The sequence below is a fragment of the Cryptomeria japonica genome, chromosome 8, assembly GCF_030272615.1.
Source record: "Cryptomeria japonica chromosome 8, Sugi_1.0, whole genome shotgun sequence".
Taxonomy (NCBI): Eukaryota; Viridiplantae; Streptophyta; class Pinopsida; order Cupressales; family Cupressaceae; genus Cryptomeria; species Cryptomeria japonica.
Genome location: NC_081412.1, coordinates 441752326 through 441824414, shown reverse-complemented (window position 1 = coordinate 441824414; position 72089 = coordinate 441752326).

The window sequence follows — 72089 nt, the reverse complement described above, 5'->3', positions numbered from 1 at the left end:
CACAAAGTGCCTTGATCTATCTTATCCTAGGGCCTATGCTTGAGTGAATCCTCTTAAGTAGTTTCCTAATTGGCAATGTATGTTCTATCACAGAATTGTCAATCCTAGCCGTATTTGCAATCCTAGTCTTCCCTAGAGGACCTGCTTGAGTGTATCCTCTCAACAGCTTATCCAATCGACAGCGTATGTTCATCACAGAATTGTCGATTTGACCTAGAAGACACAAATTCACATTTTTGGATACAAACGCGCTTACCTGACATAAACGCGCTTGAAGACTGCATAGACGCGCCTGTTTTACACAGACGTGCCTGAAACACACAGACGCGCCTGGGCGACACAGACGTGCCTTTTTGGCATAGACGTGTCTACATAACACAGACGCAGCCGCAATCGGCACAGACGCATTTTTCTTCACAGACGCGCCTGGCACAAACACAAATGCGCCTCACGAGCATAGATGTGCATGGCACCAACGCAGACGCGCCTGGACATTTTTTGACATTTTTGGACCCTAACCTAAAGCGCATTTATTGCCCTATCTACCATGCATTAATGACAACAATAAATGCATCAAAGTACAAGGAGGTTTTGCGGTACTTATCGGCTCTCCTGCCTCTGCTGGCCTCTAGAATCAGCAAACGCGATTGAATCTGTGAGCCATTGCCATTGTTGCTGACTGCTACTGCTCTATCTCGCTCTGCACTCTGATCTCTTGGAGGTGTAGATGACAATGAGGATGTTTTCCCCTCGTGGTCTATTTATAGACTACCCTAGCCCTCGTTCCCCAAGTTAGTCTTCATTATCCCGTGACTCTGTCACTCTATCCTATCTTGTCATTCCTTTCTCGCCTTTCTTTCTTATCAAGAGATTGTCTGTGATCTTTCCAGACATTTTCATCCAATCTCTCGAGGGGGCATATCATTCCCATCTTGGGGCAACTTTATATCAATTCATATTATCTTCTTTGAAACAACGCGACAAGCCGCATTGTCTCAAAGAGGGGCAAAATGTAGACACCCAAAATTGTCATGTCTAATTAAATAAATATTTTATTTATTTAATTATCTAAGCTTAATTTTTCTATTAATTAAATAAATCTTTATTTATTTAATTAATTCATTTATCCTCTTCTAGCCTTATTTCTCATTTAAATAAATACATTTATTTATTTAAATTATCCTTTTCCTAAATTAAATAAATATCTTATTTATTTAATTGATCCCACTTCTTCTATTAATTAAATAAATCTTTATTTATTTAATTAATTCATTAACCTTTTCTACCCATGACACATGTCATTCATCTCTTGACTCATACACTACCTACCCCTTTCATTATTTTATTATTTCTTTTACCTACCCTCTAATCATAGCCGACCTCCTTTTACACCTCTCAATCTTATCCCTCCATTTCATATAGTTTCTATATAAGAGGATACTTCCTTCATTATCAAACCCTAACTACTTGATCAATTGACTACACTACGCTTTTGAGCATATGTGATCCTACTTGCAACCACATTTCCATTCTTTGTTGAGTTCTTGTGCACATAAAATTTGAGAGCAAATATATCAAGCAAGATCAATGGACATAGGAAGAATGGAGATCCAAACCCTATTGGACATGTGATGGTATAATCTTTGTGATTTCATTTGATTTGCATTGTCTTAGGTAATCTTCATATGTTATGGTGGATCTTTGTTGTTGTTAGGCTAGGGTTTTGTGGTTGAATTCATTTAGCCTTTCAACATCGTTATTGTTGTTATCCATTTTCATCATAAACAGTACTCTTTGGACTAATCCATTTGGGTTGGTTAGTGTTTGTCTGGAATCTAAAAGTACGAAGTGTTCTTGTTTAAGATTATGATCTAGCTTAGTGTTGTCCACTTGAAGGACTGGTATGGTAAAAGTTGAATGCTCATTTTGTAGAAAATTGAATGATTATGACCATTCCTCCTTTCTCTCTCTGGAAATTAAATGTGTGTGATGTGTGTAATGATCTCTTATATGAGGTTTCTTTTTGCAAGAGAAAGGTTGTGACTTCTTGAACCCTTGTGTGGACCCTATGACGCTTATGTGATTAGATAATAAAGGGGCTATGGGCTTTAAAGTTCATATTGGTTATTGGGAGAAAACTGTATGTTTACATTAAGGAATTCTGCATGTGTAATGTAGGAGTAACATAATTAAATTCTATCTTAAGTAAGGTACAGTAATATGTGAATAGTTGAATTATGTGAAACTGCTTGGTTTGTAGAAGAAGTATTAAAGGGAGCATGTTATTGTAGCTTCGAGAGAGTATTAATGTGTTCCCCGAAAGATTGTTTTGTGTGTTTTATTAAACCAGTTTGGTTGAGGATCTATTTTAGCAATGCTCCATTGAACTTGCTTTTGGGTATATGTAATTACTTTATTATGTTTAGAAAGTGCGAATGAAAAGTTTGTTTGATGTGCATGCATTAATATGTATTATTTTGGTGATAGCTCCTCGCTTACCTTCTGATCATAATTTGATTTTAATGATAGGTTGCAAAATTATGTCATGTGTCTGTATTGTATTATTATAGTGAGCGTTCTCAAGAGGTCTGGTATTATCGAAAAGATTACTTGTTTTGATCTCTGTTTTGTTTGGAAAACTAGAACCTCCTGTTGCAACCATAATAATTGGGGATGTCATGTAGTCCAATTGGCATTCTTCTTAAAATGGTAGCGAAATGAAAACCATGCAATTAAAATGATAGGGTTATAGTGAGAAATTTTAGTATATAGTGTGACCTTGTTGATCTTGTGCTTTTGTAGGAAATAGTTGGATTATCAAACTCTCTTTCCCTTCTCTTTGCTTAAATCATAAGATTTTTAGAGATGCTGTGAAGAATGCATTGATTTAAATAGAATGTTTATTAAGCAGGTGAATACGAATGCTTAGTGAAATTCGAGAAAGATATAGGAATGATGTATTTCTTTATGTAATTTGGAATTGTTAATAATTTCAATACTTGTATCTAGAGTAAACTTTATTTAGTTAATCATGTGGGAAGCATAATTAAAGCCTTCCTTGAGTAAATGATAGCGTACTGAAAAGTACTCCCCGTAAATGTGACTAAACCAGTACTGGTGTATTCGTGTGTATTGTAAGAAACCAGTGCTTATTATATGTGCCCATGGATTGGTGAAGTAATCAACCATGGAGGATATGTTGCTTATGAGTATGGGAAACCATACCGTTTATGTGATGTTGATTATTTGTTTCCCTACTAAGTACCAAACCTCAGGTTGTGGGTAATTCAGTATGTTAAGGGGTAGTATTAGAAGTAACCATTCCTTGAATAGTATGGATTGGCGTACGAGTAATGTCAGCGCGAAGAGACTTTAGCTTCTCTATTTCGAGGAATGATATGGTTATACTATAAAACTGTATCAAAGGTGTACTTAATATTTTCCCTTTTGATGAATCTATTTATAGGTTTATGTGTGGCAACCTATTCCTTTCCTTTATTTGAGCATTTTGATGGCATTTCTTGAGCATATTGATGGTGATTCTTGTGTATAGTGATGATGTAATTTGGAGGATCCTTTGCCTTGTCTTCATGAAGGGTAGGTTTATCCACATGAGCTACCAGTTAGTATGTGTTGATGGGCATGTGGGTGGACCTTAGTCGGGTATACCTCTGACTTACGGCGAGTATCCTTCTAGATACGTCGCTATGCGAGACGTGACCTGTGCGTGCTTGTTTCCGCGAGGTACACTACCATGCGGGATACGTCCATTGCTTGTCTTCTCTGCTTGGGGTATTGCCATGCCACGTGACGACGTGATGCAGGGTGATGTCGAGGTGCACACCGCCATGCCATGTGGGTAGTGTGACTATGTCGCACCACATGATGAGCTACTGCAATAGCTAGTCAGTTGTTCCTTCCTTCCTCGTTGGTGGCTAGATGCTAGTCACATAGTGATGTTATGTGCAGTTGTGATATTCTTATTATTTCTTTGGGGACCAGCAATTTATTTTACTTTGATTTTGAAGGTTTAGCCATGATCTTGTGATCTTTTGCACTTTTGATTTGGTGTTGAAATTCCGGATTATTTTCTTGCCTTACTGTTGGAATTGATGATTTATTATCTTTATTCATTTGTACTTTTGTGGCTAAACTGGTTTATCCTTATTGTTTTCTTATGTTGGTCTTGTGTTGAAATGTGAAATTCCTCTCCAAGGACGTATGATACGGACTTGGTAGAGTGTGTACGAGGAAGTGGACATAAGGAACCTTGAGGATGGGGGTATGTGAGGCTGTGATGCAGCTAGGATCCACTACCTACCTATGTGTGGTGACTATCTCTTGGAGGCTAACCACCTTACTCAACAAGGGATGTTCACGAAGGTCTTGTATGGAAGGTAGCACCGCTATGGTGTGCCTAGCACCATCGAGCCTTGAGCGAGATATTGGATATTTATGATCATATTGTTGTTCTGAGATTAGGCATAGAGATGTTGATCATGCATGTTATCTGTGACCGAGCATTAGACATACTCACATGTGGCCTTTGAGTTGTGTATTCCAGTTATGTGGATGGTTATTATGTGTATCATGGAGTAAATTGTGCTAACTTGTCACTATGTTATGGGACATAGTCTTTGGAAAGGTTTTCTTATGCCTGGCAAGTGTAAACAATTGAGTTATTTACGTTGCTCTTATTTCATGAAAGTTAATTGGGTTGTAGAAATTGATATTTGAAGCTAGTTCTATGTGATAAAGTTTTACAAAAAAGATAGATTGGTAAAAAGAAATTGATCATGATGGCATGTTTTCTTGTCATTTTTGGTAGATGATTATGGTAATTGTTGTTTACCTCTTTGTAATGCTTTAATTTGGTGTAATGAAAGGGAGAAAATTCTTGTTTCTCTGCTATGATTGTGGATAATTCCTAGAATGTTATAAGAAATGTATGGATTTAGATGTATCTTGCCAACAGGTAATGGCATTCGTAAAGGATTTTGCAATAATGTTTCAATTATTTATGGAAAGATTCCTATGTGCAATTTGATATTTGTTGAATGAGTTTCAGGGCTAATGCGTGCGACATGTTCTCCATCTAGCCTTACAACTTCCAGGAGTAAGTCGGAACCTGGGGGGAAGAATGTAGTACCCCTGCCCTAACCAATTTCTAATCTCGGTTTAATCTTGGTTAGTTTATCATAATATAATGATTATAGTCAGATGTGTTGATTTAGTGCATATCTGTTAATGTGGTTTTCGCACCAATTGTATGCAAGTTGTTTAGTGTTCCTATTTTGTGGTATTAATATCGGGCTAACGCTTTCATTAAGTTTATATCTGTATGCAAGTATGACTCTTGGTTGTAGGAGATTTCAGGTACAGTACCGCATGAGTGCGAGGTTCGTCTTCACCTGGATTCGCAGGTTTGAGTGTACCTTTTTAATCCTTAGAGTTGGATTAGGTGGTCATAAGACCCTAGTTGACCATAGTCGTGCTCAAGTGAGCATCGTCAGTCATCGTTGGTATTCCCTTTTGTTTGGGTTTGCGAGTCGTCCGTCTAGTTGACCTTGTTGGTTTGCGTGTTTGGTGTGTATGGTTAAATTGAGTAATTAATCCTTAATCTTTAATTTGTTTAAATATTTGTTTGTGCATTAAAGATTAATGGACTAGATTAAACAGGGTTTCTTTATGCGATTATCGTCAATTTGAATTGCTCGATTTTAAATTGGGAGCAAGTTCAATTAAATAGTTAATTTTAATGGTTAAATTTGTTATGTTTATACTTATGAAAAGAAAGATTTAATTTTAATTGAAATAGAATTAATTTTATCTTCTTGGCATTTTGGAAATAGAAAGGTTAAATTGAATTAATTGAGAAAATCAATTTTGAATTGAAAAGCAATTTAATTTATTGATATAGTTGGAAAATAAAGATTTTTGTGATTTATTTTAAATAAAAATTTTAAATCCAAAAATGAGTTTTTTTGGTCAAACTTTTCCATATAACCTAGACTTTTGGAAAATATTGGGGATTGAATTTTTTTGGAGAAAAATATTTTTTGGAAAATATTTTGGATGGAAAATTTGGGGATTTTGGGAGGAGGAATTCTTGAGCTTGCAAGTTGGGCTCTTCAGCAAATCTCTTCCAGGATTGCATATGAAGGTAAGATTCTAAATTGTTTTCTTGTTGCCAAAAGAATTTACTATTCTGGTTGAAAGAAATGAATTTGTTATTGAAGAATTGGTCTGATTGATGAATAGAGTAGAATGCAAATAAGATCTTGAATTATCCCTCCTTGATTTCATTCCTTGTCTTCAAATCAATTTCTGGTTTGCTAAGAATGATTTAAAAATAAATAAAATTGAAATTTAGTTGGGGGTTTGGAAGATTTAATGTTAAATTTGTGAAGATCAATCTCATTTTGCCAATTTGATGTTGTTTTGGAGAGTTTTTCCTTCCTAAATATGGGTATTTGAAAATATTAGAAAACCATGATTTCTGGAAATAAAATAAAGTTTTATTTAAAGTCTCTGTGAGACAGTGGGGTATTTTGTTGTGTTAAAGTTTTTTATTATCAGCAAATTTTTAAAAAAATAAAAATAAAAATGATAATTTAATAGGGGAAACCCCAAAGGGGGTGCTGCGAACCCCATTGGGGCAGCAGCGCTCCCCAAGGAGTGTTGCGTGCTCCCTTTGGGGGCAGCAGCGCTCCCCATGGAAGTGTTGTGTGCTCCCATTGAGAAGCAGCACTTCCTCCTTGGCGCAGCGTGAGCTCCCATGGGGGCCACGTGGGGTCCATGTGAAACCCCCCCCCCCTTTTTCATTTTGTAAAAATATTTTTTTTATTATTAAAAAATATATATATATTATAATATTTTCATTTAAAAGAAACATTTTTTTTTATGTATTTTTAAAAATATATATATATATTATAGTTTAATATTATTAAATTTAGTTTTTAATTATGTTTGATTTTTTAATTAAGTTTTTTTTAATTATAATTAAATATTGGCATTAATTAATAATTCAAGTATAATTTCTTATTAATTAATTGTATAAGGTTAAATATACAATAATTAATATTCAAATCTTATCTTATTATTAATGCATATTTTTGTAATAAAATACTTAATTTGTTAATTCCGTTATTAATTATTAATTTGTTATATTTAATTAATCGTGGATTAATAAATATATTAATTAATTAATAGTTAATTTTAGTAATTTTCTTTATATGCTCAAGGAAACAATCTGTTAATCTCGGAATGGATTTTCTTTATTTGGCTTCCCTAAATATGTATATTTCCTTGATTTGTATAGTGTAAATTGGTTCTGGAAAAGACAAATTTGTAGGATTTATTTTGAGCCAGTATGTCAATGATGTTTTAATTGAAGATTAAATATCTTATTTATTTGGTTAATGGTTGTCTGATTATATTCATGTGAAATTGGTTTAAGAACTCATTATGGTTTATTATGTGTGTTCTATGCAATGAACCTTAGAGAGTTAGAAAACTAAGAACAACCTATACCTAGATGAGGTAGATAACTGCAATCTAATATAGATCATGTAGAAAACTTGATCGACTTTTAACGTTTTGATCAGTTCGGAAAAGATTGTATCTGCTGGTTATTGCCTATGCGAGTTTAATTTCTATATTCGCTTTTGCTTAAGTAATGGCAAGTTTTGATTTATTCGATTGGACCCTGTCGTATGGATTGATTTGGGTACCTGTTCCAGTCCTCGGTTTCGAGTTTGACTATTGTTTTGTGGTAGTGTCGTAATTGGTCATATCCTCTATGTGGGTGTTGAATGATGATTTGTGGTTGACCTTAGTTGGTGAGGTCTCTAGTTAGAGTATCGTCTGTCAGTGCACCTCGTATGAAGTCATGTTTGACCAAATGGTGGATTTCTCCATTTTGAACTCTGTTCGTCTGACCATGTGTATGTCTTGGTTTTGAGTTCGTTTGAGTATAATCTAGTGTCGTATGGGAAAGTGGCTTTCGATTTGGGGCCGCGCCCAAAGTGGCTGTTGGGTAACCCATCGAAAGTGAGTCTAATAAGTGATAACCTAACAGTAGATTAGAATGTAATCTCTAAGATAATTGTGCCTCACACATGGGACGAGTGCTAACACAGACTCGACATGTGGTGAGAAGGCCTAAAATGGCAAACCATCATCCTTGTCTTCATGAGAGGATGTGTGGGTCCACATGAGGCTTGGATGGGCCGGAGGTTCGGATTAGGTTGCCAGGGTAACCCAGTGTATGGGGTCGGAATCTATGAAGACCTGCCATGGTAACCATACCAGTTTGTGTGATGACACTTGTCCCTACGTACGCTAGTGGGTTGTTGTATTGTCTGTTAGGAGCACCTTTGTGGGTCGTCCTTTGGTCTATGCCTTGTGAGTATCGGGTTTCATGTTAGACCTTGGGTGGTGATGACTCAGTTTTGTGGATGTCCAAATGGACCTTGGTATTAGCTTCGATTGTTGTTCAGCTGGATCCTTTCCTTTTCAAGGATCGTTTATGTATTTATTGACCGATGTGGTCGTTTGTATATTAGTTATATTTCGCCTTGATGGCAGGATTGTAAATTATGAGAACCTCATGTATACTTAACTTTATTAATTATCAGAGGGGTCTTGCAGTTGAGCAGACCCAGAGATGTAGCCCTTTAGGGGTGAACTCCGAGATCATTTTGGTGTTATGTGATGTTATTCTCTTATGTTTCCCTTATTCAACTTTATCATGTATGAATAGCTTGTCTTAGAATGTATAAGTGGATAAGATGGAATTAACTTTAAATGCTTATATGCAGTCCTTTCTTGAATGCAGTAAATGGGAACATGAAAGAATGTAGCTTAGGATAATGGATTTTATTCGATTGTTGTTAAGGAAATTAAGTATGCATGGAAAGGTCTCATATGTTTATGATGAAATTCTAGCGTGTTAGAATATTAGATGCATGGCTTATATTTTAATGAAAAGTATGAATGATGGGTATGAATAAATCTTAATGGATGAACCTTATCTTGTGAATTATATTTCCATCTTTTGAAAGAAGTTATCCTTGTTTAAGAATTATCTCGTTATAAGATAATCAGCTTATTGGATTAATTGTGTGAATTAAGTGAAAGGTGTAATTAAGTAGTCACGTTGGGAAACTCTTTAGGTGTTAGTTGATGTCTTCCGCTATGTAATCTGAATCTTTGATATCTCGTTGTATCTTAATGTTGTGTTTATCTTTAAAAAAAAAAAATTGCACTCTATTCTTGTGTTTTGGCTTAATCCCTTCAGGGTTTCTTGGCGGGACATTACAAAAATATTGAAAGCACATGAATATGCTTTGAATATATTTGGAAATTTAATCATTTTTATATCTTGAATATTTAAAGATGGATTATATGATGTTTTAATATCAGTTGACTACTCTTGGAATGTGTTGAGTTGGATGCAGGAAATAAATGATCCTCCAGAGGGGAGGAAGAGTATCACTCAAGAGAAGAATTTGGTTCAGTAATCTTAATATATGTGTCTTTTGAGCTATCACACACACTCACCACCTAGCTGGTCAAGTTGACTTGGATTGGTTGGATAGCTATAAGATGTCTTTTGTCGATTTGGTGATGATTTAGGGAAGTGTCGATAAGTTTTGGTTTATATATCCTTGATCAAATCTCTTTTATAGTTTTTAGTCTGTATGATTTCATATCTATCTATCGATATATTAATCGATGAATATATATATATGTGGTAAATGTTTATATATCGATCGTTGATTATAAGTATTATTTGATTATCAAATATAGATTTTATATGTGTGTGTGTGTCTATGTATGTGTGTATATGTATGTATGTATGTATATGTATATATATACACGTGTATATATACATATATATATGTATACGTATATATACACGTGTATATCAATCAAACACCACATAATGGTAAGTGAAAGAATGGTCAATATGCATGCCACCTTTTTTAATACGTAGGAGAGTATGGAAGGATACCACCACCCCACGTAGGGAGTGGTATTAATTAGTGCTGAGCGCTTAGCCTTGGAAAGCGCTAGGTATTTAATATTCCCATTATAATGGGAGTGTATGCATAGAATACGCCACCTTTAACACCACGTGGAGTGTAGTATTTCCTAGGAGTTGATAGAAATTAAAGGAGCGCATAATATATGGAAGCGCTAAGTTAATTATGTGTGCCATGTCTAGGTTTCGACCCCTCCCTATTTTTAAGGGATGTTAATAATAACAAGCCCTATGTTTTTAACATATCGTCGTCAACCTATTCAAACCACTTTGTTACGTATAGAAAGTGAAATTTAAGTGTGTAAAAAGATATTAATTCATAGGAAATTATGAATTAGTAATATAGCAATAATTTAGTGAACACGCTAAATATAAGGGAAGACTTAGTCATTAGGTATATGGCAAATAGTGATAAGAGTCTTATTTGCATTTGGTAATTGGAGTTAATGATAGAGTTTTTTTTGAATAGGTAAGTGTTGTTAGTCATTATAATTTGACTTAGTAAAGAGATGAGTCATAGTATCATAATCATGGACTGGTATGCGTCAACCATGGAGCTAGGGAGTAGCCACACAGTCTTAGTTGTGGCGAAAGGTAAGAGAGATGTGGCATGGTAGAGAGCTTAATTATAGCCTCAAATCACTCATAGTTTTTTGTATAAATAGATGAGTGAGCTTGGAGGTTATTCACTCATTCACATTTTCCCATTTCCATTTCCATTCTCATTCATTTGCTCATTCATTCTCAATTCCATTTAGTTAGTCTCATTGCTTAGAGCTCATATTTGTTGTAGAGTAGCATTAGTGTGAGGGAGAATTAGAGGAATATTTTGTATTAGGATATATGGAGAATTGTACTCCATTTCATTTCATCTCATTTTTCTCATTGCTTAGAGACCATATCATCTCTTGTGTTTTGCTCTCATTCCATCTCAGTTATGCATCCCCATAATATTTTCCATTTGGTATTGTTCTTTGTTGAGAAAATAAGATAGTTCAGGAGATGTGAAGAAGTGGGCTAGTTGCTATTGGGGAAAGCTTGGGAATGTCTATGTTAGTGGATACATTGTGCAACTAACGTCAATGAAGGAAGGAATCGGTAATGCACGGTAGCTATAAATCAGGAATGAGTATTCTACCTCTTTTTATATTGATATGCTATATATAGATTACATTGTTGCATAAGCTCAATTGAAGCTATGATAGTATTTGTGTTACTTGGTGTAAATGTATTCTTGTAATATTTTGATTAGATTCATGAATGTGATTAATTATGTTTTTTGAAAGCAATGATTGAGATACTTTTAGGATATGTATTCTGGAGTTGATAGAAACTCGATAATCCTTATGATTAGATATGCATTATGTATGTAATAGCTAAGATAGAGCTAATCTATGATATGTATCTATAGTACATAGGAGTGATTGATTTGGTTAATCCTAGGGATAGGCTAATCCAAAGATGGGAGTAAACCTAGATAGGCATTATATTATTTGACCTTATGATAAAGGTGTGTATCTATAGTTTATGGAAAGAATGAGTTGGTAATCTAAGGTTAGATTATCCAAGGTTGGGAATAACCTAAATGTTTCCTATTGGTACCCATGGGATAAGTATGGGATAGTTAAGTGATCAGTTTGTACCAAATAGAGCAATGAAGTGGGTGGACATACGACTCTCACTCGAAGTACTGGGTGTGAATTCTTAGGCCTAAGTAGTGTAGGTTGCCACTGTCTACATTGTCGATTCGTTGTGATCTAGGTTTACATATTAGGAAGGGAACGTCATACATGTAGGTTGTAGCCTATGTATGGTAGCTCTAGGTATGGAGGACACAACACTATGCTTAGAAGGCTATATTATATTGTGAGGTTACCAAACCAAACTCTTTGTCAAAGGGTTGGTCTGCTTTAGTTAGGATAGACACGAGGGACTGCTAAGTCTTGGTTGGGTGGAAAAGCACTTGAGCGATGCTCTTCCTCATGCAATTGGCGGCCGAAATTTTAGGATGTATGCTAGGAAGGACATCTGGACCACTATGTATTACTTATGTACTCTTTAAGCTCAGTTGAAGCTTTGTTTTATTCAGATATTCTTAAAGCAAATGGAAGTTTAAAAAGGATAATGTAAATACATTTATATTTTTATGAATATGACATTGTATATGTTTCATGCTGAATGAAAATGAAAAGTGATTTATTTCAATTATGTATCTTGAATTGAAAAGGAAAAGAATTTTTATTATTGGTATTTTGGCAATGTATTTATTTTTACTTATAGAGTAAACTTGGTAAATCGAAAGGGTAGAACAAAGTGGATGTTACACTAATAATTAGTTTCTCAAACATGGTGCATAAAGGAAAAGGACCTATGATACAGCTAGATGCGGAGCACATGCAAGATGATATCCTTTTCGACCTGACCAACCTTGCCTAAGAGCTCATAGAAGATGGAGATGAATTTTGGGGGTAGAAGCACAAAAATGTGTCACATTTTAGGCCAACTTATTAGCATAAGTGAATTTAAGTAATTCTAACTAAAAAATAATTTTAGTCAAACATATGATCTATAGAGATTCATTATAGCTATATTATATATGGGCTATTGTCTACTAAATGTATATTTTATACCAAATTGGGTCTAATTACCAATTATTATTTTTTGAAAAACTTGATGTTTCAACAAATCCTACTCTTATAAATAATATTTTTTTTAAATGTAAAAATACCTTTTTTTATAGATCTATGAATAAATTTTCTAAAATATATATCTTTTAATATTTTAATTATTTTTTATATTTTATATTTTATTTTTATTGAAAGTGGGTCATCAACACTAGAATATAAGGTCGATTATCTTGTAAAGGAAAAATGCTAAAATTTTGAAAAAAAATTGAAAAAAATAAAGTCACTGGAGAAAAGAATCTATGTCAAGATGGTATAATTGTCTTCTAATTTGGATAAATAATTAAGAAAAAAAAGTGATACCAAATGGAAAGAGTTATATTTCAGTACACTCAACTTTTCAAATTTATTAAAAAATATATATACATAGAAAATAGTTAAAAATATATTTTTGCACTAAAGTTTCAAGTTATCAATATACACAAAAAAATTGAAGAAAAAAAGGTAAAATTTACTATATAAAATGTGATGGCTCGTGTAACTTCAATTCCATCATTTTATCAACAACTAAATTATAGTGTTTACTTTATAAGAAAGTATATTCTAATAATTTTTAAATCTTTTTAAAAAATTACAAACATAAAATACATTAAAAAAAATGCATTATATTAGTTTATATCATTTCAAAATTCAAAACATATATTTCACTTTCTATTGATTCAATATAAAAAGCTAAATCAACATTGGCCATTTCCTTTATAAAAGTGTGACATAGCTTTGTGCTTTTACCCTTCAACAGTTCTTTGGATGCTTATCGAACAAGAAATGAAAGCGAAGATGATCGATAATCAAAATGCTAGTCAAAATATGGTGCCCAAGGAAGAAGTATGAAGTTGACAACTATTAGTGTTGGAATTAGTGCTAATGATGAAACCTTCTAGTAATTTTTGTTTTTATCTAGAATCATGTTTAAAACGGTCATTTTCAAATCTGTTACTCTGAAAGGAACCGTTTCTTGAAAATGGAAAAAGGGGGTTTTTAGGTATAAATAGATAGGAGATAGGAAGAAGGAAGGGGGGAAGAATTTTGGAAAGACAGACTTTGTGTTGTTTTCTAAAAGACAAATATGATGTGGTTTATGTTTTGGTTTTGTTGAACAGTTTATCTAATAGATTAGACTTTGTGCTACTTTGGATAAATTGCATTTTTCTTATGTGAATGCTTCATGTTTAGTTTCTGTATTTTGAAATATTAAATATTTGTTCTTCCTCTATTATTCATTGTGGTATAATGTTTATCTTTTAATGATATTATGCAACATGAACTAAGTTAGTGTTTGATTGTGAAAATGTTTTGTCATTTGTGCAATTCTTCATGTTCCTTGAAGATTTAAGATAAGAATTTGGCCTTTCTTGCTTTCCTGTACCCCAAAAACCCTAAAATCATATCATAAGAGGGAGTTGTACCTCTTAAATTCAGAGGAATGTTGCAGAGGTAGTTACAACTTATGCAATTTGTTAATTGATAGTTTGTTCTCTTGTGTGGGCATAGAGTCATATCATTATATTTTTGAAGGGAACAAAATCTGTTAACCAACAGATTTTTGACGACTCTATTGGGGATGATAAAAAAAGGGGACAGTGCCTTTCCTTAGACCTTTAGTAGTGTATCCCTTAGAGGAAGGCTAGCAAATCTATTTGTTTGAAAGGACTTTAGAGGAATGACTCAAGGCTAGACCCAACCCAAAAATGAATTCGAAAAAGGATTTATATCAACAATTGAAGAAATAATTGTTGAAGATGATCAAGAACTTCAATCACTTTGGAATGCTTTCAAAAAAAGTATTTACGAAGCTGAGAAAAAAAAGATGAACCCGTCCCTTAGATCATAAATCTTCTCTGTTATTAAAGAATGTGCATCATAGATATTATCAACTCAAGAATTTCAAGCAAGGAGCTCATCAGTTACATGTTGCAATAGAAAGAGTACAAGAGAAATCAGAAAGTCAAGGGTTGATATCTTATAATTTTTCCATTATCAGAGAGCGAGACATGCCAACATCAGTGGAGTAGATGATCCCTTGGAATCAAAACAAGCAACAAGAAAGAAGTCTTCATTATGTTTTAGATAAGAAACCTAAATCTTTTCTAACATGCATGCAGACCGGATCGAGTGAACTGTTTGAAAAAAGAGATTCAACCTAAGGAACACAAGACTTCTTTTATCCCAAATTAGTCTTTAAAAGGCTTAGACAATGACTTTTGATGTGACATGGTGAACAAAGACAACTGAAATATTGAAGTTGATGCAAGCACATTTTCCCGTAAGTCAGGAGATATTAAAAAATGTATGAATTCGTCCTTGCTAGAAAAATCTATGAATGTTGAGGAAAAGGCACCTTTAGAAAAAGAAATAGATGAATGTATGAACAAACTATTCTCTCAACCTAGTTCTTCTTTTCATGAAGATTTTGTTTGTACTAAAGAAGAAGAAATGATTCCTATCAAATTTGACCCCATGCTTTTAGAATACAACATCTAGGGTTCACAATTAGTAGCATGCACAAAAAATGTTCTAGATGATAGGTTAGAGGGAAAATCCTTGATTGTTGACGCTCTTCTTGAAATACCTAAGAATAAGAATATTTGGGGAAAACATAATACTCTATATTTACGAATTTAATTTTGTAAATATTCAAGGGTTAGAGGCAATCCTCTCTTTGAGTTATATGACTTTGAATCAACAAATGATAAAGATGATTTGGAGAGGTGTGTTTTGGGAAAGCAACTTTGCAAGCAATTGCATAATTATGCACAAACAAAAAAGGAAATGTTAGATCTTTCCCACTGATTGTCTATTTAAGAATAAATTTTTTGATGTCGATGAAGATGAAGGTATAGAGTTGGTACTCAAAGGTGATAAACAAGTTGTATTAGTTATTAGAGGGAATGGAAGTGTTCTTTTAGTAAGCAATAACCCTACAATCGACCATGTTGATCATTGTTTGGGGGAGACTAATTTGAACCAAAGTGTACAACTGGTGTTCTTTCAAGTGGATGGTCCTCAGTCATCTGAAGTAGATTGTTAAGGCATGGCTAGTTATGTTCAAGATGTGTATCATGAAGAATGGTTGTCTGGGCATGAATTCATATAAAAGAAACTTTTTCATTCCATTAATCTAAAATTTGGAGCTATTGCCAGGTGGCAGTCATTTTTCATCACATCATATGGTGACGACCCTCTATTCCACACAAGTATATACTTATCCCAGCTTGTCAATGGCTTCGTGTGATTCATTTGGAGTTATTTTGAGGAAAAAGGGGTATCTTGCCTTTGTGTATGTTTTGTAAATAAATTCTTGATGTGTTGTAGGCCTTAGTCATTTTCGGCTTCCTGGTTTTATTGTGCTCGTTTTTAGTTTTGCCCCATTTCTACTCCCCTTCCTGTGGTCTGTTTCTCTCTGACTCTATTACCCACTAGAAAGGGCACTATTTTTTTTTAGAGTTCTGGATTCTCTTCATCCCTAGGTCCTCATCCCCAATTAGATCCAGTTGGTAGTCCCCATTTATTCTCTTATAAAACGTTGACCCCTATCCAAAATTTGATCCACCCTACCATTTTCCCTTTATTGGCTTAACCTTATTGGTGAAACCTTAGCATGTCAAAATACTATGTTAGGATTGTCGGGTTCTATTTTCACTCGATATCGCAATACTGAAGGAAGAGTTGATATTTATCGGAGGATTACAAAAATCCCACATCAACCTCATTTCCTTCTTCCTCCCGATGCCTAATATTCCCTTGTATACTGATGTCAGAGTATCGGAAGATTCAAAATCTTTTATTTGTCGTAGTTCTAGCTCAGCTTACTACCATGCAATGCTCGTTTTCCAAGAAATAATTCAAGAAAATATTTGCAAGTACCATTATGTATGACAGATTAAATGGTTGAAGGCTCATAAAGGTGGCAATGTAAGCCGTGAATTTTGATATTATCATCTTTTTGCAAGAAATTTAATGCACCACCCTTAAGAGCTGGTCAGAATAATGCATGTTATAATGAGTTTTCTTTTCCCATATGGTTCTTCCTCATGATGGTCAACTGCCATTTTGATAATCTAGACCTAAATTGGCCAGCGACTAAGCAAGGGAATATTATCTCAGGATTGCGGTCTCTTGAATGGAAACAACAAGCTGACTTCACCAGATATAGAAGGGTCATCATTCTATTAGAAAAGATTGCAGAGCAAGCCAAAAATGATGAACATCGTCTGGAAGAAGAAATTGTTGAAAGAAAGAGGTCATGATAATTAGTTTCTCAAACATGGTGCTTAAGGGAAAAGGACCTATGATACAACCATATGCGGAGCATATGCAAGATGAAATCTTTTTCTACCTGACCAAACTTGCTCGAGAGCTCAGAGAAGATGAAGATAAATTTTCAACAGTTTGGGTGCTTATCGAATAAGAAATGAAAGCGGAGATGATCGATAATCAAAATGCTAGTCAAAATCTAGTGCCTGAGGAAGAAGTGTGAGGTTGATAACTATTTATAGTCTTGGAATTAGTGCTAATGATGTGTAAGTTCTGATACTAAATGTAAAGTACAGAGGCCAATAGCTAACAAGATGATTGGGGGGGGGGGTGAATCATACAAACTTAACCTTCCATAAAATCAATAGATTCAACCTCGGTAACTTATACTTCAGCAATATAACCAAAAACTACTAAACATGCTAACTCATAAACACATAATCATCATAAAACATACAACACCAGATTTAATGTGGAAACCCAAATAGGGAAAAACCATTGTGGGATTTTGGACCCACTAAGAAATATACTCTTCTAGAGTATGCTCGGTTAAAAGCAAATCTTGTTAAAGATTACAAACACATTGCTAGATGTGACCCAGTTAAGGGATTTCCCTCAGATCTGTTAGGATCTTCACTTTGTTAGAAGTGACCTTGTCAAAGGATTTCAAACACTCATTTAGAATGTTACCTTGCTAGAGGGTTTACAAATAAGATCGTTAAGTCCACTCGGTTAAGAGATTTTCAGTCACTTACAAAATAACAGTAATAAAAATATATCTGCAACTTTACATCTAAAATGCTAAAGCAGATTCTTATTTGCTCACAACAATCTAGTCATAGGACTTATCTTGTCCCTCTGCTGGGCTCTCTACTCTGTTATTCAAACAGGTCTTCAAGCTTCTGTGCTCGGTATTCACTATGTAGCATCCCTATGCTTACACTTTCCCGCATACATTGTTTATCAACAATTCCTTATTTATAAACAATTGCTAACCGCCTAATCTCCTTGATCACATTTCCCATGATCAATCTTAGTCATCAGATCTTCAATCTTGACTAGGTTCAATGTATCCTTTTGATCTGAAAATGTTTTACCTTGCCTAGGGACTTGCATTCCATTCTTGGAACTTGCACAAGGTTATTGCGGTTCAATCTGAGCTGTAGATCTTCCTGCTGATTTTCCTTTGCCATAGATCCTTAACAAACTTCATGCACGGCATACCAATCATTTATACATCTCCAGCTAATAAGAATCCTTCATTAAATAATGCTTTTATCCATCCAATGCGATCTGTCATAACTTGGTTGTAACTCGGTAAATTCTAAACTTTACTCGGTAGACATTCCGCCTTCATTAACCGAAATCGATAACCTTAGGGTTTACCGACTAGGTTCCTTAGGGTTTACTGACTAAGTTCTTTGCTTGGTGACATTGTATAGTATTAACCTTATAATCAACAACATATGTAGGATATCAAAACAATCTAAACATCATGATCTCATCATTGTCTAACTCGGTAATAGTTGCCCATTGAATAACTAATTTCTCCCCTTTCTTATCACATTCTTTCTATGTCTTTTACCGACATCTTAATTCTCTTCAAATCAATCTTCTCAAGATATGGCAACATCATACTGAATCGGAAAATCAATTTCTTGACATCAATGACAAAATAATGTTATAAAGATAGTTATCATCCTTTTCAATTATATCAATAATCTTCAACAACCTTCTCAATATCCTTAATGAATATCAACAATCTTTCTTTCTACTCAAATGCCAACATGATGAAACCTTTTGGTAATTCTTTTTTTCATCTATAAACATGTTTAAAACGGACATTTTCAAGACCCTTACTCTGAAAGGAATCATTTCTTGAAAACAGAAAAAGGGGGTTTTTAGGTATAAATAAATAGGAGATAGGAAGAAGGAAGGGGGGAATAGTTTTGGAAAGATAGACTTTTTTTTGTTTTCTAAAAGACAAACATGATGTGGTTTATTTTTTGGTTTTGTTGAACGGTTTATCTAATAGATCAGACTTTGTGCTTCTTTGGATAAATTGCATTTTTCTTATGTGAATGCTTCCTGTTCAATTTCCATATTTCAAAATATTAAATATTTGCTCTTCCTCTACTATTCATTGTGGTATACTATTTATCTTTGAATTATATTATGCAACATGAACTAAGTTAGTGTTTGGCTAGGGCAAATGCTTTATCACTTGTGCAATTTTTCCTATTCCTTGAAGTTTTAGGATAAGAATTTTGCCTTTCCTACTTTCCAGTTAAAAGCATACCCCAAAAACCCTAAAATCATATCATAAGAGGGAATTGTACCTCCAAAACTCAGAGGAAAGTTGCAGAGGTAGTTGCCACTTATCCAACTATTGATTGATAGTTTGTTCTCTTGTGTGGGCATAAAGTCATATTGTTATATTTTTTAAGGGGACAAAATTTGTTAACCAACAACACCTCAATTTTTTCAGGAAAACTAAAATACAATTGAACGTAGTTATATTTTCTATATACATAATGTTCATATAAATAAAATTAAAGAGTATAATCATTCATTACCTCAACAAGATTTTCATTCTCAAGGTTTTATAAGACACATTGTATGGTTCCGTAGCATTATTTTCTCTATAGGTTAATTATTCTCTAAATGAAGATATTTCTTAGGTACTTAGAAAGCATGACCATAAAAAGTAGACACGACTCCTCTTTGTTGTTAGTTATGATAGTTAAGGTGTAGATTTCCTAAATTTCATCACTGTAATAATAAAATGATGGTGAAAGCATAGATTTTGTAAGTTTCTTTACTATAAGGATAGAATAATATTGCACTAGGTAGTGCATATCTAGCTAAAACAGAGTTCCCACCTGAACACCCATAGTGAGAACCATGACTCAAAAATTTTAACACCCTCCTCTAGAGAAAAAAACTACAACCTACATCATTGAGTTTGATAACTAATGAAAAGTTCCATGTGAAACTAGAGATATGTAACACATCATTAATCTCATTACTCATCCATTGGGGAATCAAATCTAAAATCTACCTTGATCAACAATGCTCAAATGAGAATCATCATTGGGGTACACCTTACCACTATCATATTATTTGTACTTTGTAAACAACTAATGATAGGAACTCATATAGAAGGAAACTATAGAATATTTGAACCACACACTTCTAATGCATGAGTTGCTAACCATGACAATAAGCTTTGCATCATCTAGAGAAGAAATTTTTAGACTCACCATTTTTATTATATTTCTTCATCTTGTGTTTAATCAATGTTGCTTTACGGTGCGGGTTTAAAGACTTGATCCATGATCTTTTCTTTAATTTTCTTGATTCTATATCAAAATTTTACATCACATGAAGTTTCTAAATTTATTTCACCAAAATCCATTTTATAATTATTACATTTCTTTGATGCATTTTGTCAAGCACTTCACTACATGATGCACATGCAATTTTTACATAGAGTTTGTGTTGGAATTCTACACTTTAATGAGAATAGTTGATGTTGTCATTGATGGCAACCAACCGGCAATAGGTTTCGACACAGGCACCGGCAACGGAAAGCACTTTCACCGGCATCTAGATTACACCCGAAATGAAGTATACTGACACTCAGGCCAACATGAGATAAAGTTTTTCTTATATGAATTGTATTGTAAATATAATTAATTATTTTTAAGCCAACTTGGTGTATTGTAAAAGACTCACATATGTATGAGATCTTATAGATCATTTTTGTAATAATAAAGAATAATATAGGAATGTAATTGTAAGGAAGAAGGACAAAATATTGTTGGACAGTGAAAGGTTTTTGGTTAAGGTATAGGACTGAGCTTAAACCAGTATTGAACCAGGTATTAGAGATGTTATTTTGAGTAGTACATTGTATTGGATTCAATTATCCATATTGTAGTCAGTGAGACTCTTTTGAGCAGTGTCCTCCAGGCAGTTGGCCGTCCTGCATGTGCAGTCCCCTATTGTAAGTAATATTTATTCATATTGGCCAGTGAGTAAACATTGTCGGTCACAAATCCCATCAAGGTTTTTCCCACACTGGTTTTCGTCGTTAAAATATTTTGTGTTATGGTGTGCATTTATGTTGTCTCTATTAATTCTTTTTACCGCATTATTTTTTGTTTACTGGTACATTTATTTGGGTTGTAAAGTTATAAATAAGTTTAATTATTTCACTAACCGGTTACTCATTCACACCACCCCCCCCCCCCCCCCCCCGTCTCAATGTCTTTGGGACTGTCATTGAATCTAACAATTGGTATCAAAGCCTGGTCCTCTATTTTCGAAAGCCTAACAGCTTGAGGAAGATTCTGAAACCGGTACTAATGGAGAATTTAAGAAAACAGTTGGAAGGAGCTATTGAAGATTTTGATACGAAAAAATTGAAGAATATCAAATTTGAAGATGATCTGAGGACTGCTAAGGAATTCATTAAAGGACTTCAAGAGAACCTGGTTATAGCACAAAACAAAAGGAAAGAAATTCATGAGCAAATGCAGAAACATGATGATGAAAAAGAAACTCTTAGTGATATTGTAGATAAGTTAAGACAAGAAAACAATAATATGAGGAATGAAACGCAAGATATGACTATGTGGCTATGTAAGGATATTGAAGACAAGAAGAAGAATGAAGAAGATTTGACTAGAAGACTTAATGATGGAGGTAATAAAAATCTGAGACTTTGTCATGAAATTGATATGCTAAAGACAAATTTGATTCACATGCAACGTGATAAAGAAGAGCTTGTAAGACAAGTTGGAATTCTTGAAAATGAATTGATCATTGCAAATGAACACAAAGACAAATTCAAGAAAAGTTTAGAAAGACTTGATGACATGCTGAAAAGACAAAAACCTAATGGATATACAATTGGAGTTGGATTTGAACATGGAGAAATTTTTGGGACTACAAACAATCAAGATCACAGTAAACCGGTAAGACAACCTAATGCTTATAAATTTAATGGAAAATGTTTCATTTGCAACAAATTTGGTCATAGAGAAAATCAGTGCAGATTTAGAAATAATCATAATACAAATTTACCCACCGGTCAATGTTCCAAATGCAATAAAGTTGGTCATAATTCAAAAAATTGCAGAATAAACATGAAATGTTATGTTTGTGGTAGATTTGGACATTTATCTAATCAATGAAGATCACAAACCGATCAATGATATGGAAAAGCTATTCAAAGAAATAATGTAACTTATTATGCATGTAAAAAGATTGGGCATATTACAAAATTTTGTAGAAGCAAGACTATACCGATGAATAATAAAGGATCTAATGAGAAGGGAAAAGAAAAGGTAAATGAAATAAAGAAAAAAAATTCAAAACAATGGATTAAGAAGGGAGATCAGAAAGTTGATGAATCTATCTCTGCACCGGTTGAATAGAGTAACCCTCCACCGGTAGGAGATTTTTCATCTAACTAAGGAATAATCCTTAGGGGGTATGGCAACAAGTTGAAAATCATGCATTCTACCCTTGGTTGATGGGAAGAAGACACATTTCTTCTTTACCAGTAGATGTGTTAAGATTTCACTTAACCGGCAAGCATTTAATATGGTAGTTGGAAAGCATTTTTGGCTATAAAGCACCGGAAAACCCTCATTTTTCATTAACCAAGCATTCAAGCATTCAAAAAGCATGAAATTGAGCAAGGGCATTCTAAAGGTGAGCTACGAAGTGTTTTTTAGGTATTCAAGGATTTCAAGCAAGAGGTATTTATCTTTTGAAATAGCATCTTCATCTTATGTACCTGAGTTTATTGCAAACCCTACTATGGTAGAAAATGTTAAACGCCCTAGGCCCGTGTTTAATATCCTCCCTGAAATTGCGAAGCAAGATGATTCTATCAGAGCTTTTTCAAAAATTTTGAAGCGAGTCGCTTTTTCCGAAGACCCTAGAATCTGCATTCACTGCAACATAGAAAATTTAGGAACCGATGATTTGAAGAACATGTACAGTGGTGTTATTACTGGTGAGCAAGGTTTAGTTAAACCGGAGCATAAGATAGTTGAAGACTTAAGATTCATTGAGATACTGAACATACCTAAATTTCCTAAGGAGGTAGTCTGTCTTGTTCTGAGTAGAGTTCATGGAGAGTTCATGTGGCTTGACTATTTTTAAAATATCTAAGGAAGCAATCAAGGCAGTTACTAGTTTACCCTCAACCGGTAGTAGGCCTAACAAAACCAAGAAGATACCTAACAAGGGAGTTATGGAGTTAATCGGAGCTACATCAGACAATAGATCTCTTAGGGTTAATGATATCATTGATGCTAATGTGAGATATGTGAGTATGGTACTTGGATATAGAGTAACTCATGCAAATAGATTGAATTCAATTTCTAGCTTATGTATTCATAGTGCATATGAGATAGTAAAGAACAATGCTAGGATTGATATTTGTGAATGGCTTAAAGATGAACTAATAGAAAACCTGAAAAAGATAAAACGTGACAAGAAAGGGGCATTTCATTTTGCCAACCTACTTGTGTGTCTAATGCTTTACTTCACCAAAGAGATACCCGACATTGGTCATAAGGACTTTGGATATGACATCTCGATAGGAAAACAAATCAAGGAAGCTATCACCGGTATGGACTCTAATAGTGACAACATTATAGCAAACTATTTCAAGAACTTTCAAACCAAGATGAGAGCTAGAGAAAGGTTACCACAGAGCATAGTAGACAAGTATGACAAACAAATCTTCTTTGTAATCAAATGAGATGAGACATGGATGGAAGTTGTTAGTCCTAGAACTATTTGGATAATAGAAATAGGATATGAAGTTGACCTAAATGTTCTTGAAGCATATGCTAAAACACTACTTGATGCACCTGAGGAACCATCTGAGAAATTCTTTGGTAGTTTTGAAACCATTGAGAGTGTTGTCTCAATGCAACAGAGAAGAAAAAGAAGAATTTTTTTTATGAGAGATGCATCCAAGATGGCTAAGGAAATTAAGGAAAATGTAATGAACATAAGTGGTATATCTGCTAGTGAACTGGAAGGATTGAAACCAGAAGCTCATGTTTCACTGGTTGTTACTTCTTTGTATATAGACAATGGAAAAGCAAGAGAGTTCAAAAGAGTTGAAAGAAAGAAGAGGAAACCTTCACCAGTACCCTCTCCTTCTCCCAAAAGGACTAGAACTTTGAGGAAGAAGCAGCAGGCTTTAAGGGAACCTAAAAAGAAGCTAACACCAAAGAAGAAACAGACTAAGACACCAGATACCTTCACATCGAAGGAACTGGTAAATGAGATAACATTGATAGAAATCTTTGCAATGTAAATAAATACTATCATTCTTAAAAAGATTCAGACAAGGAAACAATAGAGGCTAGTATAATTTTGCATTTAGATATCTATAAGAAGGTTTTGATTGAAGTTGTAGATGATCTACCAAATGACTTGTATCTAAGACTAGAGGCAAAAAGAATGTTAGTTATGGAATTAAATAAAAAGCTAAAAGTTGAAGCATTATTGGCAGTACACCCTATAAACTCTAGAGAGGAAATTGATGAACTAATCTGTGAAGCCAACCGGTCCATTTTTGTCAGTGGACACTGGTAGGCTAGCCTAATGGTTGGTAGAGTGAAAGAGATTGTTGATGAAAATGCAGATGATTGGGATATATTTTTTGTTGAAAAGGAAAAGAAAGAGGAAAAGGAAAGACAAAAATAGATAAATCTTTTGTGAAGGTGTACCAAAAGGACAAAGGGAAAGGAAAGATTAGTGGTGTACCTACTATAAAGGTAACAGATAACATCCCTCCACCAGCCCAGGACACCCCTCCATTAACTTCAACATCACTGGTACATACAGATAATCAACCAGATAAGGCAACTGATGAAGTAACTCATGATGATACTATCCCAGAGTCTAAAACACTTTTCACCATGAATGTGGATACATAGGATATTAACATTGTTGTGGATAAAGAGACTGCAGAGGTTAAGGTAGATGATGGTAAGGACAGTAAGATCTCTGAGATACTGACACATATTGTTGACTCTCAGAAGACTGAGATATCGGTACAAGATAAGGAACTGGAGACAGAGAAACTAGCAGAGGATAAGAACACTAACATTGAGAAATCATCAGAAGCAGAGGTACAAAAACAAATAGAGAAACCAGAAGAAAATGTAAGTAAAGAGGAAGCAACTAATGGAAATAAGGAGGAAATGGTGAAGGTAATTGGGCAAGTATCTATTGAAAGGGAATCCATAGTAGAACCAAGCACATGAACTAGAGAATTCAAACCCACTAACATAACAGATGTTCTATTGGATTCTATCAAGAGGCTAACATATTGCAATGCCTTAGCATTTAAGGCTATTGATAAAACATTACCTATCTTGAAGATGATTGCACCTACCTGTAAGATAGATCACATTAATGATTCTTTAGGTAAATTGGACATATTGTCCAAATTCATTGCTGAAAATGTCATAACTATAGATAAGGTGAATGAGGATACTATAAACGAAAGCGTAGATAAAGAGAAAGGAGAATTCTTTGAGAAAACCATAAAAGACTGTAATGAGCATATGGATTCATTATTACCGGTACTCAACTCAACAATTTTGGAATATAAGGAGCTCTATAGAGAAGCCTGCAAGCCTCACCATTTGACTGAGGATATAGATAAGGAAATCAATAAGACACAAAAAGAGATAGATGGCATTGTGGATAATATGATAGGTTCTTCAGAACTTACCTCAGTTTTTTAGCAGGAAATGGTATTCTATGAAGAAAAGTTAGAGAAACTTGAGAAAGAGAAAGCAAGGATAAGGTTAAAGGTCCAGGAACTCAAAAGTAAACTTGGTCCAAGATTGGACAGTCTTATTACTCAATGGGCTGAGCTATCAAAGGCAACAGTTCAAGGAGAACAATCACTAGAGCAACAGATGCACTATCTAACCGGCATGATCTAGTAGACTGAGCCCATTCTCTTCGACAACAACAAATGCATGCAAAGCCTAAATCTAATTTTGGTGGACATTTTTCAAATTGTAACCAACCGGTTACAGGCGATGAGGTAGCATGTTTTGTATTCTTTGATTCTTTTTGACATCCTTTGTCATTGATGTCAAAGGGGGAGTAGTATGGAGAAAAATAAGGAGTAGTATGGATAAAATAAATGCACAAAGGAGATCAATTGCTCAAGGGGAGCACACTTCTTTTGGAATTCATTTTTGGATAGCAGTTTTTGATTTTTCTCATGAGTGTTGCCATCAATGCCAAAGGGGGAGATTGTTGGCATTCTACACTCTAATGAGAATAGTTGATGTTGTCATTGATGGCAACCAACTGGCAACCAACCAGCAACAGGTTTCTACATAGGCACCGGCACCGGCAGGCGCTTTCACCGACATCTAGATTACACCGGAAATGAAGTATACCGACACTCAGGTCGACATGGGATAAATTTTTGCTTATATGAATTGTATTATAAATATAATTAATTATTTTTAATCCGACTTGGTGTATTGTAAAAGACTCATATATGTATGAGATCTTATAGATCATTTTTGTAATAATAAAGAATAATATAGGAATGGAACTGTAAGGAAGAAGGACAGAATATTGTTGGACAGCAAAAGGTTTTGGTTAAGGTATATGACTGAGCTTAAACCGGTATTGAACCAGGCATTAGAGATGTTATTTTTTAGCAGTACATTGTATTGGATTTAATTATCCATATTGTAGTCAATGAGACTCTTTTGAGCAGTGCGCTCCCAGCAGTTGGCCTTCCTGCATGTGCAGGCCCCTATTGTAAGTAATAATTATTCATATTGGCCAATGAGTAAATATTATGGGTCACAAATCCCACCGAGGTTTTTCCCACACCGGGTTTCCTCATTAAAATATTATGTGTTATGGTGTGCATTTATGTTGTCTCTATTATTTCTCTTTACTGCATTATTTCTTGTTTACCGGTACATTGATTTGGGTTGCAAAGTTATAAATAAGTTTAAATATTTCACTAACCGGTTAGACATTGATTCACACCCCCCCCCTCTCAATGTCTTTGGGACTATCATTGAATCTAATAGTTTGCAATATCAAGTCTAACGTTTCTCTGTTGTTTCGTCTAATAAATCTCTTAACCCTGATCTAAAGATCCCATACAATGTAGAGATAATTCTAGAATGATTTCTGATATCAATGTCTTTCTTTGTATTTTTCTTGTGAATCTCACAATAAGATCTTTATTCTTTATTATATTTTATAATTATTTTGCTTGATATACCTTGGATGGAAGTATTCCTTGCATTTCTTTTAAGCCATGAACATCAGATTTATTTGTTCTTTCATTTTTTTTTTGGTCGATAATAGTTTGTATTTTTATTGCATCATAATAAGATAAAGGATTACATAAAGTATATTTTTAGGCTTTCAAGTCTGCAAAATAGCCCATCTCTGGAAATAACTCATACAATCATCATCATTGAAAGACCCTCTTCACCTAAATAGAGTTATGAACATTCTTAAAAACCAAACTCATAACACTGCATAAAACATAATAAACCCCTTAAAGCTGGGGAAGCCACAAAACCCATCTGCATGTAGTAAAACCTTCCCACTATAAACCATCATCTTGCAAAAAGGACCTATTCTAGCTTATAACAACATTACTAACTAATATCTATGAAACTATTATAACAAGAGGGGGTCGTTTATCAACATTAAACCTATAGACTATGAAAAATTACTGCACTACCTAAACAATTCCCGCACCTCCAACAAAACTTGCACCAGTCACTCGCCTTCTCCTGATCTTGGTTCGCCTACCTCTGGGAATATCCCCCGACCATGCTCGTGTCAAGTCATTGTCTTCTCTCTCATGGCGCAAAATATTCTCTTTGAGTCTCTCCCAGGCAAGTGCTCTTTCCAGCTCATAAGCCTCCTTGTCCACCTTCCCAACCCACCTGAAAAAGGAAACAATGCCAAATTCATCTACATCCCTTACATCCTCAAAGCCTTCTGAATAATCCAAACCTATTCTAGGCACAACCCACTCCAAAATGGAGTCCAAATCTTCTAAAATATCTTCTTAAAAAATTAAGGTGACAACCCATTTAACCATCTCTGTGTCATCTCCAATCTCCAGTCCCCAGGAAATGATCATGGGTATTATATCCAAATTAACTTTCCACCACATTTTTTTCTCCATAAAATAAGGCCCCAAGACCCCTAAGCCAATTTTGACAGCCTCATCTTCCTTGAAACACAAAAATCCCTAATTCTTTCTTTGCTTACAGGTCCCTTGAAACCCTTATGTTGTTTTCTTGTGCTCACTATAAAATTTGCTTCCATGATATTTTAACCAGGAAACACACTTCAATTTTTCCACCTCTCAAACCAATTTTAACACATAAATAACACTACTAAACTCTTTATAGCATGATCCAAGCAAAATTCATCACCTTAAATGCCATTCACAACCAAAATTATCAATCTAACAGATCACCCTACGAAACGTGTCATCACATTTCCCATCATCCTTGGAGATTTCGCTTCAACATTGCCAACCACCTTTACATGCTTGCAAATTCTTTTTGAGGATTTGGAATGAGGTGTCCTGAGAGAAAATCATACATTCACCATCATTAAAAAGATGGGAAAAAACAAAACATTATCATTCCCAACTTTAAGGTCCAATCAAGCCCGAGTCGTCCTTCCAACTCATTTAGGAAACATCACCACCACCTTTCACAAAAAGGCCGCATGTTTAACTCTACAAGATGACATCATCTACCGATCACCACAAAACCACCATCCAAATATTAATCATTGCATAATCACATCATCTAAAATAAAATCCCCTTGAAAATATTATGTTCTTGATTAGCCTTCTTGCTCAAAGGATAAAGTCCATTTAGAAAGTCTATCTGCAGTCTGGTTTCCACCTTTGTGAATGTGACTTATTTTAAAATTTTCAAAAAGATTTAAATCTTCAATGATCAAAGCAATAAACCCTTGTAAATGCCAAGCTGTAATGGCCCCATTCATGATGGCCTGAATTATGATTAGAGAGTCCCCTTCCAAATGAAGATTACATACAACTTGACTTCTAACCATTCTAATAGATAAAAGAGTATCATGAGCTTATGCCTCATTATTTGTGCACCTCCTTAATCTTTTTTCTCCGCACTTTATTAAGTCTCCAAATTCATCCCTAATGACAAACCTTGCCCCTACTACATTTCTACTCGCTTGCGCTGCCTCGTCAAAATTTGCCTTGAACCAACCCTTATCAGGAGGGTTCCAACACACACTCGAGACTTTCTTATTTCTTACCTTATTACTAGACTATGGACCATGTCTTATTTTGATTCTAGGACAAGCTCTCTGTAATCTGCTATCCATTAAGGTATAAGGGGTTGTCAGTGTTGGGGATTGTGAGGGTGCCACCCCAACAACTTCTTCAATAGCCCGATTTATTCTGCCTAGTAACCTTCTAACATCCTAAAAAATTATACGATTGCACTCTTTCCAAATCTCCCATATGACTAAAGAGGGGCTAATATGCCACACACTTGAAAGAGTCGACATGCTTGGCTGTCTTGGCCAACTTTCAAAGACAACTTTAAGGGTGAACTGAAGAGGTTCATGCCAGTTTAATTTCTCTTGAAGATCTAAATAGCACCTCGAAGCCACATCACAACTTAGTAATAAATGATCTACTAATTCCTCCAACTTTCTACACATCACACATTTGGAAGGGCCCATAAACCCAAGTTGTTTCCTTCTCTCCCCTATGAGAATTCTACCTTTTACTGCTAACCATGCAAAAGCACTAGCTTTCAAAAGGCAATCTTTGCTCCAAAACAGATCCCCACACCTAGAATGAACCTCCTCCCTACCTTCCAATAATTGATAACCTAGTTTTACTGAGTAATTCTCATCCCGAGCTCCACACCAAATCACCCTGTCCTCTAATCCTGTGAGAAAAATCCTCCTCTGATCCAAAATATCCATGAGACGTCGTTGAGACTGATCTAAAAGACTTTTTGGTGACAAATCTTTACGCAATCATTCCTTTCCAAAGTCCTCATCTACAACTTCCATATAGTCTTTTACACTATCACCCCAAATGGGCACCAAATGATCCTTAATGGCAAAAAAATCTGCAATGTCTTTGATGGTTGAAAACCCTACCCAAGGGTCATCCCAGAACTTAGCTTTCGATCCTTTATCAATCTACCAAGATAGATGATCAGTAACCACCTCTCTACAACTTACTATGAAATTCCATATAGCCTAACCTTTGTGAGGGTTACAAATTGTGAAAATTCTATGATCTTCTATGGAGCCCAAATATTTAGCTCACAAAACTTTTACCCACATTTGGTTTGGATTAGTATAGATATTCCAAACCAACTTAGCCCCTAGATCTATATTCATCTTGTGCCAATCTCTCAAACTTGCATTACCCTTAAACTTTGCGTGACAAACTTTATCCTATGCTAATAAAGGAATTTTATCTTGATCATTTGCCCCATTCCAAAAAAAAAATCTCATTCTTTGTTGGATCACACTAATCACCTTTTTCAGAATCTTTAGACACGTCATTGAGAAGATTGGTATTGCAAATACAACTGATCTTAACATTAGTATTCTTCCAGCTGATGTGAGCCATCTACTTTTCCGTCCATCCATTTTATTAAGACAACAATCAATCAGATTTTTTCATAAATCAGACTTGTTAGCACCACCAAAGAAAGGGATGCCTAAATATTTACTAGGAAGGATTCCCATCTTCATGCCCAAAATTCTACAAATATCCCTTTGTTTACACGGTTTGGTGTTAAAAAAGAAAATTTCAGATTTGAACTTATTAACACATTGTCCTGAAGCTTTTTCATAGACATCCAAAGCTCCCTTGATAATTCGATCTTCTCTAGTTGATGCATCACTCGCCACGAACGTGTCATTTGCAAATTGCAGGTGGGTAAGGGGGTTCACACCTTCTACAATTTGAACACCTTTCCAAAGACCTTCGCTCCACGTCTTACAGATTAGTCTCCCTAGAACCTCTGCCATTATGATGAATTAAAAGGGGGAGAGAGGGTCTCCTTGCTGAATACCTTTCTTGGACTAAAAAAAATCTTGAGGGCTACCATTTACAATAACAAAAATGAGGGGAGTTGATGTAGCTATGGACCCATGCGACCCATTCCTTACTTAAACCAAATTTTGAGAGGACTTGCTCAAGAAAGTTCCTATTTACCTCATCATAAGCTTTTCTTATGTCCACCTTAACCGTCATCTTTTTTGTCCTTGCCATCCGAATCGAGTGAACAACTTCATGTGCAATAATTATACCTTCATAAATTGATCTACCAAGGGAAAATCCACTTTGTTCGCTTGATATCACAGATTCCAGAACAAGTTTTAATATATTTGTCATTACTTTGGATATCACCTTGTATATGGTGTTACATAATGAAATTGAGTGAAAACCATCAAAGGATGTGTAGTCCACCTTCTTTGGAATCAAGGAAATAAAAGTGTTATTAAAATCCTTTAAAACAAAGTCCCTTTTCCTTGATTCCTCCACCACACCCAAGATATCATTTGCAAGTTTAACTTCGCCAAGAGTTCATTCGATTCTTCCAGAATCATCCTTTCATTGAAAAATTTTGCTTCGCAAAGACCGTTGTTATTTTCATCGATGTTGGGTTTTTGATAAAACTTTAGTTTTGCTAGGTGCCTTTTTTATTTCCTCGACATCACTCTTTCACCAAAAGGCTTTTTTGGTTATATTTTAATGCCTCTCAGGTTACCCTAATGAGTGTTTTGATAGCCTTCCACTAAAATGTGAATATCTCAGCCAATACTTAATGGAATCAGGTGATTCGAAAGCCAAAATGAAGTGGATTCATGCCTCCATCCAACCCAATAGGTTTCAAAACCTAGAACTAAGTCAATGACACAAAATAACATCTCTTATCAGACTGTTATGCAGAATAGTATAAGAAAATATGTGCAGAAAACTAATTTTACTAACATTGCAATATATCTTATAACTGTATGACTATTACAGTGAATTCATAACTTTGGTCTGCTAGATGTCTTTTTTTCAGATGTAGAATCATTGTAATTTTTGGGAAATTTTCTTTTTGTAGTTATTTTAACACACATACTATTAAATTAATGGTTGTTTTATTATGCAAATAAGGGTAATCATTACATATGTATTAATATAACGTGTTATTTTTTCTTTTTGTAGAAACACACTCATAAATTCAATGAAGGTAATAAAGTTAGGTTGTTGGATCCATTTGACAGTGTTGTTGTTGTCATTGGGAGGATTCACTCCCTATCTATTCTACATGGAGTAAACTTAAAAGGAACAGGGGACCCAAATGTGAACATTTTAATGGTCACAACATACTTCTTCCTTATGAAGACAAAATAGATGGAGTCATCCGTCTGAAAGAGAAAGAGAGAACCTTCGCATGGTGGCCATTAAAATATTTGCAGAAAATGATATAGTTGAATATGTTTATCATGTTTCTTATTGTTTTATGCAGTACTTTGAATATTTTGAAAGAGTTGGAAACTCTTAGACAACTTTGATATTTTTTATTATATTTACATATGTACCCTTAGACAGATTTGACATCTTATAACTTGATTTATATATACATATTTGTATTATGTTTTTTATTGCAGATTACCTTGTTTGTCATGATATTCAATCAATCTTTTAATTCTAACATGTAGCGTGTTCGTATATGTAATATTTTAATTTTCTTTTACAATCTAGTTCGAGTTTAGTATTATATTATTTTTGCATTATAAAATGACTAAATATACTACCAATGGATTTAAATATATGACTAAAATAATGACTAAATATATGACTAAAATAATGACTATTATGACTAAATAAATGACCATTTAACAATAATCAATGATTAAATTAATGACTCAATATATAACTAAATTAATGACTAAATATATGACTAAATAAATGACCAGAGAACAACAATCAATGACTAAATTAATGATTAAATATATGACTTGTTGGTATTATGGATGTGTTACATTGGTTTTGTCATTGATGTCAACACTTATCCTTCTGGAGATCTACATTGTTGATTTGGAACTATGGTTATATTGGTTTACTATTGAACCGGCACATTGTGTTCATCGGCAAGGTCAGTGACTTATGCACAGTCACCGGTATATGCTCACCGACAAGTTTTATGGTTCACCGATATAGATGATGACTTGTTATCATCTGGAGATCACTTGATTATGTCGAAGACATGGTTTGGATACTTGGTTTTGGTATTTTGGTTATTGGTCTAATTGGGTTGACATATTTGTTGTTACTGGCAGATTGGTCTAGGTTATGGACCGGTATGCGTTATCTATTCCAGATCAGCACGACACGTTATGGAGATGATTTATTGATTGGATATTGTTGTAAATGTATTGAGTCGACATGTTGTATCACATCAAGACTTATTTGTAATTGATTTGATTGTAATATTCTTAGTGAGATGACCTACACATTTGGTCTTAGGTTTTGTATAAATGTAAGATCTCATTTGTGAGATGAAGTGTGGAATTGTGGTAATCATGAGTGTGGATATTGAAAAGAAAATAATCAGATCCTTATGCGAATCAAGCAAACATCATTTGAAGGTTGAAGGAAGGTTATGAAGGTGTTTTGACACTCATGTTCAGAGCTTAACCAGTACTGAATCCAGCATTGGAGATGCTATTTTGAGTAGTACATTATTCTAGGATTTACCCATCCTACTGTAGTCATTGCGACTCCCATTTGAGCAGTGTGCAAACCTTATTTGTATACACATACTATCTGCAGTAGTATCATTTGATTGTGGGTAAGGTTTCCCACCATGGTTTTTCCCCTTATAGGGTTTCCACGTCAAAAATATATGTGTTATGTGTTGTGGATGTTGTTTCTCTTTTTGTTTCATGCATTAAATTTCACCGGTATTGATATTAACTACTAATTTGTTAACCGACATTAAGTTTGGTTTACCAGTATTAAGTATCAAGTTGGATTAAGTTATAATTGGGTTGAAATTCATTGACAACTGATTCACTTCCCCCCCCCCCTCCTCTCAGTTGTCTTTCTAGTTCCTAACAATTGGTATCAGAGCTAAGTCCTCTTTTACAGAAATCTAACAGCTTGAGGAGATCCTATGGCAATGAACATTTTTAGGAAGGACAGTCCTAAACTTGATGGAAATAACTATGGTATATGGAAGATCAAAATAGAGACACATCTGAATTGCATTGGAAAAGATATATGGGAAGTTACAAAGAATGGCTATGTTGGTCCTACTACGAATCAACCTAATCCACCAGCATTGGGTAAAGATCAAGAGAATGATTGCAAAGCAAGAAAAACACTTCTAAGTGCATTATCAGATCAACAAATTATGGGATTATCATGCTGATCTACTACTAAAGCTATTTGGGATAAATTGGAAACATTGAATGAAGGAGATACCACTGTAAAAATTGCATAACTAGAATGTTACCGGGTTAGGTATGAATATTTGAAAATGGAAGAAGATGAAAGAATTTTTGCTTTTATGGAAAGAGTTAATGAAATTGTTTTAGGAATACAATGTTGTGGAGGATCCTTAAGTGAAGATGAAATTGTTTCTAAAGATTTAAGAGCTTTGCCACCAACTTACAAAATGAAAGTAACTGCTATTAATGAGTTGAGAACAATGCCTAATACATCAGTATCTAGAGATGCCTTGGTTGGAAAATTGTCAGTATTTGAGCTTGAGGAATTTGGTCCTATTGCTACAATTAAGATAGATTTAGCCTTCAGAGCATCATCATCTGCATCATCATCATCTGACAAATCTAATTGGAAAGCACTTTATGCAAAAGAACTTGAAGATATCAGGAGAGAAAATGAAGAACTAGAAGAACTTGAAGCATTATTTGCAAGAAAGATGCCTAAAGGTCTAGTTGGAAGTAAGTATGAAGGTAAAACACCATTTAAATGTTTTAATTGCAATAAAGTTGATCACATAACATCTAGATGTCCTGATAGACATGCAAGATTGAGAGAGGAAGCTAAAAGAACATATAAGCCTAACCCTAAATATCAGATATACAAATTTAAGAAGAACAGAGATAAATCATGTTACTATGTTGATGAAGGAGTTACAGATGATTCTAATGAAGAACCGACAGACAATGGATGGGCATTTGTTGTAATAAAAGAAGATCAACCGACACCTACTATCCCACCAGTAGAGCAATCCCTAGCAGCTAAAATTGAGGAAAAGGATGAATGGATCATTGATAGTGGATGTTCACATCATATGACTGGTGATAAAAGTAAATTCTTATCTTTTCAAGAATATAATGGAGGTCTAGTAAGATTTGGAGATGATAAAGTTTGTTTAATCAAAGGAAATGGCACTATATCTTTGGATGGTAAGCACAATACTGACAATATTTATTATGTTGAAGGTTTGAATCATAATCTTTTGAGTGTTGGTCAATTAGTTGAAAAGGGATTTCAATTACAATTCAAGAATGAAAAATGAAAAATCAGAAACAGAACTGGATTGGAGATTGCAACCAGTAATCAAACTAAAGGTAATATCTTTCATTTGAATAACAGTGATAAGACATGTTTGATTGCACATATTGATGAAAGTTGGTTATGCCATAAGAGACTTTGTCATGTATATTTTGATTGCATTGTAAAGATCAGTTCAACTAAGGCAGTAAGGGATTTACCTAATATTGTGAAACCTCATAATTCGGTATGTAAGGAATGTCAAATGGGAAAGCAAGTTAGAATAACTTTTAAGAGTATTTCTGAGAAATCCAATAATGTTCTTGATTTAATTCATACTAACTTGTGTGGTCCGGCAAGAACAAGAATTCTACAGGGAGATAGATATTTTATGCTAATTATTGATGATTATTCTAGAATGTGTTGGGTTACTTTTCTCGGGGAGAAATCAAAGGCTTTTGGAAAGTTCAATTTATTCAAGGCAATGGTAGAGAATGAAACCGGTAAGAAAATCAAATGTTTGAGATCTGATCAAGGAGGAGAATTTACATCTAGGGAATTTAATACTTTATGTGAAGTGAATGGAATCAAAAGACAACTATCAGCACCCCAGACACCTCAGCAGAATGGAATTGTGGAAAGGAAGAACAGAACTATTCTAGAAGCAGCAAGAAGCATGATATTGGAAGCAAATATACCTCATGTGTACTGGAGAGAAGTGGTGAATATAGCTATTTACACTTTCAACGGAGTTCACATCAAAGGTGAAACCGGTAAGACCCCTTATGAAATATGGTTTTGTAATACTCCTACTCTTAAATACTTCAGAATATTTGGAAGCAAATGCTACATTAGGAGAGATGAGTATGCTGGTAAATTTGATCTTAGAAGTGATGAAGGAATATTTCTTGGTTATTCATCTAAGACCAAGGCATATAGATGTTTTAATAAAAGATTGCAGAAGATCATTGAAAGTGCTAATGTGAAGATAGATGAACATTTTAGAGGAAATTCAAGGTCAATAGATTCTGAACTGGCAGTTGAGATGATCATAAATGAACCAATACAAATTGCATCGGTACAGAATGTGGATCCAGTCACACCAGCATCATCAGAGAATTCCACACTGACTGAAGAACAACAACATGTGAATAAACCCAAGTATGTAAGACTGAATCACTCATAAAATCAGATAATTGGGAATAAGTATAAAGGTGCTATGACAAGAGGAAGACTGGCAAATGAAGAGGTATGCTTAATTTCTCAAATTGAACGAGCATCTATTATTGAAGAATGTCAAGATGAACATTGGATAAAAGCAATGGAAAATGAATTAGAACAAATTGAAAAGAACAATACATGGACATTAGTTTCCCGGCATAAAGACAAAAATGTAATTGGAACCAATGGGTATTTAGAAATAAACTTAATGAAGATGGTAAGGTAATCAAGAACAAAGCAAGATTAGTTTGTAAAGGTTATTCACAGAAGGAGGGAATCGATTATAATGAAACCTTTGCACCAGTAGTTTTTAAAACTTTTGGTGTTGGATTCACGTCGGGTTCACCAAATAATGCTCTGCAAAATGGAAGGATTGTTAGGATAACCAAACACAAACAACAAACAAGAAACTAATTGTTAGCGTTAGAAATCACAAGCAAAACACTTTCCTAAGTAAGCATATCAAGAAAGACACTACAAAATAGATAGAAAGCTTAATAAATCTAAGAAATGCTACTAAACACCTTCAAATGCTCTCTACCATGTTGGTAGCTTCTCCTTCCTTGTTCCTCTCCTCTCCAAGTTCCAAATGAGTGAAGCTCTCAACAGCTTTTTGCACTATGGATGCCTTATGGAGGTTCAAGATTGAAAAATGATCAACTATGCTATGCAAGTGTAAAACAAACTAATATTAGATGCTATGAAATGGAAATGATTTGTTTTAGTCCAAAATAACAATATATTAGTGATTTATGCTAAAATGATCTTCTCTAAAATTGACTATAATGTAAATGCATACAAGTTTTTTAGGATTTGGATTATGAAGAAATGAGCTCTATTTATAGGTAAAATGGAGCAATGGATGGTTGAGATTGAGTAATCTCAACAAGGGTCAGGATTGAATGGTTTAAGATCCATGTGAGGACTTTCAACCCAATCCCAGGATGACAAGTGTTAACATGAGAGGGGTTGAGGGGAGAGGGAAGAAGCATTAAATGCTTGACATGACCTAAGGGTTAACTTGGGAGGCTAAGGTTAAGGTTGAGTTGAGTGAATAAATTCATTATCCAAAGAATAATGCTTTTATCCAATGCATAAACTCTTGTGCAAGAGTTAGTGAGGATAACCATGGTCAAAGCAATAAATGCTTGAGGAGACACATGGGTTACATGAGGGTTGAGTTAGGGGTAAAAGTCGCTAACCATGGGTGCAAGTGGATTTAACCATAAATGGTTATGTAAGAGCCATTAATGGTCATGTAAGAGCCATCAGTGGTTATGTAAGAGCCATTAGTGGTTTGGAAGACTTTAGAGGTTAAATTGTTGAACACATAAAGCATTTAATGTTTTTCAAAGACTTTTGAGTCTTTGAGAAGTGACTTCAAGTTGCTTAGGAATGTGACAATAATTAAGGGATGGATTAGGCTAATTGGGAAGGGGTTAGAAGAATCTAGAAGGGGGTTAGGATTGCAAGTGGGTTAGGTGGGTGAGGGAAAATAGGATTTTTATTAAAATAAAATTCATTTATTTCAACAAATAGGTGCAACTTGCATTTTTAGGAGAATGCAAGTGGGGGGGATTTAATGATTTAAATAAATGTTTTATTTAATTTATTTAAAAGGGGAAAGGGGGTTAAATGAAATAAATAGAATTTATTTATTTAATTGGTTGTGAATTTAGTTTAATGAATTAATTAAAATAAATTGAATAATTTATTTAATTAATAGGAGAATGTTTGAAGATGAATTAATTAAATGTTAATTTAATTAACTATTGGCTAGTGGGTTTTCTAATCAAATAAATATCAAATATTCATTTAATTAAACTGGACAGATTTATGTGACTACATTTGCCCCTCTTTGAGACGGTGTAGTTTATCGCGTCGTTTCAAGGAAAGAAAAATAGGTGTGGATGGTATGCCCCATAAAATGTTAATTTAATGGATGGTATGTCCCCTCGAGAGATGGGTCAAAAATTCCAAAAAATCGGGCGATCTCTCGAAAAAGAATAAAAATTGGCAGGGAGGTAAAAGAGAAGAATTTAGCAATACTCGTGACAGAATGGAAGAAATCGGAGATAAAACGGAGAAATGGGAGGCGCTGGAATTTCACGGGGACCACGACGATGAGCGAGGTAAAATTAGGTTTAGGGAGAAGGGTATATATGGGGGTGAAGGGGTAAAAATAGGGTCATTTGCATTCATCTGCATAGTGATTTCAGAGCTCTGATGAGGACCTTTTTGAGAGAGTGAGTAGCAGTCAGTATGTCAGTACCGATAGCAGATCATCGGCTAGAGTGAGTTCGTCAATTCCAACGGTTAGATGACTACGGACCACTGGTATGTAAATTTGAAATTTTTCTTTTCATGCATTTTTTATGTCTTTTTTGCCTTGTCCAAGTTGAGTCAAAACAATAGCGCTAAAACTATGTTTTGCCGCAATTGTCAATTAAACTAGCACTATTGTGTCGCTATAGCGTTATTGCATAGTGGTTTTAGTGCTTTTGCAAGTTGTAGCGCATTTGCGTTGTTGTTTTAGCGCTAATGAATTTTGAGCGCTATTGAGTCCTTGTAGCGCTATTGGCTTTAAATGGTGCTATTGTGTAGTTGTTCTAGTGCTATTGTTTGTTTAGTGCTAATGTGTAGTTGTTGTAGCGCGATTGTTATCAAAGTAGCGTGAGTGTTAGCAAAGTAGCACTATTGTGTGAAAAATAGATGCCCCAGTGTTTTTAGAAAAAGAATCTCCTGATGCCAATGATGGATGGATGGAGAGGTTAGTTGTTTTGAACCATAGAAGCCCTATTGAGACTTAGGTCATTAAAAAAAAATGTCTGTTGTAGTCTAGGTGTGCCATGATTGCTTAACTGTTGAGACCCGAAGATACTTGATCAAAGTATATGTTGATAGTCAAGGTTTAAACTTAAGAAAGTTTGAAACAAAACAACTGATGATGATGGTCAATGTGCGTGTGTAGGAGGATCTTCACGTCTTACAGATGCAGGAGAGGCATCCAGCCACATAGGTGTTGCGAGATTGATTGACAGAGGTCGAGGTTGATTGCATTGCAGTGACATGCATGTACGATGTGATGGATATGACTGTGATTCAGACGAATCACAATTTGATGATAGCATTGGCAGAGCGGTGGCACAGTGAGAACTATATATTTCACCTAGCACAGGGGGAGATGACTGTGACATAGGAGGATCTGTGGCGGATTTTACACATTCCTATTCGAGTGGAGTTGGTGACATATGACTGAGCCTAGGGGATAGTAGCAATGCAGCAGGTTTTTTATGAAGATGTGTTCATTCATGATGGCTCAGTAGCATGGGAGGGTATAGCTGCGTTATATGAGCCACTACTTGTTGTATTATCAGGTATTGTTGGGGGCCTGCTATGCCCTAATCAATGATCTCATGGACTGCTCATGGGTTGGGGCCAAGTGATAGAGAAGATGATGACTAAGGGGACCCGCTTTGCATGGGGACCGTGCATGTTGTCGAACCTATATCAGGAGTTGCATGAGGTAGTATACCGAGAGACAAGCTCACTAGGAGTTGGGATCACTCTTCTACATATCTGGGCATGGGAGCACCTACTTGTGACCCGACCGGTTAGTCTGAGATTTAGGGCAGTGGATCAGCCCTATATATATATGTATGGCGGTATGATGAGTCAGCCCAACCTAGGGAAGTTAGAGTGGTGGTGGCGGGTGCTCAACGATTTGGATATAGTGATCTGGAGGCCTTATATTGAGTGTGAGCCCTGGGAGGATGATGCAGAGGCCTTGTCGTACGTATTTATGACATGGTACTTGATTGGTAAGACAACCTACAATGTGGAGAGACAAGTACCTGGTAGAGTGTTGAGATAGTTCAGATGGAGGCAAGGATTGCCGAGTGGGTCTGGAGAGTATGCACGCGTGGTATGAGATAGGTTCCAGTGGGGGCTAGTATTACCCTATGATCAGGCTTTAGCAGAGTTTCAGACTCGACAAGCGAGACCATGGCAAATGAGGTCGGGGATTGTAGATGCAGGGGTAAAAGATGAGTATACTCAGTACATGGCAGCACATCCTATTCCTCGCATATCAAATCTAGTAGAGCCAATTCCATCCTTCAAGGAGGATAGGAGAGAGAGACGAAGGAGGAGAGGAGGTCGTGGAGTGGTAGTAGGGGGACGAGGGAGAGGTGATGGAGGAGGAGGAGATGGAGGAGGTGGGGATAGAGGAGGAGGTGGGGCTGGTGGATATGGAGGGGGTGGGGGATTTGGAGGTGGAGGTGGTGGAGGTGGACGGTTATAGCAGAGAGGGAGAGGTGGGCAGCCTTTGCGACTGTCATAGGGACCTTTGATGCAAGGAGGAGTGAAATTAGGTGGTAGGGATATGGGGGAGGGAGAGGCACCTATGGATATGGGAGAGGGAGCCACTGGAGGAGGAGAGGGAGCTACTAGTGGAGGAGATCTGCAGGATCATATGATATTAGCTTTGCAGAGTCAGCTGGAGGATATGGAGGCGGAGGTTGCAGCTAGAGATGTTAAGCTGTTTACATGGGAATCAAAGTTTACTGTGGTGTTGCGGGAGAGAGATGATGCGGTGGAGAGATTGACGGAGCTGCAAGAGAGAGTACGGGTTAGGGTAGGAGCACAGGGTCCTACTGAGGAGGTGATGAGGGAGATTCGACAAGCGCAGGTGGAGATAGAGTATTGGTGGGGTTTATATGAGTAGGTGGTGCTAGCCAGTCAGCGAGTACTGAGCTATTCACAAATGCATCAGGCGAGATCAGAGCGGTCTCAGAGGATGCAGAGCAGTGGTGGTGTGATGGGTCCTCCATAGTGAGGTAGTGCAGGTGGTGCAAGGGGTAGTGGGGGAGCAGGTGGTGATGGTGGTGCAACATCTGGTCAGAGTGGCATTTGAGAGAGCATTTATGTATTTTATTACATTGTCATTTTGGACTATGTCTTGGATGGCCCTCGGTAGCCGATTTTTTTGACATCATTGTACTCTGATACAAGTATGTTTTTGCAACATGATATGATGTGATATATGAGGAGATCCCATATTTTGTGATGATATGCATGTGGATGAGATGTATGGATTTATGCAGGATGATGATTTATGATTTATGCTTAGATGGATACTGGTACTTGCTATATATATGTGTTTATGAGATGATTCCTATATGCTTGTTTTATATTGATTTATATGATGTCTATATGCATGTTTTATGAATGTGATGTGAATATGTGGATACAGGTTTATGTATGCATGATGTATTGATGAAATGCTTTATGTATGTAATGCCATGATGATGATGTATGCATAATGAAATGATACTAACGATGATATAGATAGTACTTGTGTTTTATATCGCTGAGATGATGATATGCAGTGATGTTTTGATATGTTGAAATGTAATGAATGGTATGGTTTATGCATATAGATGGTTAAAATAAATGCAATATGGATAAACAAATGCAAAGTATAAATGTTTATGTGATGATTTCTAAATGAATGCATGTGTAAAATGTATAAACCAATGTTGAGACAAATGGTTTTTGTTATGATTCTAAAATGTTGATAAAACGTGATTTAAGTGAAATGATAATGTGATGATAATGCAACTCATGGGTAATGAAGAATTGCACCTTAATGCAATTAAAAGGATAATGAATGCATTTTAATGAATCCTTAATGAAATTATTGTAAGATGAAAATGAATGAGTATATTATTTATTCTAGATGGATAGATGAATGCATGCAACTAAGGAAATCTAAACAAATGTATGGTAAACAAGCTTAAATGATGGTGAACGATGATGTTAAATGATACTAAATAAATGCACACTAATGGATAATTATGGTAGTAAATGCAATGATGATAAATCTATACAAATGAATCTAAATGTCTTGATTTTTGCAATGATGAAATGATGTAATGATACTAATATAAGTAAATGATAATGAACTATATGTATGCAAATGCAACTAAATGATATCAAATGCACTTTAATGAATATCTAAGAATGAATTTTATTTAAATGCAACTTAATGTAATGAAATGATGAATGCACAACTAATAAATGGTAGTAAATGCAATGATGATGTGTTCATGATAGATGAATGCAAGGTTGTTTAGACTTTGCATGATGCACTGAGGATGTATCCAAGAACTCTGTCATGATTTTTATCCAAGACTAATTTGTTTTTCAAATATCTTCACATATTTAAACGTGTTCACACTTGCATACAAAACCATGAATATGAATAATGAATGATCAAATGGATGAGTGATGTGCAACGGGATGCAATATAAATAGATGAGATGGAATTACGATCCATAGTGTTGTATTTTCATCATTGAGAAAGGGTAGTATCAATCTTGGATGAGGCAGTAGGAACCAAGAATGGAGCATTGTACCTGCAAACAAGCAGCATAAATAAAGAATAAAGAATACGGACCCTCCATAATGGTTCATGCTCATATGGTCGAGGTATACACTGTAGTCAGCAAGCCATAGTGATCCATGACTGTCTTTCGCATAAGATCACGTAACTTAGTGAAATTCCCATGTAGACACCACTAGTACATGCCCCAGAACTTCATTGGAATAAATTGCAAAAGATACACAAACAAAAATGATACGTAGGAACCATCTCGGCTACTCTAATCACTTGTGGATATCCCGGAGTAGCGTAGGAACCTGATATAAATGAATAAATAACTAACAAACCGACCAAGTACTTGATAGCTTAAACAAAATTTTCTTGTCAAAGAAAAATGGCATCATGTCTTTGTTTTGGTAAGGAAGGATGCATCCTTGTTAAGACAGTTATGTGTACCTGTGTTGATTGTTTGGTCGATGTGATAAGTGATCATTGTTAGAGCATCTCAAAATGTTTGTTTGGCATCTATGTGGATGTGTATGTATAAGGTGTTGCCATGTTTTTGATTGATTTTTGATGTTTTTTGATGTTTTTTTGGATTTTGTGAGTGTTTTTTAATGTTTTTGGTATTTTGTGAGTGTTTTTGGATGTTTTTGGTATTTTGTGAGATAGTTTTGAATGTTTTTGGTATTTTGTGAGACAGTTTTGAATGAAGAACCCAATGAATCACAAGAAATGTAGAATCCACTTCCATCAATAGGTTAAGGGCATTGCCCCCAGTTTAGACATGACTATGAAAAAGTGGGATGCAAGACACATGAAGTACTATCCTTGATTTTTAGATCAATAACAAGCCATGGTTTTGACTGATGGATGAGTGGATGCAATGAATGTGATCACAACAAGTCTAAAAGACAATCAATCCATAGCCTTTACGAGTGGCGTTTGTTTGCTAGGTTTTCACCATCGCACTTACCCAAGGTGCCACCGAAGTGGTTGTTCACCATTTGGATGCATATTTTTATTTACTATTTTGATTTTTTTGTATTTTCTTCTGGACATTTATCTGAATGTTTTTGTTATTTTTCTAATATGCATTGGAGCCTGATGCTTTGTACAATTTATGTATAAAACCGTTTGAGGTGCATGTTGTTGATTGGATCTACTAGATGTTCTCCTTCTAAAGTAGCCAACTGATATGCCCCGGACCCAAATACAGCAGTGATAACATATGGACCCAACCAGTTTGATTCAAATTTTCCCTGATGTTCTCTATTTGGTTGGTTACAAATATTTTCTCGAAGATCAAGATCACCTACCTCAAATGTGCGAGGTCTAACTTGATGATTATAGCTTTTGCTCATGTGTTGCTGATAGGCTTTGAGGTGATTGTATGCAGCTTGTCATTTTTCATCAAGGAGCTCTAAATCTTGGAGACGTGAGACTCTATATGTTTCATCATCTATGAGATTATGCAAGGAAACCCATAAAGATGGTATCTCAACCTCAATAGGTAAGATAGCTTCTACGTCATAGACCAGTGAGTAGGGTGTTGCACCTATAGGGGTTCGAATGCTAGTTCAATGCGCCAATAGTGCTGGATTTAATTGAACATGCCAATCATTCTTCTTGAGGATTATCAATGTGTTTTTATTTGATGCCTCAGCCTGACCATTTCCTTGTGGGTAATAGGGAGTGGAAAAGCGGTGTTGGATGTGAAACTTCTCACAGAGCTCACAGACATCCTAACTTTTGAAAGGAAGTTCGTTATCTGTGATGATGGACATGGGTACACCATACCGGCAGATGATGTAATTAAGGATGAATGAGGCGATCTTCTTGCCGGTGACTTGGGTAAGTGGAACAGCTTCGATCCACTTTGTGAAGTATTCGATGGAGGTAATAATGAATTTGTGGTCGTTGGATGAAGATGGATGAATTTTACCCACAAGGTCAAGTCCCCATTGACAAAAGGGCCATGGTGTTGTGATTTGTTGCAATTCTTGTGCTGGTGCATGTATCAAGTCTCCATGAACTTGTCATTTCTTGCATTTTCTGACAAAATAGTAGGAGTCTTTTTCCATGGACGACCAATAGTATCCAGTGCGTATGATCTTCTTTGTCAATGAAGGACCGCTTGCGTGAGTTCCACAAATTCCTCATGTACTTCTTCCAAGGCCTTTGTTATCTCATCCTGTTCTAGACATCAAAGGAGGGTACCATCAAAACTGCATCGGTATAGGGTTTCAGCAATAATGGTATATCGAGCGGTTTGGCGAATGAAGGTTTTATGTTGGTTATTCGATTGGTTAGGAGGTATTGTATGATCACGTAGATAGGTGTATAACTCACCATACCATGGGGATTCAGAACCAACAAGGCAACATATCATCTTGGATTCGGGGATATCATAAGTGGGAATCCAAAGTTGTTCTACCAAGAACTCATAGCGTATTGAATTATGTGGAAGATCTAGGAGAGATGCAATGGTAGCCATAGTGTCAGTGGCTTGATTCTAATCTCTAGGTATCTACTCAAAGGTGATAGTAGTAAATGATGCCTTTAATTTGTCCACCATTTGCTTATATGGCATGAGTTTATCATCCTTGGTCTGATATTCATCGGTTACTTGTCGAATGACCAGTTGGGAGTCTCCATATATTTGTAGCTCTTTTAATTTCCATTGTATGGCTAGTCAAAGTCCTGTGATCAAGGCCTCATATTGTGCTATGTTGTTTGTGCATGGAAAAGTTAGGCTGTAAGACTTCGGGATGTTGTCACCTTGAGGTGTGATAAATAGAATGCCTGCCCCCAAGCCATGCCTAGTGTATGAACCATCAAAGTATAGTCTCCATGGTGGTGTTGCGGTGATCATGAATATCTCTTCAACTGGAAAATTGGAAATGAGAGGATGATCGCCTATGAGAGGTGCATCGGCCAACTGATCTGCAATAACTTGACCCTTGGTAGCCTTACAGTCCACATACTCGATGTCAAATTCATTTAGAATCATCACCCATTTGGCCAAGCGACCAGTCAATGCTGCTTTGTTGAGTAAGTACTTGAGTGGATCGATCTTTGCAATGAGTTGTACCTTATGTGTTAACAGGTAGTGCCTCAGTTTAGTGGCTACCAAGATTACTTCTAGGCAAGCTCGCTCAATAGGTGTGTAATTGAGTTTATAGCCAACCAGTGTACGAGAGATGTAGTAAACAACATACTCTTTCCCTTCTGCATTATGTTGAGCCAGTAGCACTCCTAATTTTGTATTTGTTGCTGAAATATAGAGTAATAGAGGTCTACTTGGATCTGGTGGGATCAGCAATGGTGTATTCATGAGATAGTCTTTAAGAATCTGGAATGCTTGCTGGCATCTGGCATCCCATTTAAAGCGGATATTTTTTTGTAGCAAGTGTGTAAAGGGGTGACACTTATCTGCCAATTGTGCAATAAATCTTCAGATGGATTGAAGCTTCCCTTGTAGTGTCCTTAGCTAACTGATGTTTTGTGGAGGTGGCATGTCCATGATTGCTTTAACCTTTGCTGGGTCAACCTCAATGCCTTTGCTTGAGACAATGTATCCTAGAAACTTCCCTGAGGTTACTCCAAAGACACATTTCTTTGGGTTAAGTCAAACATGATATTATTCTATTCTAGCAAAGATTTTATCTAATATTGCGAGATGACCTTCTCTTGTTAAGGATTTTGCCAATAAGTCATCGACATAATCTTCCATTATGGTATGCATCATATCATGAAATATGGTGGTCATTTCTTTTTGATAGGTCGCACCTACATTCTTTAGACCAAAAGGCATTACATTCCAATAGTATGTTCCCAATGGACATGTGAAGACCGTCTTATGTTGATCCTCTGGTGCGATCTTTATCTGAATATACCCTGAAAAAGCCATCCATAAGAGAAAGAGTGGCATGTCCTGTTGTTAGGTCTACGATCATGTCAATGTTTGGTAGGGGGAAGTCATCCTTAGGACATGCCTTGTTTAGATCTATGAAGTCAGTACAGATACGGATGCCCCCATTTGGTTTGTTAACAGGTACAATATTGGATATCCAATCTACATAATCAATTAGTCTAATGAAACCAACATCTAGAAGTTTCTTAAGTTCTTCTTTGACTAGTACCGCAATCTATGGGTGCATCTTGTGAAGCTTTTGTTTGATAGGCTTAGCTCCTTCTGTTACGGTGAGATGATGCATGACCAAATCAGGATCAAGCCCTAGCATGTCTGCATATGACCATGCAAAGTTGATATGATGCTTCTGAAAGAACTCTACAAATTTAGGTTGTTCCTCTGGAGTTAAAAGAGATGTTAGATGTATGTGGTGAGGAGTCTCAGGGGTCCCCATGTTGAATTCATTTGTCTCCTTGATAAGGATGGTTGATCATTCCTGATTTGCACTAGAAGGGAGGATGTCAAACCTTTCATCCTCAAACGCCTCAGAGAGGTTTTCACCATCGGATACGCTCTTTCTTTTTACTTTTTTGGGGTCAAACAGTGCCATGGTGTGGTTTTCACTGGAAGATCCATGTTTTATTGTAATATTTTTGCTGCTGAAAGTTTTGACATCCGCCCCAAAGTATGTTGCGCTATTTAGTTCAATGGTGAATCCAGCTTTGTGATCCCCGCTTCGTATGTTATCCCTTAGTTCCAAAAAGTCAATGATCGCCTCATCATTTTGGAATTAGTCAAGGCATGGGGGATTAGATTGGTTCCATTCGATCAGTTCAAGATTTTTAATATCAAGTTAAGTTCATAAGACGTGTTAGTGAGGCTTAAGACATTGTGGTGAAGGTCGTTGATGGTACTCTTCCTGTAAGAATCGGGCATAGAATGTGACATAGGGTTTGTGGAAGATGTTTCCAGTTCAGGAACCCAAGAGGTTTTAATCTGTGCTTCTCCATAAACAAGGATTTGTTTGTGAGGTGGAGGGGGTGATGCGTCTTCCTCATCTGAAGTATTGAGATGTACTGAATCAAATTCCCACTCATGTGAGTCAGTCTCTGAGTCTCTTTCCAGTATCCGATTACTATACCATATCGAGATATCCTTTGAGTTAAATACCGTAGGTGTGATCGATTGATGTACCTTTGTAGATGAAATGATTGGTGTTGTAGGAAGGATTATTGGGATCAGTGAATCCGATATGGGAAGTATCGTCATTGTTGAATCTACTGCTTCTAATGGAATTGTCAGTGTTGTTGATATTGTTGGGGGTTCTGATACTGATAATGGTGCTATTGATGCAGTTGCTGCTGTTGATGGGGTTGTTGGTTTGATTGGTGGGATGACTGGTGTTGTGGATGATATTGCTGGGATTTTTAGCCTTAGTGGGGCAGTTGGTATGGTGTTTGGTGTTGCTGATATAATCAAAGGCAACCTCTTTAGAGTTTTAGGCTGATATAGAGGTTTGTTGGGTTTTCCTTTGAATCAGAGCTTAGGAAGAGTCTCCTTTTGAAAGCCTAATCCAATGTTATCTTTAGGCTTTAATTCTGGCCGCAGTGGCTCATGTCTTCCTTGCTTACAAGGTCCCAATGCACTCTGACCATCATAGCCCATTCTTTGCATAATGAGAAGGCCTTTTCCATATTGATCTGTGGGAAGCTTAGCTTGTGAGATGTCCGTGGTGATAGGGTCTTTATAGATCCATTCTACTAAGTCCTCATCTCTAGTCTCTTCTTCTTGACTCTTTCCAAGGATAAAAGGCATCAAAGTGCATGTTGGTTTGACCAGTGGCATTTGAAGTAACCTTTGTGGTTTACCATGAGTTCTAGGGGAAGTTGGTAGTTTCCCAATAGAAAAGAGTTGGCTGAGATTGTACTCCCCGGGACCTTCCTCTGTCATTTTCATTTTTAGCTTCTCTTGCTTGGGTATAGTGGTGTTTGAACTAGAAAGAGAGGTTGGACTTACATATGATGTGGATGGGATAGCTTCTTTGTTGTTGGGAATGATAATCTTTTGTTGATGGTTGATATTGTTACAATATACAAATGGATTTGCATCACCCAGGATTGTAATTTCTACACCGTTATGAGGGAACTTGATACACTGGTGATAGGTAGATGGAATGACTTGCATGGCATGTATCCAAGGTCTTCTTAACAATAAATTATATGGTAGAGGAAGGTCCAGAACTTGACATATGATGTGCTTCACCACTGGGCCCACTCGGATTGGTAACACAACTGCTCTTTTTGACGAACACTTTGCATCATCATAGGCTTTTATGGTATCTTTATGTGGGGATCTACTGATTCAACTGTGTATCCCAGTGTTGTGACCAATTGTAGTGTACATATATTTAGGCCTGCTCCATTGTCGATCAAGACTCGCTTGATCCTATGTTGGTTGACAAATCCTTCAATGTGGAGTGAGGCATTATGAAGTTGTTGGAAGGATGTATTGTCACTTTCAGAGAAAGTGAGACATGGTGATGACCTTAGACTACCAACCATAGCTTGAAATTGATCTGTATTTAGATTGGCAGGGACTAACGCCTCTTGGAGAACTTGATCCAAGGTTGTTTTATGAGATGGGGATAGGCATAAAAGCTCTAAGATAGATATAAGTGTGGGTGTTTTATCTAATTGTTCCACAAGGTTATACTGCTTTGGGATGGAGGGGGTGCCTTGTGGAGCTGCTTTAATGGTGATCTTGCTATGTTGCGTAACAATATTGCAAGTAGAGCTTGGATTTTTTATGGTAACGGTTGCAATTTTTTCATCAGCATCATATAGGTGATTCACAGTGTAATTATAAGCGGCTCGCGTATAATCATTGGTATCTGTGTTTTGTCCTAACATGGAAGGACCCCTTTGATCTTGTGATGGAAGTGGATTTTAAACATAAGATTATCATTGTTTGTGGTTTTTGGGTCATGTCCTTCAATTTCAATCTCACCTCAGTCAATAAGATCTTGAACAAGATCTTTCAATCTATGACAATTACTTGTTGTATGCCCTTTTCCTTGATGGAATTCGCAATGTTCATTATCCCTCCACCATGGAGGTTTGACCTGAGGTTTGTAATTAGATGTTTTGGGTAAGGTCACTAAATTTGACGAGACCAATTGACATAACATTGTTTCAATAGGTTCCCCTAAGGGAGTGTATGTATGTTTTGGTTTATAATTATGTTGTCTTTGCCTTGGTTATTCTTGCTGGATATTGTGTCCTTGATTTGGTGGGGGAGAAACCATGTTGGTCTTAGGAGGGTGGTTTTGCCCCACAAATCAGACCACAAGTTGTGCACTCTTGATAGTCCTTGCATCTACAACCCCGTCATTGACGATGTTTTTTTTTTTATTCCAATAGTTAGGTTTATCACTATTAAAGCGCAGGTGAGGGCCATCTTTTGATTCATTGTATATTTTGATAAGCCCCTTTTTGATGAGGGCCCTTTCACATTTTAAACCATGTGTGATCATGTCATTAAAAGACTCTGTGCCTTTCATGTCTAAATGAAATTTCATTTCTTCATTCAAGTTGGAAATAAATATTTCCACTAGCTCTCTTTCAAGTAGCTGAAGGGAACGTCTGCTAGACATTTGTCGCCATCGTTGTAGGAAAGCTGAAAATAGCTCCCCTAGTTTTTCCTTGGTGTTACACAGGTCTACCATGGTGACATCGTGATCTATTTTATGGGAATAATGTGCAATGAATTTTTGGACCAATTCTTTGAACGTCCTAATGTTGCCTGTTAGTTGGGAAAACCATTGTGTGGTTGTCCCTGCCAAACTCTAAGGAAAGAGACACATTAGGTATGTGTCTTCATATGCCACTTCTAGGCAAGTGGAGTGAAATTACTTGACATGATCATGAGGGTTTCCTTTTCCCCGATACTTTTCAAACTTAGGTGTTTCAAACCCTCGTGGAAAAGGTGGAATGTGTAGATTCCTATCAAATGGATAGGGACAAATATCAATAAGTGAAAACTGGTTTATTTTCACACCACTGTGGAGTTGTTGGGCGAGATTCTTGACTTGTTGCCGCAACATGTCAATGTCATTTGGAGGTCGAGGAGGTGGGGGATTTCCTTGATGAAGGTTGTGTCTGATGTGATATCGACCTCTTCCATCCTCATTATGACTCTAGTGTTATGATGTTTGCCGTAATTGTGTTGTATCAAAATCATAGGGTAGTTTGACTCCCTCTTGGGCAAGTCTTAAAAAGTGAGCATCCGCATTGTTTCTGAGGATCTCATCAAAAAGTCGATTGAAGAGGGGGTTGTGTTGTGCCCTTTTGATTTCTTTAGGAGTGGGAGTATGAGGATTTTCATCATTTGTGTTTCCTCCAAGAGCTTCTTGGAATTCATTGAGATTTTCCTCTTCTTCCTCTTCGATATCTTGTTGTCTAGTCCTTGATCTGGTTTGAGCCATTTTGTTTGAAATTTTTTGTTGAAATTTGATGAAAATGATGATGAGTTGATGATGAAATGAGAGATAAATGTTTGGTGAAGTGTTTAGCATATGGATCTCTAGCACTAAAGGTTTGATGTTACCCAAGTCCTTTTATGAATTTCTTGTTGTGTTTGTTGACAATGTTTGATATGATAAGGTTTAGAGAGGCCTGAGATGTGATACAAACCAAACTACCTAGTAATGAGAGGATGCACTCATAGACTAGTTTTAACCTGCGTAGAAATGCCTCTTAGGATGAGTTTAGCCTAGATGTAGAGACACTCTAAAAGTGATGTGTTTGTTTTTTATTTAAGCAATTACTAAAAAAGAACTTTAGGACAAGACCTTCTTATGTTTCAAGAGTTGGATTGGATTGATGATGTGTGAATGTGAGAATGGATGAAATGTTAACTTCAATAAAAACTCTGTGTTACAAATGGGACAAATTCTTCCTCTTCTCTTTCGGGGGTTGGTGGTTCTTCCCTAGCTGAGTTATATGTGATGAAATTGTCTAGAAAGAAAGCAGGATTGGTTTTGCCTCTGTTTTTATGATAGCTCAAAGCTCTATATTGAGTAAAATCTCTATGGTTTAAAGACTCTTGATCAAATTCATTAGATTTTCCTTGAAGATAGAGACGCATGTGACGTAAGAAGGTTCTATGTGAGACAAAGATTTGTCTATTAAGATAGAAAAATATCCTTCTTTTGATGAAAGCCTTTGAGCTTAATGGTCTTTTCTTCAAATTAATATTTTGATGAAGATTTTTCCTTCTCAAAATGTGAAGGATGGTCATATAGTTTTGATACCTTTGTTTGTCTCTTTGGTTTTTTGTTTGTTTTTCCAAAAGGTTGGTGTTTTGAAAATTTTGTGTTGGATGAATACTTGCTTTTGGAATTGACTTTTCTTTTGATTTTTCTTTGACAAGAAAACAAAGAAAGCACACAAACACAAGAATGTTGCCTCAAAAGGCACAAATAAGTGTGGGTCTAAATCAACCCAATCTTTGGACTTTTATGACCCTTTTTCCAAATATTTTTGAGTGTGTTTTTTCCAAAAAAAAGCCTGAAGTCGGCTCTATTTATCACTGGTCTTGACAAAAAATGAAGACACTTCAAACACACTTTATCCCTAAGGTCAAATGGCCAGTTGTGATAATTTCAGCCCTTATCTTGATATTTCTTCAACTTTGGTACTACATACCTTATGAATCTTATCGTGGCAGGTAAGGATGTGATATACTAAGTCTTGCACGAGCATAACAAATAGATGATCCCTATGATGGGGGAGTCACCACTTTTACCAAGCTACAAGTAGCCTTTCAAAAAGCTATGTTTCTACTCAAGAAAATATGTATGGTGAGTATCTTTGGAGCAAAACCATCTATGCTCTTGCACTGAACTTCTCATAAATATCCTCAATCAATAGAATGGGTGGGCTACTACATAAAGGTGTTTAGTAATTTTTGATGTCTTTGGACATAAGTTCATTCTATAGTGACTCACTTAAGAGCCTTGTAACTTGTGGTGGGGCCTATTTGTCCTTTCGGCAAGTTACACTGTAGGAAAAGCTATACCCAAGGCTACAGCTTTCGCTCACACCTGATTTCTATAGCGGCTCGAAGGATTTACCATGCGAGGTCATTCCCAAGAGTGATGTGTCTCTTGGAAGACCTCTCTTAAAAAGATAAACTTTGAGTGTTACTAACACTTTTCTCTTGCACCTAGGACCATGAAATCCAAGGGAGAGGATAGTGTGTGTTAGAAGTAAGACCACTCGACAAAATTGTTTGCACAAGTGTGCCAATCACAAAAATCACTTGTTCTTTTTAACCTTTTTCTTATCGCAATGTGATCTAACTATTTGGAGATGTTTCTCCAACAATCATGGTGTTCTTTTTAACTTCAAAGGCAAAATGTTGATTAAACTAGGAAATTGAAATCCTAGTCAACCGAATTTGAAACATGTATGCTTGAAGTAAATCGCCTTGAAACATGAAAACCTTTGACAAGTTGATTGTTCTTTTTACTTGCACAAAAATTGAAGTGTTGATTGTGAATTGCCTTAAGTTTGATGCAAGAAATGAAGTTTGTTCATTGATTTTAAGCACCAAAATAAGTGAATCCTAACTTGCAATGAAAGGAAATTTGTGGGATTTTGAGTTTGTTGTTCTTTTTAACTTGGACAAATGAAGTTTGTTTTAAGCCCAAGTAAAAGTTGTGTTTCTTTTTAAGAACCCAAAATGAAGTGTGAGTTTAATATTTAAGCCAAAAAGAAAATGAATTCATTTTATCCAACTTTGAAAAACAACAAAGTTTAAAGAAATAAATTCAAATTCATTCTACTCTAAACTCCTTCACCCTGCACAAACAATCAAACAGTTAAAAAGATGAAATGAAGTATACGTGGGCTTCCACAAGCCTAAGTTTTGATTTTTAGTTACAAGGTATAAAATTTACAACTCTTTGTTACAATAGCGCCACTCAATGTAAACATAGAAGCACTATTTAACACAAAAGTGCTAAATAACTTACAGATGTGCTAAACTAAGGTTAATAGTGCTAAACTTATTACAAATGTGCTAAAAGATTTTGTCGGACGGAAATAAATTCTATCAAACAGGAAATGCAAACGCGCTAAACTAAGGACAAAGGCGCTACTCTATAAGCAAAAGCGCTAAACTACGGGCAATAGCGCTATTTCTCAGACAATAGCACTATTCTAGTGAACAAAAGCGTTAAAGCACAAACTTTTGTAAGCGCTAAAGTGTGTTCAAAAGCACCAAAGCGCAACCTGTGTGGCAATTAAAATCAAAAAAATATTAGTAGTTTTTAAAACTTTTGGTGTTGGATTCACGTCGGGTTCACCAAATAATGCTCTGCAAAATGGAAGGATTGTTAGGATAACAAAACACAAACAACAAACAAGAAACCAATTGTTAGCATTAGAAATCACAAGCAAAACACTTTCCTAAGTAAGCATATCAAGAAAGACACTACAAAATAAATAGAAAGCTTAATAAATCTAAGAAATGCTACTAAACACCTCCAAATGCTCTCTACCATGTTGGTAGCTTCTCCTTCCTTGTTCCTCTCCTCTCCAAGTTCCAAATGAGTGTAGCTCTCAGCAGCTTTTTGCACTATGGATGCCTTATGGAGGTTCAAGATTGAGAAATGATCAACTATGCTATGCAAGTGTAAAACAAACTAATATTAGATGCTATGAAATGGAAATGATTTATTTTAGTCCAAAATAACAATATATTAGTGATTTATGCTAAAATGATCTTCTTTAAAATTGACTATAATGTAAATGCATACAAGTTTTTCAGGATCTGGATTATGAAGAAATGAGCTCTATTTATAGGTAAAATGGAGCAATGGATGGTTGAGATTGAGTAATCTCAACAAGGGTTGGGATTGAATGGTTTAAGATCCATGTGAGGACTTTCAACCCAATCCTAGGATGACAAGTGTCAACATGAGAGGGGTTGAGGGGAGAGGGAAGAAGCATTAAATGCTTGACATGACTTGAGGGTTAACTTGGGAGGCTAAGGTTAAGGTTGAGTTGAGTGAATAAATTCATTATCCAAAGAATAATGTTTTTATCCAATGGATAAACTCTTGTGCAAGAGTTAGTGAGGATAACCATGGTCAAAGCAATAAATGCTTGAGGAAACACATGGGTTACATGAGGGTTGAGTTAGGGATCAAAGTCCCTTACCATGGGTGCAGGTGGATTTAACCATAAATGGTTATGTAAGAGCCATTAATGGTCATGTAAGAGACATTAGTGGTAATGTAAGAGCCATTAGTGGTTTGGAAGACTTTAGAGGTTAAATTGTTGAACACATAAAGCATTTAATGCTTTTCAAAGACTTTGGAGTCTTTAAGAAGTGACTCCAAGTTGCTTAGGAATGTGACAATAATTAGGGGATGGATTAGGCTAATTGGGAATGGGTTAGAAGAATCTAGAAGGGGATTAAGATTGCAAGTGGGTTTGGTGGGTGAGGGAAAATAAGATTTTTATTAAAATAAAATTCACTTATTTCAACAAATAGGTGCAACTTGCATTTTTAGGAGAATGCAAGTGGGGGGATTTAATGATTTTTAAAAATGTTTTATTTAATTTATGTAAAAGAGGAAAGGCAATTAAATGAAATAAATAGAATTTATTCATTTAATTAATTGTGAATTTAGTATAATGAATTAATTAAAATAAATTGAATAATTTATTTAATTAATAGGAGAATGTTTGAAGATGAATTAATTAAATGTTAATTTACTTAATTGTTGGCTAGTGGGTTTTTTAATCAAATAAATATCAAAAAAATTTAATTAAACTAGACAGATTTATGTGACTACAGTGATAATTCAACAACAATTGATATATCAAAGAATCTGGTATTTTACTCTAAAAATAAACATGTTTCTATCAAATATAATTTTCTGAAAGAGAATGTTGAAGCAAAAGAAGTAAGATTGGTTTATGTGAATACTAAAGAGCAGATTGTAGATATCTTTACAAAGCATTTGCCTAAGGAAACCTTTGAATATCTCAGAGAGTAGCTTGGGGTAATATCCTCACCAGCAGAGACTTAGATTATTGAAGATTGGCATCAAACTGGCAGAAACTGACAGAGAAATCTTTTTCTGGCTTTGATGGAGGAGAACTACTTCTCAGGGGGAGTAGTTGGTTGTATGAACTGGTATTTATTCTTAATTGCTTTGGCATTTGATGTCAAAGGGAGAGATATCTATGGAAAAATATTATTTTTGGGGGGAGAGATATATACTCTTTGTATTTTGGTTTTGATTTCTAGTATTGAGCTATTCTTGAAGATTGTTAGTTTTGGGTTTTTGGCATTATGTTTAGGCACTTAGATGTTTTTCCATCTAGTGTTGCTATCAATGCCAAAGGGGGAGATTGTTGGTATTATGGATGTGTTGCATTGGTTTTGTCATTGATGTCAACACTTATCCTTCTAGAGATCTACATTGTTGATTTGGCACTATGGTTATATTGGTTTACTGTTGAACCAGCACATTGTGTTCATCAGCAAGGTCAGTGACTTATGCACAGTCACCGGTATATGCTCACCAGTAGGTTTTATGGTTCACCGACATAGATGATGACTTGTTATCATCTGGAGATCACTTGATTATGTCAAAGACATGGTTTGGATACTTAGTTTTGGTGTTTTGGTTATTGGTCTAATCGAGTTGACATATTTGTTGTTACCAGCAGATTGGTCTAGGTTATGGACCGGTATGCGTTATCTATTCCAAATCAGCACGACACGTTATGGAGATGATTTATTGATTGGATATTGTTGTAAATGTATTGAGCCGACATGTTGTATTGCATCAAGACTTATTTGTAATTGATTTAATTGTAATATTCTTAGTGAGCCGACCTACACATTTGGTCTTAGGTTTTGTATAAATATAAGATCGCATTTGTGAGATGAAGTGTGGAATTGTGGTAATCATGAGTGAGTGTGGATATTGAAGAGCAAATAATCAGATCCTTATGTGAATCAAGCAGACATCATTTGAAGGTTGAAGGAAGGTTATGAAGGTGTTTGACACTCATGTTCAGAGCTTCACTAGTACTGAATCCAACATTGGAGATGCTATTTTGAGCAGTACATTATTCTAGGATTTAACCATCCTACTGTAGTCATTGTGACTCCCATTTGAGCACTATTCTCTAGGCGGTTGGCATTTCTGCATGTGCAGACCCCATTTGTATACACATACTATCTGTAGTAGTATCATCTGATTGTGGGTAAGGTTTCCCACCGTGATTTTTCCCTGTATAGGGTTTCCACATCAAAAATATTTGTGTTATGTGTTGTGGATGTTGTTTCTCTTTCTGTTTAATGCATTAAGTTTCATCGGTATTGATATTAACTGCTAATCTATTAACCGGCATTAAGTTTGGTTTACCGGTATTAAGTATAAACTTGGATTAAGTTATAATTGGGTTGAAATTCATTGACAACTGATTCACCCCCCCTCTCAGTTGTCCTTCTAGTTCCTAACATGACTAAATTATTGAGTAAATATATGACTAAATTAGTGACTATCATGACTAGATAAATGACCAGATAACAACAATCAATGACTAAATTAATGATTAAATATATAACTAAATTAGTGACTAAATATATGACTAAATCAATGACTAGATCGATGACCAAATCAATGGCCAAATCGATGACCAAATTGATCAATCAAAACAACCAATGGTCATGGACCAAATTGATTAATGATTGGCAATAAACTACTAGTGGTCACGTGATCAAATTTAGTCATTTATCTATAATTTTTGGTTGTTTTTTTAGTCATATATTGAAGTTTTTGTACTAGTGTCCGGTTTCCTATTTTTGGGTTTATGGTGGGTGGTCTTCTAGCTCTGAGATATTAGACTAGCATGGGTCAAATTATTGTCCTATCAAGTTATTGATATTTGTAGCCCGAGTGGCTCGTTCTCCTCCATTTTAATTTCAACTTATGTAGTTACGAGAGTCTTCCTTACATGATCATGTTGCAAAATGGTGGAGGATTGGTAGATTAGCTCATGGCATTGCTATGTATACCTTTGCTAAACTTTTTCATTTTGTTAAGTACCAGCTTAAGCGATGGAACCAGCAGAGTTTTGGAAATATTTTTCATGCTAAAGTTGTTTCTCAATCCAAGTTAGATGACATCACTAGAGAAATAAGGGATTGCAGTCTAACTGAGGCCTTTCTTTAGGATAAAGCTAAATATTTAAAATCTCTAGAAGAATGGGAACTGGGGGAGGAAATTTATTGGAAACAAAAGGCATGTGTGGACAGGCTTCAAGAAGGGGACAAAAATACTACCTTCTTCTTTAATTCAGTGAAATCCATGAGGTATAATAATGCTATTCATGTCCTTGTGAATGATATGGGTCAAAAATATTCTCCTTTACAAGATATCTCAATGGAGGCTATGCAATACTTTGCTTCTTTATTTAGGGAGGAATCTCAGGGGGGTCTATTGAGGAGGCCTAGGTACTTTTGTGTATTCCCCACTTGGTTACTAAAGAGATGAATGAGAACCTAATGAGAAATACCTCAATTGAGGAATTGGAGTAGATTGTCATCCATGTGAAGAAAGGAAAAGCTCTGGGTCCCGATGGCTTTTCGATCGAATTCTTTTAGGAATTATGTGATACTATTAAATCAAATCTTTTGGAGATGGTTAAGGAATCTAAGAGGAAAAAGCAAATGCTTAGGGCTTTAAACTCTACCTTTCTCACCCTCATTCCCAAATGTGATGGTGAAGATAGGTTACACCAGTTCCATCATATTTCCCTTTGTAATATTATTTATAAGATCATTTCTAAGTTGATTGTTGAAAGGTTGAAAAAATGGCATAAAGGGCTTATCTCAGAGGAACAGAGTGGCTTTGTGGTAGGTTGGTAAATTCTAGATGATGTGGTTGTTGCTATGGAAACCATCCATTGTATAGTTGCTTCTAAAAATAAGGCCATGTTCATTAAGTTGGATATGGAAAAGGCTTACGAAAGGGTTCGTTGGCCCTTTCTTTAAAAAATTCTTGAGGCTTTTAGCTTTGTTGAGGAATGGATTCAATGGGTTATGAGTTGTGTGACTTCTACCTCCTTTTTCGTTTTGATAAATGGGGAGCACAATAAATTGTTTGGTTCTTCTCAGGGACTTCGGCAAGGAGATCTCCTATCCCCTTATTTGTTTCTTCTTATGACAGAGGGGCTTGGGATATTGCTGAAGCATCATGTCGATTTGGGTCTTATACATGGGTGGAGGTGGGAAGATGGTTTGCCTCCGCAATCTCATTTGCAATTTATGGATGATACATCTTTGATGGGTTTGGAAACAATTAGGGAAGCTATTAATTTTTGCATGGTGCTTGATGTTTATCTTATTACTTCGAGTCAACTGATTAATGAGGATAAGTCCTCCATATTCTTCTCCAACACACTGGAAGATATTCAGAAGAGGATAGCTCATATTTTAAGATTTTAGATAGGTTCCCTTCCCTTCACTTATCTTGGTATTCCAATATCTTTGGGTAAGCTTCCCAGAGAGACTTGGCGGCACATTATAGACAAATTATGGGCAAAGGTTGAGTATTGGACTCATAGGTGGCTATCCTTTGTTGGGTGTGTCTAGCTGCTTAGATCGGTGGTTCAATATCTCTTGCTATATAGAGGTATGCTTCAGGTGGCTCCTATGGGCTTTGTTAGGGACTTGGATTCTCTGCCTTGACAATTATTATCGACAAGAAACTTATCTTCATATAAATGGAGCCTTGTTAGATAGGATTTGGTGGTCTTGGTTTGAGGAATTCGGCTTTGTTAGGGATGGCTTTGGCTGCTAAGTTGTATTGGAGGTGGTTTGTGGAACAGGATCAGATATGGGCAAGGATTTTGATTTATAAATATCTTCATGGGATTTTGAAGGAGGAGGTTCCTCACTATCCCCTAGTAGGGAAAGGCTCAGTGATTTGAGGAACTTTGAAGAAGGGGGTTGCGTTGATTAAGGAAGGTGATGCAGTCACTGGTAGGAGGGACCTCAAAGAGATCAATCCGGACCAAGCAACAAGAGTAAACACAACGGAAATATGAGGATATGATGGAGGCAATGTAGAAGTGAATGAATTAGATCATAAAAACTTATTACAAATAATCGGTAACATCTGGATTACAAGTTTTGACTCACAAGCCTTCCACATGCATGCCCAATTATAGAATTGGTTAACTCTGGATCTCCCAAACCTAAGATCTATCTTCTAGGTTCTATATCATTGATCTCTAATTCTCATTTACAATAATTTATATGATCCAAGAAGATTTGGTCAGCCTAAAAGGGATCAAACGCTGAAGAAAAAGATCAAACGTGTAAAACCAATAGGTCGGACTCAACCAAGAGATTCCTCTGAAAAATCCGAAGGGATGAAGTGTGGATCAAAGGGAAGGTTGGCCACACACCAATGAACATTAGAATCCATGAATAGGGGCTCCAAAAGCTACAGAAAGGGTCCACAAGATTCAGTAGAATAGCTCCATGTAGTTATGGTGTCAAAGCCAAAAAACTATCTTGGAATCTGGAATTGATAACTTGCCATAAAATTATCCAAATGCTTCATGGTTTGGGAATAAGGAAGATGATCATATCCTAAAGAAAAATCTAGATCCACAAGATCTAGTGAACCAATGCAAGAAAATACAGAAGGAAATGTTGAAACTGCAAAACAGAAAACAAACTGAAAAGGAAACGTTTTTGGTTGATGCAAGATTGCTAAGAATTGGGGATGCTCCTGCATCAGACATCTAGGGTTGTTGAAAAAGCGAGTCTCTCACTTTGTTGGGGTCAGAGGAAAACCAAGGCAGTCCACCTCTGCTTGAGAAATCCATGATGAATCTTCAACTGGTCTATCCTTCCATTTCACTAGATACTCTTTGCACTGACTATTTTGGGTACTATGCCTAGTCTTGTTGTCCAAAATGTCTTCAATGTCTTCAATCTGATCTGGTTCCTTCTGGGGTAACTGTTTCTCCAAGTCTCCAATATTGTCTTCACTGAATTCTGATTCATGATACTGATGTAGATTTTCAATATTAAATATGGGTGAAATACTCAAACTATCTGGTATCTCCAATTCATATGCATTTACGAAACTAAAAGGTCCAAATTTCCTCATCGTAAACTTGTTATAGGTTCCAACTGGAAATCTCTCTTTTCTCAAATACACTATCACTTCATCACCAACTTCAAATTACTTATGTTTTCTCTTCTCATCCGCTTCCTCCTAATACTTGTTGTTCATATCCTCCAAATGTTGCTTAACCTGAATATATAAGGCCTTTATGTGATCTGCAAATTCTTTTGCTTCTGCACTTCACTTATATTCATTGTTGATATCTCTCAATTCTGATATACCCCTAGGTTGTGCTCCAGTAACAATTTCAAAAGGTGTTCTTCTAGTACTCCTATTTACTGAATTATTGTAGCCAAACTCTGCTTGTGCAAGAATCAAATCCCAACCTTCGGTCTTTTCTCCAACTACGCATCTCAACAAATTTCCCAAACTTCAGTTTACTACCTCTATTTGTCCTTCTATATGTGGGTGAAAAGTATTACTGAAGTTCAAATCTGTCTTCATCTTCTTCCAAACTGTTCTCCAAAAATAGCCAACAAACTTAGTGTCTTTGTCTAAAACTATGCTCTTAGGTAATCCATGCAATCTCACAACTTCCTTGAAAATGATTCAGCTACATGCACTACATCTGATGTTTTATTACAAGGTATGAAATGAGCCATCTTTGAGTTTCTATCTACCACCATAAATATAGAATCATTTCCTCTCTGTGTCTTAAGCAATCCAAGTATGTAATCCATGCTTATGTCTTCCCAAGGTCTCTCTGGTACTGTCAAAGTTGTATACAATCTCACATTCTAACTAATTTTTGCAACTTGAAAAACTCTACAACTCTGCACAAATTTCCTAACATCCTTATGAATCTGAGTCCAAAAGTAGTGTTCACTCACCAATGTTGTTGTTTTGTCAATACCAAAGTGTCCTGCTAATCCTCCACTATGTTTTTCCTTTATCATATTCTCCCTCATAGAACTTTTAGGTATTCACAACTAAACTCCTCTGAATAACATCTCATCCTGAATGAAATAATCCAGCCACTTACTTCTATCTATCATAACTGGTTCTCTACATGTTTTCCAAGGTTCTGCAAAATCTGGGTCATCATCATACAAGGTATTCGGCTCTTCAAATCCTAGCACTTAATGCATCAACAACTTTGTTTGACTTCCCACATCTATACTTCAACACAAAGGTGTAACTCTGCAAAAATTCTACCCATCTCATATGTCTCTAATTCAAATTACTCTGACTATTTAAATACTACAAGGCTTGATGACCGATATACAATATAAATTCCTTACGCAACAGGTAATGTCTCCACTTCTTCAAGGCTTGAACTATGGCATAAAATTTATGATCATACAATGAATATCTCCTCATGGCATCATTCAACTTCTCACTTAAATAAGCTTTTTCTCTCCCTTCTTGAATTAACATGACTCCAATTGCATTCCCACTTGCATCATAGTCCACTTGAAATACTTTATTGAAATCTGGTAAAGCTAACACAGGTTGTTCAGTCAATTTCTGCTTCAATAATTCAAAACTTTTATTTTCTCTAGTGGTCCACTTGAATTCTTTCTTATCTCCCCTCATTGTCTCAGTCCTAGGGTTACAAACGAAATTGAAAATTATGATAAACTTCTAGTAAAAACTAGCCAAGCCATGAAATGGTCTAACCTATCCAATTCTTTCTGGTGTAGGCCATTCAACAATTGCTCTTACCTTCTTAGAGTCCATCTTCAATCCATCTGTAGATATCACAAACCCCAAATAGACTAACTCTTCTTTCATGAAAGTACACTTCTTAAGGTTTATTAGCAACTTCTCTTCTCTTAACCTCTGTAAAACTTGTCTCGGATACAACGGATGTTCCTCTTTTGTCTTACTGAAAATTATCTATACCATCCAAATATACTATAATAAACTTACCCAATAATTTCTTCAATACCTCATTCATCAATCTCATGAAAGTACTTGGTGCATTAGTCAACCCAAAAGGCATCACCAACAATTCTTACAATCCTTCATTTGTCTTGAATGTTGTCTTCCACTCATCTCCTCTGATTCTAATTTGATGATATCCACTCTTCAATTCTATCTTGGTGTAGTATTTGGCTCCACTCAAGTAGTTCATTATGTCATCCATCCTAGGAAAAGGAAACTGGTACTTCACTGTGATCTTGTTTATTTCTCTATAATTGGTGCACATCCTTCATTCTTCATTCTTCTTAGGTGCCAATACTATTGGTATTGCACAGGGACTCAAACTTTCTCTAAGCAGGCCTTTCTTCAACAATTCCTACACTTGTCTATTCAACTCTTTATTCTTTGTCAGTGTCATCCAGAGTGCAGCTTTGTTAGGTAAACTAGCTCCAGGAATCAGGTCCATGCAATGACGATTACTCCTCACAGGTGGTAATCCATCAAGCATATTATCTAAAATTATGTCTTCATATTTTGTCAGCAATTCTTTTATCTCTTATGGTTGTTCTTCATGCTCCATATTCACAGTCTTCTTAGGAACTAAGACAAAAGACACATTTGCATGTCTCATTCCATCCAAGAATTTCCTTCCATCCACCAAACAAATTCTAGCATTCGTACAAACTTCACTCTTCAGGGGCTCCTCCAAGGGTAACAAGGTTTGCTTCATCCAATTTGCTACAATAGTGTATATGTTCTTTCTCCTATCATGTATTGTCTATCTATCAAACTACCAAGGTCTACCCAACAAAAGGTGACAAATATCTATAGGCATGATATCACATAAGACTTCATCATGATAATTTCCAATTTTCAATTTCACCAAACATTGCTCACTTACTAGCAACTTATGATCATCTTGGATCCATGTTATCTAATATGGCTTAGAGTGTTTCAATATTTGCAACTTCAACTTATTCACCATTTCTTCTAAATCAAGATTATCTGAACTACCACTATCAATGACTACTTTGCAACACTTATTGGATACCTTACACCTAGTCCTAAACAAATTCCTCCTTTGCAAGGGCTCTTCATCCTCTCTGATATGACATAGGGCTCTCCTCATCATCAATAATTCTCCATCTTTCAATTTGTTAGCTGATATGGTGGGGCTTTCTTCCACCATGGTTGTTCTCCCTGTGTTCTCTATCTTCTTATATTCGAAAGAATGATTTCCTTCTCCTCCACACTTAAAGCAAGTACCTCTACACACTCTATTATCTTGTCTTATGTCATCTTTTCCAAAAAATTCATTCTAGTAACCATCAAATTCTCTTCTCTGATAGAAATTTATGTCATCCTTTCGATATGAATTTCCATCTTTTCTTACCTCCTTTTCCTTGTTTTGATATATATATGTTCCTCTTCCTCTAGAATATCCTCTTCATCTTTGAAATATTCCTCCAGAAAACCTTCCACCTCTACCTCTCTGTCTCTACTCATGTCTTTTGTTCAAGTTCTCTTTTGCCTTCAAGACGTATTGGTAAGCTTCTTAAACACTCTATAACTTGATCAAACTGATTTCATCTTGTATAGATATCCACAATCCATTCAAATATCTTACAACTTGTTCAACCTCATCATCGACATGTCTGGATCTGATATTCAACTTGTAGAATGCTTAGGTATACTCCTTCACACTTGATTCTTTCTACTTCAAGTTTTGCAACTTCCAAAATAGATTTACTTGATAATCTGTTTGTATAAACTTCGATTTTAATTTAGCAACCATCTACTCCCATGATTTAATCTTCTCTTTACCTCTTCTCTACCTATCAACCTATAAATATTCCCACCAAAGAGATGCATGACCTTTCAACCGGGTACAAGCATATTTCACCTTTCTTTTGCGGTGTTCTCAAAATCAAAGTACTTCTCCATCTTTGAGATCCAATCCATTAATTCATCTGAATCCAACTTTTCATCATACTCTAGCAGGGTAAAATGTGGTTTAGTGTTCACCCTACTCAAAACCCTCAAGAACCTATCTTCTCCTGGATCGATCACCGATGGATTTTCTACTTATTATGTTGGTGCTTCTTCATCATATTCGCTCACATCTTCAATATGTTGGCCTCTTCAGCAGGTTGTCTCAATGGCTTCCAACTATGTTGCAATTCTTCTCAACATTTCCATCACAGCAGGATCTAAATTCCTACGCGCTCCACCATTCCTATTTCCTCTTCGCGTCATTTTCACGTCGGTCCTCTACGGCTATAGGTCAGATCCACAATCTGCCACCCCACAATAAAATCTTTAAGAGAAAGCAATCTTCGGAATGAAATCTCACTCTGATTCCACTTGATTCAGTCACTAGTAGGAGGGACCTCAAATGGATCAATCTAGACTGGGCAGCAAGAGTAAACACAATGAAAATGTGAGGATATGATGGAGGCAATGTAGGACTAAATGAATTAGATCATAAAAACTGATTACAGATAACCGGTAACATCCGGATTACAAGTTGTGGCTCACAGGCCTGTCACATACATGCCCAATTACAGAATTAGTCAACTTCAGACCTCCCAATCCTAAGATCTATCTTCTATGTTCTATATCACTGATCTCTAATGCTTATTTACAATCATTTATATGATCCAAGAAGATCTGGTTGACCCAAAAGGGATCAAATGTTGAAGAATAAGATCAAATGTGTAAAACTAATAGGTTAGGCTCCACCAAAGAGATTCCTCCTAAAAAATCCAAAGGGATGAAGTGCGGATCAAAGGAAAGGTTGACCACATGCCAAGGAACATTGGAATCCATGAACAGGGGTTCCACAAGCTACGGAAAGGGTCCACAAGATTCAGAAAATAGGTCCAGGCAGTTTTGGTATCAAATCTAGAACACTATCTTAGAATCCGTAATCGATAACTTGTCAAAAAATGATCCAAATGCTCTGTGGTTTAGGAATAAGGAATATGATCATGTCGTCAAGCAAAATCCAGCTCCACAAGATTCGGTGAGCCAATGCAAGAAAATACAGAAAGAAATGTTGAAACTGCAAAATAGAAAACAATCTGAAAAGGAAATATTTTTGGTTGATGCAAGATTACCAAGAACTGGGGATGCTCCTACATCAGAAAGCTTATTTTGGATATGTAAAAAGGAGACTGAGACTCTCTTCTAGTCGGATTCCTAAGATGGCTATTCCCCCATTTCATGGCCCTTTGACAATGCTTCCTTGAGGTGGGGTGGTCAAGGGTGAGTGATTTTAAGTCTATGGTCCCTTGTGGGCAATTGGAGGTTGCGAGGTGGAAAACCCCAGGTGAATGGTCAGTCTTTGGTATGGAGGAGGATTGTGTTGAGATTCATAGTATATTATCAGGTAGACTTTGTAGCTCCCTTAAGGACAAGGATGTCATTTCTTGGTATATGAATCCAAAAGGGCTTTATACAGTTGCAGGTGGTTACCAGAAAATGTCAGTCTGTAGGCTTAATGGGGGGGGTCTAGTGGTGGAAGTTTGTGTGGAATAAGTTCTCTTGGCCAAAGTGTAATTTCTTTATGTGGATGGTGGCATGGAATAGATGCTTAACTTGAGATAATATTCAGAAGGAGGGATTTCACAGCCCTTCCATCTATGTTTTGTGTGGTGTTGCTGAAGAGGAATCTTCACATTTATTCTTTCGTTGTCCTTTCTCTTTGCAGATCTGGCACTTCTGATGGGATGCCTGGAAACAACCTTGTGTTCATGTTGTATCCCTTGTGGAACTCTGGAATAGTTTTTGTAAGCCTCCTACTATGACTTCCTTTCTCCAGATTGTTTGGTGTATTGGGCCTTCTTTCATTCTTTGGAAAATATGGTTGGAAAGGAATCGTAGGATTTTTTGGGGGGAGAGGTTACTGGTCCAACAAGTGTGGTGTAGGATTATGGGGATCATCTCGGAAATGGTTGAAGCTAAATATGAAGTGATGTTCCCACTGGATAGAAAGGATTTAAAAATAACTGAACGACTAGGTTTCCAAGGGTTGTCTCCTAGCTCTGCTTGTGTCAAAAGAGTTAGACGTGCTAAGAAGAAGATTCAAATGGAGGGCAATTGGTAGCCTCCCCCGACAAACTTCTTGAATACTAGCATGGATGGTTCTACTCATGGAAATCATAGGCCTACCAAGAATAAGAGGTATTGGTAGAGTTTACATGGGTGAGGTGGTGTTCTTCTTCTCTATTCATGAAGGGCAACAAACTAACAACTTTTTGGAGGGATTAGCAATCTTGGTTGCTTTTGAGTGTGCCTATGGCTTAGGCTAGCGCAAAGTTCTTTGTGAATCCAATTCACAAGTTGTTGTGAATTTGTTGATTAATCATAAGGTAAATGATGTTAGATGGCAATTAGCTTGGGTTGTTCAACAGATTTTATAGATTAGCTCAATGATGGAGGAGGTGTCTTTTATCCACATTCTGCGTGAGTGGAATAGGATTATTGATTGTTTGGCCAAGTTGGCTTTAGAGAATGTTGATGATTGGAAGATTGAGGAAAGGGGGAATCTACCTACTGTTTATTGTCAGGATTTGGAGAGAATCTTAGTGGAGGATAATGGTGCCTTTGATAGTGGTTGAGGGAGTCAATTGTTTTAGGTGGCGTTGTTGCTCTCTTTCGGAGCCTTTGGTTCCCGCTTTTCTTGTAATGCTTACTTCTGAATTTCAATAAAGTTTTTACCCATTATTAAAAAAAAAAGTAATGTCTATTTATTTTTAAAAATTTATTAATCAATAATCAAAATATAATTAATAAAATTAAATAGTTATTTTATAGGGATTTATATTTACACTATTAAAAAATAAATTAAAACTTAATGTAAAGCAAAACCTTAAATAAGCATAGAAGAGAAAATATTTTTTATTTCATAAGTATTAGATTTTCACAATTAAAATAATAAAAAAATAAATTAAAATTATATTATTTCATTAGATGCAGTTCACATCTTCTTCCTCCTTCTCGATCCGCTGATGATCCCAAGCTTCTTCCTTGTGCCATCAGAAATTCCATTACCTCCATCTTCAATAACAACACCTCCACCACCAATATAATTGTCATTTTGGTAAGACCTTATCATTCATCCTTTAATTCTTCTTCTCCACTTATTCATATATTATATGAACATTCTTGTGGAAATAATCCATATGTCATCATATAATCGATAAAAAAAATTGCCTCCTAATGTAACTTAAAGTTTCCTACTAACACTATACTTAAAAATAGAATATCAAAGGGAAATAGCATCATTGATCAACTTAAGAACACAAAATATAATATACCACTTTAGGATATATTGTGTACATGACCATTGTATAATCTAGTAATGTAAAATACCTTAGATAAGTTATAGTTAAAATTTGATGCTCCACAAAATATGACTTCATTGATCGAATCCATGTGAGATAAGAAGAATCTTGCTATCTCATTTGATGATGTATGTTAGATACAAAATTTAATCATTTGTATTTATACCACAACTAACTTATAGGTATAGATAAAAGTGCAAGGATTTACAATCATGCATGTGCTTGACTAAATATATTCACCATTAGATATTATTTAAGGAGATAAAATATTTTACTATACATATGACCGATAAATTCACCATAAGCAAGTTCACACTACAACTAGAATGTATGCATGATCTTGTACAAAGTTTAAGTAAATTATAGAAAACCTGCCTATGTATATTACATGACTATAAAAAAATAGTAAGTTATTTGAAGAAAACAATATAATGATGCTCATGATTTTGGTGTAAATATGTGTATAAACCTTATCCTACAATTAACAAAATAATAAATTGCATTAATTAATTAACTGAAAAAAAACTGAAAAATGAGAAGAAGAAATTTTTGTTAAGAAGATGGAGTTAATTAGTGACTCAATAAAATTAGAAATAATGAGAAGAACCTTTGATTTAACGTTGAAATTGAGTTCATTCTATGTCTTAGGGATTGATATTTATTTTTATTGGTTTTTTAGATGGTTTTGTTTCTGTGTTTCGTATAATATTTTTTAGTATCAAGGTCATGATGGGCCTTTGATATGCTGTATAAAGTTGTAGATTGTAGAAAACATGCTTGTTCTTGATGTTGAGAAATAATGTTAAATGAAAGTTTTATTTATACCTATATGCATATTGAGTGAAATATTTGAGATATGGTAGAAGCATGAAAGTTATGAATAAATATGATGGTTTAAGTGTATAAAACACCTTATTGATAATGCTTTTAATCCTTGAATTTATAGATGAGATAAAAAAAATATCCTCTTTCTTTGGTGGATTCTAAATGTGAGATATATTTAAATGTTTGAGTGGGTTGTATCTAGATAAATGAATTTCTTACATAGTTTACCAAAGATATGGATCTTAATTCTAAATTTGAAATTATCATCAATTTGATCAAAGATTTCAAGTAACAAAGGTGTGTTTATAATTTAAAATGATTAAAATTAGAATAGAATTAAAATACTTATGCATGCTTTTCTTCATATTGGAAATCAAAGAGTTTCGAAAAATAAATTATGATTAAAAAATATTAAAAAATATTAAAAAATAGAATGATTTAAAAAAATACAAAATTATAATTATAAAGAATCAATATGATATTTGGGTTTACTTTTTAATGTAGAAATTTGGTGTCCAATGCTTGTAATGAAATAATTTAATTTTTATTATTTTAATTATAAAAATCAAATCCTTATAAAATAGAGAAGATTATCTCTTCTATGCTAATTTAAGGATGTGCTTCAATTTAAGTTTTATTTTATTTTTAATAGTGTGAATATAAATCCCTATAAAATAGCTACTTGATTTTATTAATAATATTGAGTAATAAATAATAATAAATAATAAAGAGAATGGTGAAACCTCGATATTTCATTATATGGTGTGGGTATTGTTTTATACAAAAGAAATGATAGTTGAATTGAACCATCAAAGAGTTATGTAGCTACAATGACGATTACACTATCAAAGGCATTATGCTAATATTTCCCCCCTTAATACTTTGATCCTAAAAACATAAAATTTAGCATGCCCTAGGGATCCCCCTCCCCCTTAAAGCTAACACAACAAAACTTGTTGAAAACATAAAATAAATACATATATTTGAGAAGATAATTCTTTGAAAAGTTCAATCTTGAATCAAGTGGAACTCCCCCAAGCTGCATTGTTCCCCTTGTAAAGGTGTAGCTCTAAGATAAGTCCTTGAGCTTTGAGTCCCAAACTCTCAAATCACAGTCACCGAATTATTTTGGACAAAAATCCTCCAAATTGTCTCTTGACCCGCATAAGGGAGATGCATGATTTATAGTTCTCAATCGGATTCAAAGTTCATGGGATTAAGACTGAATAGGAAACAGTTTGAAGGATCCCTAAGTAATCTAAGAACTATCCACCCTTCATGAACCTATATATTGTTGGTTATTTGTAAATTGTCAAGCATACAAGTCTAGAACTAGGAATACCCTCCTATGTTTGGTGGACCTCAAAGTGAAGAAGGCTTGTTTAGCCTTGTTGTGTTGTGTTTTCATGTCCTCATTTTGTGGATAGAGTCAAATAGGAACCAAGATGTTAAATCCCATGGTCTAGGTGCTTCTAATTTCTCTTAGGATTGAGGGTAGCAAGAAAAACCATCAACAAAATGGCGACTCTACTAGGGACTTAATGCTAAAAAATTTCTATATACAGAGTCAAGAAAAGTGTAGAGTCTAAATTTTGTTTCAGAATTATCGTTTTTAGCCTAGGAAAAGTTTTATTGCAGCTAATTTGAGGTTGTTTTGTATGACTCTGCTGTTGGAAATAAACCCAGAATTGAGATGTATTTCAAATGGCTTTTAGATCTTTAAATTTTTCCTTTGCAAAGGAGATGGTGACTCTGAGTAAAGAACCTAATGGAGATATGAAGAAAGTTCCAGATCTACTATGCTTTCAAGTCAAAAGGAAGAGTCTAGTAGTTGCTACAAATTTTCCAAGTATTCTCATAATTGTTGAAGAAGTGATGCCACATTTGGTAGTAGTTATGAGACTGTAAGATGTTAAAAGTTCCCTTCAAGTGTTTTGGGCACTAAAATAGGGAAAGGTAATGGTAGTTTTTTATGCTTTTCATATATTTGACTCCATTCAATTTATGAAAAGAAGCATGTATGTTAAACATTAATTCATGCTCATTGAATGAGATCTTAGTTGTTGTTGTCATGTATAATGTGATTTTAAGATCTCTTGTTGTAAAGAAATTTTTTTAAGAGCCTAAGTATTAGGATATATTAGCGTTATGAGCATCCTTGTATGGATCCTAATGTGACCATACTATGTAATAAGCCTTAGCCATGTAATAGAAGAAGTTTCAACACTGAAAGAATAGGGCTATGGACTTTAGCGGCCTTGATTGTTTCCCACATATCATACTATGTGAAATTAGAGATAGGCTTCCAAGATTCGCTAGTAATAAAGATGGATCAGTGGATAAACATCTTCAACAATTCAATGATTTGATAGTTAATTATGAAATAGATTTTGAGGATGTGATTAGGAGATTATTTATACAATCTTTGAAAGATGGAGCCAGAGAATGGTTTTTAGATTTGTTGCTAGGATCAATTAGCTCTTGGGAGGAGTTTTAACAAATTTTTAATTAGCAATTTGGTGAAAGAATTTGTGTATCCTTAGTGCTCAAAGATTTCATGGATATTTATATTGAGAATGAAGAATTGGTCCCTGAATTCAACCTTAGGTTCATGAAAGAACTAAAGAAGATTCCTGAGAATTGTAGACCTCAAGATGCAATGGCATTGGTCATGTATTTGAGTGTGTTTGGCACCAAGATGAGTT